The sequence below is a fragment of the Anastrepha ludens genome, chromosome X, assembly GCF_028408465.1.
Source record: "Anastrepha ludens isolate Willacy chromosome X, idAnaLude1.1, whole genome shotgun sequence".
Lineage (NCBI taxonomy): Eukaryota > Metazoa > Arthropoda > Insecta > Diptera > Tephritidae > Anastrepha > Anastrepha ludens.
The window spans coordinates 96011714-96083802 of NC_071503.1; the positions used below are offsets into that span (position 1 = coordinate 96011714).

General features: G+C 36.5%; 1 protein-coding gene across 1 annotated transcript; it reads right to left on the reverse strand.

Moving 5' to 3' along the window:
• Window positions 1–5508: 5508 nt before the first annotated feature.
• LOC128869666 (apolipophorins) lies at window positions 5509–34780 on the reverse strand. The gene is made up of 8 exons (XM_054112249.1): window positions 34649–34780; window positions 34041–34123; window positions 18454–18483; window positions 8721–15856; window positions 8402–8622; window positions 6226–8335; window positions 6041–6161; window positions 5509–5951 (listed from the first exon to the last, which is right to left on the reverse strand). The coding sequence occupies exons 2-8, from the start codon at window positions 34111–34113 to the stop codon at window positions 5629–5631; spliced, it is 10014 nt and encodes a 3337-aa protein (XP_053968224.1). The 5' UTR covers window positions 34114–34123; window positions 34649–34780; the 3' UTR covers window positions 5509–5628.
• Window positions 34781–72089: the final 37309 nt, after the last annotated feature.

A 72089-nucleotide genomic window follows, 5' to 3' on the forward strand; every position in this document is an offset into this window, starting at 1 on the left:
ACTGGTTGTGCCGTGGTTGTGGATGCACCACGTTCCATATCTTTTGTGTGCCCAATTCAGCTCTGTGGTCCATAGCCGACACAGTCCCAAAACATCTGTCAAAGGGAGTACTCCTTGGTGTTGTGTAGCGTTCTCTAGTGGAGGCAGAAATGGTCTTCGGTGTCTCCAAGATTATAACCTCTGGATTAATTTCGGTAACACGTACTGGAGATCTCGCTGTTTTGTGCCTTTTTGAAATGGTGACGGTATCTTGATGTCTTAAGTTAGGTGCTCCGTTGTTTGCTTCATAGGACTACTCCAGTTTGGTTGTCTTAAATTATTCATAGTTGTTGGGTCCCCCCTTGAAGCCGCTATCCCAGTTCGTTCGTACAGTTACTTTTATAATACTATAAGTGCTACATAAGTGCTTACACTTTGCATTTTCTTGGTTGAAACACACCTCCAAGCAGGTGCCAGGTAGTTCAACGCTCCAATGACAATAGTGTTCTCATCGCCACCAAGCCGTTGCTATACCTGGATACCCGGCAGTTTAAAGGATACCGAAATATTGGCTGATGTAGAGAAAACTCCCGCTCCCACTGCAGATTCCATCTTGGATCCGTGCCGACTCTCCTCTCTTTCCAATCTCTCTCAAAACCCAGTGTGCAGATGGAGAGATCAGTGCGAAGTACAGAGAAGGAAGGGCGATCTGCTTCAAGATGCTACTATGCCCTACAGGAAGTTGGCTCCAGAGGCCAATCTCTTTCAACTTAACAGCGCTCTGAGGAGCAATGGACTTAACTTGCAGATCCACGGGAAGTAAGTGCAGAATGACGTTAAGGGCAGCAGTGGGACATATTCTACAAGCACCAGTGATGCCCACACATGCTACCCACCAAACTAGGGAACCATATGTCAAAATTGGCAGAACCACTAAGTTGGCATTCAAGGTCGAAGCCATTTTCAGCCCAACATAGATTTACAGGCGTAGAAGGCTACACTGGTCTTCTTAACTCGATTTTCTATGCGCAGCTTCCAGTGGAGCTTGGGGTCAAGTATTACACCAAAATACTTGACTTCCGATGCGAGTGTAAGACACTGGTTGTTTAGTCTGGCAAGCTTAAAATTAGGATGCTTGTATTTCCTGGTGAATAGCATCAACTCCGTCTTGTCAGAGTTGAGTCTGAGACTGCAACTGGCAGCCCAACTACGGAGTGTAGCCAGCGCACCTTCCAGAGGCCATTAGGGCCAAGTCATCGACAAATGCTACCACCTTTACTCCACCGTTCTTTAATCATCAATAGCTACTAACCAAAAGAGAGGCGAGAGAACGCCGCCCGGCGGTGTACCCCTATATCCGAACCTACGGATTTTTGCCCCTCCCTCCACAGCATTTATTTCACTACCACCAAGCAGAGAAGAGATCCAGAGGTAGATATGCCTTTCTTCTTCTTCTTAATTGGCGCGATAACCGCTTACGCGATTTTGGCCGAGTTTAACAAAGCGCGCCAGTCGTTTCTTTCTCGTGCTAACCGGCGCCAATTGGACACACCAAGTGAAGCCAAGTCCTTCTCCACCTGATCTTTCCAACGCAGAGGAGGCCCCCTCTTTCTCTGCTTCCAACAGCTGGTGCCGCATCGAATACTTTCAAAGCCGGAGCATTTGTATCCATTCGGACGACATGACCCACCCAACGTAGCCGCTGGATCTTTATTCGCTGCGCTTTGTCTATGTCGTCGTAAAGCTCATACAGCTCATCGTTCCATCGTCTGCGATATTCGCCGTTGCCAACGAGCAAAGGTCCAAAAGTCTTACGCAGAATCTTTCTCTCATAATACTCCAAGCGTCGCTTCTTCGGATGTTGTCGTCGTCCAATGATATCGATATCATCGGCATACGCCAACAATTGTACGCTCTTATAAAATATTGTGCCTGAGCGATTAAGTTCTGCGGCTCGTACGATGCTCTCCAACATCAGGTTAAAGAAGTCACACGACAGTGAGTCACCTTGTCTGAAACCTCGTTTGGTATCAAACGGCTCGGAGAGGATCTTCCCAATTCTGACGGCGCTGCTTGTGTTGAGCAAAGTCATCTTGCAAAGCCGTATTAGTTTTGTGGGGATACCAATTTCGTACTGTTGAATGTAGCTTTGAAATCGACGAAAAGATGGTGTGTGTCGATTCTCCTTTCGTGGGTCTTTTTCGAGATTTGGCATATTGTAAATATTTGGTCGATGGTAGACTTTCCAGGTCTAAAGCCACACAGATAAGGTCCAATCAGTTGGTTGACGGTGGGCTTCAGCCTTTCACACAATACGCTCGCTAGAACCTTATAGGCGATATTTAGTAGACTAATCCCGCGGTAATTGGCACAGATTGCAGGATCGCCCTTCTTATGGTTTAGCAGAGCACACTTAAATCCCAATCGGCTGGCATGCTTTCATCCGACCATATGTTGCATAGAAGCTGATGCATGCACCTTACCAGCTCCTCGCCGCCATGTTTGGAAAGCTCAGCCGGCAGTCCGTCGGCGCCCGCGGCTTTGTTGTTCTTTAGCCGTGATATTGCTATTCTCACCTCATCATGGTCGGGTAGCGGAACGAGAATTCCTTCGTCAACGATTGGGGTATCGGGATCTTCACATTCTCTGTTTAACAGGTTCGAGAAGTGTTCCCTCCATAATTTAAGATTGCTCTGTACGGCAGTCACCAGTTCGCCGTCTTTGTTCTTACAGGAAAATGCCCCGGTCTTAAAACCTTCTGTAAGCCGCTGAACTTTCTGGTAGAATTTTCGGGTGTTGTTCCTGTTGGCCAGCATCACAAGCTGTACGCACTCACGTATTTCGGCCTCTCGTTTCTTCTTTCGGATAATACGTCTCTGTTCCTTTTTTAGCTCTCTGTAGCGATCCCATATGACTCGCGTTGCGCCCGATCGTAGCGTGACTCCTTTCTTTCAGCGGCAGCATGCCATTCCTCGTCGTGAATCTTCTGGCTGTCTCTTATAATTGCAGCTTTTCGATGTTGAACATTCTTTGCGTAGGTAGATGTACTTTTTTTTGCTGCACAGAGGCTGGTACGCAGGTTGGCTGCAACAAAGTAATGATCCGAGTCGATGTTGGATCCTCGGATCGTACGTACATCTAATACACTAGAAGCGCGTCTTCCATGCATCACAACATGGTCGATCTGGTTTTGCGTTTTTCGATCAGGAGACAGCCAGGTAGCTTGGTGTAACTTTTTATGCTGGAATCTGGTGCTGCAGACTACCATGATTCGCGCCCCGGTGAGGTCGATCAGCCTGTGTCCGTTACCGGATGTTTCGTTGTGCAGGCTGAATTTTCCGACTGTGGGACCAAAAATTCCCTCCTTGCCCACCCTGGCGTTGAAGTCGCCAAGCACGATTTTTATGTCGTGGCGGGGGCAGCGCTCATAGGAACGTTCCAAGCGCTCATGGAAGGAATCTTTGGTCGCATCGTCCTTCTCTTCCGTCGGGGCGTGGGCGCAAATTAACGAGATGTTAAAAAACCGCGCTTTGATGCAGATTATTGCGAGAGCGAATTTGCGCTCCTTTACTTTGCTGCTGTAGTAGACGTCGCAAGGTCCTATGGTTTTCTTACCTTGCCCCGTCCATCGCATCTCTTGGACGGCAATGATGTCAGCCTTTGCTCTCACGAGGACATCAACCAGCCGGGCAGAGGCACCTTCCCCATTAAGGGACCGGACATTCCAGGTGCATGCCCTCAAATCATATTCCTTAATTCGTTTGCAGGGGTCGTCATCAGTAAAGGCAGTTCTCATCCGAGGCTTTGCAGCTCTTTTCATTGGGGGGGATTTTTAAGTGGCGGGTCCCAAGCCCAGCGCACAACCAGCTATCCTTGAATGCTTCGCCTTCTCACGTTAGCCCACTCCCGAAGATATGTCTTTCTACCCCTAGACAATTTAGAGCAGTGGCAATTGACTCAGCCGTTACATTATTAAAGGTACCTTCTATGGTTACAAAGGCCGCCAAAGTGTATTCCCTCGAGATATTTTTCTACAGTTCTTACTACCTCATGCAAATCTGCCTCGGTAGATTTCCCTTTGAGGTAAGCGTGTTGAGCTTGAGGCCCCTCCTTCCTGCCTTATAAATGAAGACCACCTTGGTTTTCTTCCAGCTTGCAGGAACGGGGTTTAATGAGATACACGCCAAAAAGGTCTTTTGAAGGACGGGAACCACCAAGGTTTTAGTCTTCTGAAGCATCGCTGTCATGATACCATCGATACCAGGAGATTTGAAAGGGGAAAAGCTATCGATTGCCCAGTTTACTCTGTTGACTGACAGGACAGATGTCAGGACATCGCAGGTAAACTTCCTGCCTATTCGCACCTTCGTTACAGACAAGCAATAGAATTTTTCGGGAAATAGGCATCAACAAGTATTTTTAAAGATTCACCTACAGATTCAGCCCACTCAGTTTTACATGAATGGTCCTTGGAGAGGACCCTGCTAAGTCTGACCGAGACTTTTACGGATTCAAGGATTCGCAGTACTCTTTCCAAGAGTTGCGCTTCGCATCTCTAATGACTTTCTTATACTCTTTCAAAATTACTCGGAAATCTTGAAAGTTCCTTATTTGACAACATTTATTGAAGACTCTTCTAACCTTTTCTTTCAAGTCAGTCAGCGACTTACTCCACCAGGGAGGAAATCCTTTCTTGCTAAAGGATACTGGACAGGCCTCTTTAAAGGCATTCTGATACGTCCTCTCTAAGTGTCTAACTTGCATGTCCAGTTGTTCCCTAGTAGTAGCCATAAACTTACTAATGTTCAACTTCTTACTGAAAACCCTATAAAAAAGAGACCAATCAGTTCTTTTAGGGTTCCTTCGGGGTAGCAAGGTTTCCCGAACGAAATCGATTTCAAAAAGGATCAGCCTGTGGTCCGAAAAATAATTCTTCCGTGAACCCGTTAATTTTGAACCTTAGTGTAAACGAGTGTTACAACATAAAAAAAATAACCGAAAGTCGAATGTTGAAAATGCTCCTTATTTTTTGAACACACCTCGTTTAAGGCGTTAAGTGGTGTATATTCACAGTATCATATAGATGTTCATTTAATTCGCCCACAACTTATGAGTGATCAGAATGTACATCGACGCAAGTTTCAGCACTTATAAGGTATCGGTCTATATTTTTAGATATCACAAAATCAATTTTCTAAATGTGTTGACCAGCAAGTGGGCTGTCTTGATGGCACAAATGTCTGATGATTTCGAGTATTAATAGTGGTGTAAAGCTGTCGGCTTTTTGAGTTTACAATGGGTAAACCTCAGAATGTTTATTTGGCATTCAAATCTTCACCTACTAGAAACCTGTATCCTAGTGTCAAAGAATTCATGAAATTACTAGTCCGCGGTGAAAAAACCAATTGGACTATAATTTGTGTGGTACGATACTTACTGTGGTTATGAAATATAAAACGATACAAAAAATTTTCCCCTTAATTAATTTTAAGCACTTCGCTTGACAAAATTTGATTAAAATAAGTAATGTTAATGTTTCAAAATCTGAGTTTAGTAAAAATAAACAATTTTTTTTAACGTATTAATTTTATTCTTATTGTATAACAAAGGCATGTTTAGTTTGTAGTCATTGCTTAAATATAATTCGATCTATTTCGACTTAATTTTCTTATTCGGCAAGAAAGTAGAAGATTTAATGACGCAACGATGCTGTGCATGCAGCCCATGGGGTGCTTCACATTCACATTCGCTAACGATTTCCGTTCTGAAAAGTGTATCAGCTAATGTATTTACCACTTGATTAAAAGTCTTTTTCTGTTCGTTGGGCTTTAATTGATCAAAGTTTTGTGTGGTGAAAACCCAACCCCCATTGTCAAGAACAAAATCAATTCCAATATCATTTTGAAATTGTAATTTCTGTCGTTTCTTTGCATCTTTACCGTCTAATGTTGCGATTAAACGCGAGTTAAAACCTATAATTAAAAAATTAGATATTGTTAAGGAAAAAGATGAGAAGATGGTCCAAATAATAAAAAAGGCTAGTAATCTTGGTCACTCTTACCGACTATTTTTTCTTTGGAAATGCCTTCCATGAACAATTCCTTTACAGGGCCGATCATGTGTAATAAAGCGCCGTTGAAGCTGGTTGCTGCATCCGTTAAATGAGCACGTACCAATTTGAGCTTTAAAAATTACAAAATAGGGTTATATTTATGGAAATTTTTAAATTTTTGCCAGAAAATTTACCAAATTGGAGAATTCCAAGGTATTGCTACGAACTCCAACAATACTCTTTGCAGCTCCTGCACGGAATGGGAAATTGAGAGCAAGACGGAACGCTTTTTCATCAGATTGTGGATTGATGCTTCTCAAAAATAACTCAATGCTCTTGAAAATTTCGACTACTTTTGGATCAGCCACCTCCTGCGAGGCACAGTGTATGCAGAAGTTTTTGGGACCATTAAGCTGAACATTGGCTATGTTACCTTGGTAGTTAATTTTTCCACCATCACTGGTTAACAAAGCCGGATAGAGCTGGGATTCATTGTAAGCAATAACCCCGATCTGCACATCAGTGAAGCCGCGTGTCTTAAGAGAGTCCCGAACTTCCATTATTACAGGTGCAATCAAGTTGCTTAGTAAAGTGGGACTCACGTCCATATCGACGACGAATACAATATCTGCTTTGTTATTCGGTATCTTAACTGTAAACTCCTGACCAAGTTCTCGTTGTCCAACAGCACCAGGACATTTTAAGCAACGTGATGGCAACCTAATGGAAATTTTATGCAATTTGAGTGCAGAACCATAAGAAGTAGCTATTATACAAGCTGCCAGCTCTTTTTCCTTCTCCGGTGCTTCAGCGACTGCGGAATCACATCTTGCGCGGTAGGGTGAAGGGTTCTCAAAGATATAACCAGGTGCCAAAGGTGAAGACAAACTAAATAGCTCGGTACAAATATCTGATCGTGGAGTTTCATCCACTGGTTGGGCAGTAATTGATGCACATTTCCCGATTGCATATCCGTTACCAAGTGAAGCGTAATCTGGAGCGATTGAGCCGTCAATTTGAACGAAATCATCATATGGCTCGGCGTTTCCATTTCCAAGTAGACCGCGTGTCTTGCTGGTGTAAAAACCATCTACTTTAATATTGCACACCTTCAAGTCCTGTGTACACATAACTTCAACACCATATTCTGAATGCAACCAAATGGTGTAGAATAAACGCCAGGCATAAATGCTATTGACATGGTGAGGGAACTCTGCTTGATTGCCATCAATTTTCAGAACGCCAGAGTCCGTGATTTCAGCGAAATTACCATCACGATCGGTTAATATAATAGCTTTGAGCTTGCCGTTGTTGAGCTGTGCAATGATGGTAAAGTTATTATCCACACTGTCTTGAGCCAATATATACTTGCAGCTCCCCGGGAAGGAGTAATGTTGACCATCGAAAGTGAAGACTTGATGGCCATCGGCGATATGACCATGAAGATTAAAGTCTTGGAAGAATATCCAAGATTTTAGATATTCCTCGCTGAAAATATGTTCCCAGTTCTCATTGAAGAAGAAATTAAAAATGCTAAAGCGGAATGACAAGACGCTTGGGAGTTTCTCAAGTATGTCAAATGATTCCGATGTTGCACCCAATAAAGAGGTAAACATATTGCCGGAAATGCTTGATGGTAAATTTACATCCAAATTAGTCCAAATAGAACCTACAGCTTGCATTAGGAGTTGCGTCAGCTCTTGAAAAACTTGCTCATCATTTATTGGCTTATTAGTTAGCTTCGCCTCAGCATATTCACGGAATTTGTTGAGGAATTCGGTACCTTCTTGAGTTAATGGTAAAATTTGCAATTGTTCAAAGAGATTGCTGAAAAACTTTAAAGTATTATCCAAAAGGCGAAGGTTTTTCAAACGGTTCTTCAATTCACTTTGGAGTGCATCAAGTTTGGGAAGTTTCGTTAGATATTCCCTCAATTCCTCGGAGAACTCCTCAATGATCTCGGCTACTACTTTAATAAGTTCTTGAATAGCTTCATTCAGTGGCTTCAATGTATCATTAATGGCTTTGCCATAATTTTTTAACGCAGGTCCGTATTCTTCCAATATGTTCCAAGCATCTTGGACCAGTTGAGTTAGAATATTTACTATTTTCACGCGCAAATCTCCAAGAACTTTGGAAGCGGTAACCAACAGGTCTTCCCATGCTGGTAGCACGGTTTCCTTTAATGTATTTTGCAAGTTTTCATAAAATTCTGCAATGGACTTGTGCACGTTTTCAAAGAATGCAGTAGCAGTCTTTGATACATCCTCAGCAATTTTCAAAGCCCTACTGTAAATCTTCTCACTGAAATATATATAAAGATTTATATTAAAAATGTTTAAAAAATGTATACTACCCTCGTTAACTTACTAGCTTTCATTAATTTGCTTTAAGGCTGGGTCATTCGCTAGTTCGTTAACGATTTCGTTGAGACTTTCCTCATAATTTTCCTTCAGCTTCGAAAGATCGGGTGTGCTACCCTTCAACAATTGTGTTTGCTTATTGACCATTTCGCGTAGATGTTTAAATCTGCTCTTTATTTCTTCAATTGTTGCATCTGTATCCTTTTTCATTTCGGTTTCAGCAACAGTCTGTAAGAAATTCAGGAAATGTATTTGTAAGAATACATTGATTTCATCTGCACAATATTATAGTTTAATAATTAATAAGTCATTTTCAGTTAACCTACCAGAAATGATGTGATGTCATCGCGGTTGCTCGAGTAGCTTGTTTGCAAAAAGTTGACAGCATCTAAAGCCACGCGACCATTGAATAGTTGCTTATCAATGCCTTGAATACTAACATTAAATTCCCTGCCAAGTTTTACAGCGGCGTTCAGATCGAGAAGACCCTTGCGTTTAACAGTGAATTTTGACTGTGAGGGCTGTAACTCGCTGACGAGTTCAAATGGAGCTTGGCTGAACAGTTGCAGCTTACTATCTATCTTCACTGCGTATTTTTGGCGATTGAAATCGACTGCCACCTGTAAAATGGGCTCATTCAGAACGTACACGGACACATCAGTATGCTCCATTGTAGCGTAAACGTGGGCAACAGCTTTCAGATCTGATGCACCACTATGCAAAATGGCACCCGCACTGAACATTTGTGAGTCCACGTTAACCGCTGTGTGACCGCTGAATTCGTATTTAAAACCCAGACCGGTGGAATGCAATGTTTCCAAAGTAGTAATATTAAAACCATTGCCTTGGTTGATGCTTTGTGTGCGCAGGGAACTGATAATCTGTTGTTCCGGATAACGGAATATGTCCAAAATAACTTCGCTGTTAACAATCTTTTGCTGGCGGTTAACATCAAATTTCCCAGAGATTGTCAATGGACGAATAGTTGGATGTTCAAACCTCATTTCACTGTTTACATTTATGTCTAAGAGCTCAGTACCAGTTATATCAGCAACAGCCTTTAGACGAGTAACATCATTTGGTTTGTTCATTTTATCAAAGTAGAAGATGATTGAATTCTCGTAATGTCCAAAGATTTTTCCTTGCCCGGGGAATAGTTGCTTTACTTCTAGTAAAAGTTCCCGATGAGGTAATGTGACCTGAATATTAGAGTTGGTTGGCAATATGTTGGCGACAAACTTATACTTTAAGTTATTATTTGACACAATTTGTGATTCGAGGCTATATTGAAGCTTCAATCCTTGAGGAATAGTCTTTGATTGGAATTCAAATTCGTAAGGATAGCCAAGTTCCCGCAAATCTATTACAATAAGTAAGGAATGTTGCGGCGACTCTATTTCTTGGCCATTTTGGGAGACAATAGACTGCAACTGCACATTGGTACATTGTTTCTTCTCCTCACATATTGATAATTTAACATCAACTTCCTTGTTCGTAATTTTCAAAGTAGACACACCTTTTTTTGGACCAAAAGTGCCATCCAAGGTATATGAGAACCCCATTTCTTTGTCAACATTAACGTCATAAATTTGATGTATGAGTCGGAAATTTGTCTTCTGTAATTTTCCTTTATATTGTGCCTGGCCCTGGCCTTCAATAATGCTCTTGCTCTTTTCCTTTTTATGCGAGTAAGTCGCGCTGCCAGCAAAAATTACATCCTGTGCGTTTTTCAAATGAAATACTATAGATTTACCCTGGGATCGCACATCAAGGTCGTAATTTTGAAGATTTAATTTTGCCGAATTCAAATTTGCTTGAATGAAGAAATCATCAAAATTCTTATATGATGATTCTGAGTTATAGGAGAAATCTAATTCAATCACATTTTTTATTTCAATCGAAAGCTTCGATTTGTGATCTCCTAAAATTTCAAAAAGGCCCACAAAAACTATAGGACCACTTTTTGGAGTTTTGACAAACAAATCAAATCCTTTTTTATATTGCGACTGATAGATTTTGGAGTCAGATGAATATACGCTGTTGCCACACTTTGCCTGCCACTTGACCTCATAAGCATCGACTTCAAGTTTCTGCAAATGTATATCTACACCAACATTTTTAGCTGATTCGAAACTACTGTCCAATGCGTAATGTGCGGTTGCTTTGTTGACACCATCAAAATTGAGACCAACAGACATTTTAACAAAATTATTGTTATAATTACAGTTGAATGAATATCCTTGTTTTATGCTAGTTAAGCCGTTTTTAATAGCCCCCTGATGCTCGTAAGTACCCTCCAATGTCAGTGGTCCATGCATATCTTTAGTTTCCAAATCGAAAGAATAAGCACTTTGTTGCTGTGAACTCTTCCAAACAGTGTTCAGACGCAAGAATTGTCTATCTCCAGCATGTTCATCTACATGCAGTTCAATGACATAGGTGCCAGTTCCATTTGATGGCTTTATTAGCTTACCATTCGAGCTGAACTGGACCGACTTGATGCTACTCCTTGGTAATTGAACATTTCCTTGGACTTCGTATGATGCGGGGCTATCGTTACCGTCCAAATTATATCTACCATTAATATTGTAGTTGAAGGATTCTCCATATTTAAGGTCAATTCGGAAAATGGCATGTTCGCTATCATATTCATCAACTACAAAATCCGCATTTGCAGGTATATTTAGGAAATCGCCTCGTAGGCTTGATTTAATTTCGATGGTTTTGCTTTGCTCTTTGGGTAAATGTTTTAAACTCGCTGCTAATTCCAATTTCTTACTGTCAAAATTAGTGAACGTCAATTCAACATTTTGCAAGAGCTCTTTTGTTTTAGAATTAAATTTGTCAGCGTTAACCGTGAACGCCAAAGAGCGTTTTTTTTTGTCGTATGATTCACTTACTTGTGCGTCAAGATTGCCTTGTGCATTACCGGTTTTGGTATTGGTGGTAACTTTGTGTTTGACATTACCATCAATAACATAACCCGTAGGGGAAGTAAAAACAAAGTTTCCCTGCAATTCGCCATTTATCCGAAAATCTCCTTTAACCGCAGCAGTAGCATCGAATGCAATTTTTTTGTTTGAAATTTCTGCTAAATTCTTAGATGAAAACTTCACTTTATCCAAATGGCTTTCGGTCCTGAAGAAAACTTTTTTGTCGTCGTCAAAGACAATTATTGTTTCCACTTCATATTTGGGTGCTTGCACTTGGAATTTTGAATTTACGTCAACTTTATGTTTCTGATCGGATTTAATTGTTTCAATTGCTACGTTAACTTCGCCTTTCCCATTTTTGGCGACTTTAAAGTCAGCTTTAAGTACTGCTATATTTTTGGCGGACAAATTGATCTTTCCAGCTGACAGTTTGTCTTGAGGATGATGCAGTTCACCGATATATTTTAGAATTTCTGTATTGTCACGTGATACTTTCAACTCGTTGCTGGTCTTGTCGGGTGCACCAATCACTTTGACATACCATTGAAATGGCTTATCTTTCTTACTAAACTGTGCTGTACCAATAACATCAATATGAATATCTTGAGCGGTGAAACGTTGACCTAGTTCACCTTTAATTGTGATTGATGTACCCCAACTAGTGGTAAGAGAGTTATCAATGACAAAGCGATACCCATTAAAGTCACTCTTGGCGATTATGTCAGCAAAATGTTTGTTATATTTTCCATGTAACTCGACAATATAATCACCTTGAGCATGCCGATTACCGTTATATTTGCATTTAAAAGCAGTCAGCCTCTTGCCTCGCACTAATTCAGTATCGAGTTCCAGTTTGTTGTTACCAGAGGTTATGCCATTTAATTTTAATTGTCCAAACACATTCTTCTTTTGCCTGATAGTTATTTCGTGTTTGAAGTTGCTGGATGCAAAGGCATTCGATTTTTCAGACGTTGTGTACTGGACTTCATTATTAAAATCCACTTGCCAATAAGCAGCGGCGCCAACCAACTGTACAACGAATAATTGTTCAGCCAGCTGGACACTTGCGGAGCCTCCATAGACATTGTCGGGCGTCCGCTCATCATTTGTGAAGAATCCAATATCATATACCCCCTTATCCACCTTGAAGTTACCTTTGATCAGATATGAATCCTTTCCAACGCCTATGCGCATTTCATTGTTCAACCAAGCTGGTCCCACTTCTGCCCAACCGTTTACAACAACACATTCATTTTGTTTATGTTTTATCTGGAAATTATCGAAAATGTATCTGGCTAGTTTGTCGCCTGTTTTTTGTAAAACTATCCTTCCATCCATACTATAGCCATTAATTTCCTGGGCCACACCATTCTTATCCTGAATTTCAATAACAGGACGATATTCATTACCACTGCGAATGAAGCCAATCCTGTTTCGTTTGACGTTGTCATTATCCTCATATTGAGCATATAGGACCAATTCTTTGTTGTCGTTTTTCCAACCGGACTCAAGGGCAAAGTGATACAACGGGGTATTAAAAGCCAACCGTCCATAAGAGTGGGGATTCGATCCAAGCTCAAAGGTGATGCTAGCAGTATGAGATTCTATCGATCCTGGAGTATTCAATTCAAGTTTCCACTCCTGACTGCCACTATTTGTCTTTGACACATATGAGCCCTGCAGATTATATTTTCGTTCCGTTTCTGTGCAGACACTGAAACTAACAGGATGTGTTAAACTGTAAATATCCCCATTATTTGCTGAGTTTTCTTTTCCAATAGCAACCCCAGCTGCATTTATACATAAATTCAGTCCAATGCTATCCAATTGATTAAAGCACATGTGGTATTTATCGATGTTTTGCTTCTTGGCAACTTTTGGCGTAACTACCTTTGTTGATTTATCAAGTTCAGTTATATAAAATCCTGGGTTAAATTCCACATCGATTAATTCGAGCTTGTTTCGGGGCAACTGGATGTCTAAATTGAAGCCATTTCCTTCGTTAATGAAATCGAACTTAATATCGGCACCAGGCGCTGAATGAAAATTTGATTCTATCTGAAGTCCTGTAGCCAAAACATACGCGTTAAAACCAAGTTGTAATTTTAAACTAATATCAACACTTGGTACTAGCTTCATTTGATATTTGGTGACCATCCAATTTTGCTCAAGGACAGCATCGATATCTAGGTTTATACCGAAATCTAATTTATTAGCGGAAAAACCTTGCGTATTCAGCTCTAATGGTATACCAAGACCAGTCGGGTATATGGTATTTACATCAAGGAAAAGATCGTGCAAAGTGAATTCTTTATTGAACGATGAGAGTTCCTTTTTTACTTCATCAAATATGAAAGAAAAATGTTTAATTATATCATTTAATGTGCTTGGAATCTGATCTCCAAGGCTAAGGAATAGCATTTCTGAACCGAAGAACTTCATTGATAAGTCAAGATTGATGTCTTGAAGGTTTTTGCTCCCATATGTTTTATATTTTTTTGAAAATTTTGATATGTCATCAACAATGGAACGACGGGCGCGATTAGGATTTCCTCCGACTTCGATTAGTTTCATTATCTCATCAAAGTCCTTATTAAGCAAACCTTTAGGTCCAACATAATATTCCAAAACATTCTCTAAATTTTCTTGCCTTGCACTTACTTCGAAAACGTTAAAGTTCGTGCCGAAAATTTCAGTGCTAACATTAAGCCTTGCCGAACGGGGCAAGAATCCATGTTGTGAATATATCAACTTGTAATCGGAACTACCACTAACACCTAGTGCATCAAGTTTGTAGGACACTTCATTATTGTAGCTGTAGCGTCTAGAGTCTTTCGGGAAATGTTTTGTAATACGAATATGACCCAAAAAGTAGCGCTGATGAGCACGATAAGCGTCCGTTGAATCACGTATTGCTTTAAGACTGGATGCAATAAATCCACCAACTTGATATAATGGCTCTGAATTTACAATATCTGCAATATCGGTGGCCAAATTAGCTGTAGGACAATTAATAGCTGCTAAATATGCTTCGATTCTTATCTCCGAATCTTCATTACGATCCCGCAGTAAGGCCAAGGCTTTTGAAGCCAAAACTGAATCGCAGCTAGCTGAAGAAAAAGCCTGCAACGCTGCCACACGAATACGCGTCGAGTGGCCCGATGAAGCACACTCAGCCAAAACAACAGCAGCGTTGCTTGTTAAGTGTTCCATATTAGTTATACCTTTCAATACATTTACAATACGATCTTCGTCCTTTTTTGTGTTAGCTTTGCAATGCTTTAGATTATCAATAAATTTCTTTGAGATTCCGTCCAAGTCTGCTTGCTCACATCCATTTGCACTGCAATATTTCGAAACCAGTTTGCCAATAGACAAATATACTTGTTTTGGAGCGTTGTATGTTAATAACTTTTCTGCTTGATTTAAAGTGTCTTTATCTACAGACTGTACGAGGTTTAGTGAAATAATGGCGATAAGCTTTTCATGTTCGTCTAATTTTGTAAACTGTTTTAGAATGGCCTTGGTAGATTCGGAGGTGCCAGTGCGAAATAATGCATCCAGATACACCTTACGTGCCAAGACGGTGTTTGGGTGAGCCACAGCGGCCAATTCTAGCAAGGTATCCGTGTCCGCGTTACGCATTAAACGTATAAGTTCAATAAAACCTTTGGCAGAGTCTTTTTTCACATAGTCGTTCAGTAAGTCGACTAGTTGAGTTAAGGCCGATTTTAAAACAGCCAAATTTTTAGTTGTATATAACTCCGGTTTTTGAAAAATAATTGAAGTGCCATGAGCGCCAGTCTGAGGGGCAACTGCGGCTGCGCCAGATAGATTTTTTAACCTTAGGTTCGTAATTACTTTGCCTTGCACACTGTGTATACCGTTCTCGCCCACACCAAAGCTGTACTCTTCAACCAAATGGACATTTTCAACAACGCCATTCGAAATTTTCGATTCCTTGACATAGCTAGCTTTGAAAATATGCGTAGATTTGATTCCAGCCGCTTGGTTAACAACACCTTGGATTAAACCACTATAAGTATTCTCTCGATAGTTACATTGATCTAAATCCCGTGTTTTGGTAACAACCTGCGCTCCACCAACTTTAGACTCTGATGTATGCGTTGTACACTGGCCAAAGACATCAATTTCGGTACCGTCTTCCGTGCTAGACTGTAACAAGGAAATAATAGCTCGTTTTATATTCAAAGCATATTGATTGTCATTGGGATCGGAGCACAATTGAGACTCTAGTTTGCCATTCACTAAGGTAAAATGTACAGGCTTCTGAATGCTTTGCACTATCTTCTTTTCTATGACTTCTTTGGTGGTCGAAACTTTGATAATACTCAGTTGTAATGTATATCCGCAATTGCCTTCAGCAAAAACTTTAGCTGTGCCAACTAGTTTTAAGTTTGTGTCATCGATATCTGTCGACACGCCTGGCCCTAGTCCATATGTCAGAATTGAATCAAAGTTGTATTCGTAAACATTTCCTGGCTGAAATTTTAAGATCCCATTGTCAGCTAAAGGAGAAAAGGAGTTAAAAAATATATTTATTTTCTTGTAAATATGCATAGATATGTAAAGCGTTTTTCAGTAAGAGCGCTTCAACTTTTTTTTTGAATAAAACACAAACGGTTTGACTTTTTTAACTAATTTTTTTTTTTTATTATCGAGTTGGAACATATACATTTAAGTGTGAAATTGGATTTCTTTTGCATGACCACCGCGTGCACGTTTTACGAAGTCCAATCGTTGAACCCAATTTTCGACCACTCTTTTGCATAAATCGGCCGAAATTCCAGCAATTTCGTGTTCAATATTGGCTCTGAGCTCACAAATCGTCGCCGGCTTGTTACTGTAGACCAATGACTTCACATAACCCCAAAGAAAATAGTCTAGAGGCGTCAAATCACACGAGCGCGGCGGCCATTCGACCGGTCCATTTCTGGAAATAATGCGCTCATCGAACTTACTCTTCAACAAATCAATTGTAGCGTGTGCTGTGTGGCTTGTGGCCCTGTCCTGTTGAAAGTCCATACCATTCAATTGCGGCCAAAAATAATCGTTTATCATGTCGCGGTATCGATTTCCATTCACAGTAACGTGGCGATCGTTCTCGTCAACGAAAAAATATGGGCCAATTACGCCGCAGGCATGTAAACCGCACCAAACAGTGATTTTTTCGGGATGCAACGGTGCCTCATGAATCACGTGTGGATTGCTTTCTGCCCAGTAACGCATATTTTGCTTGTTGACAAAGCCATTGAGACAAAAGTGAGCTTCATCACTGAAGATGATTATTTGGAAAATTTATAAATTTTCATAAAAAATTTGCACGATTTGCAATCGTTGCTCAAGTGTGTGAAAAAAGTTGAAGCGCACCTATTGAAAAACGCCTTATTTACATGTAGAATATCGTGGATAGTGAGAGAGTGTAACAGAATAAAATAGACCTTTTCTGAAAACTCTGTCAATGTGTTTGAACACATTATTCTTCGAACAGTTGAACCGAGTTTGACGGAACTTTCCCTGACAGGCTTTCTTTTATCCCGAAAACTTCATCCAGGTAGCGTTTGCGTCAAAATGCTTATAATGATCTTATTTATGATTAGATTAGATTCTATATACCCTATAGGCAAATGCAGCAAGAGAGAATATGTTATAGGTACTTATGTAATATAACGGAAATAAGTTATAAATAGGCAGAACTTTGGACACCTTACAGAATGGAGAATAGTTATGATGTTTAAATTTTTATTAGGAGTAGTTAAATGCGATAGTAAAATCCTAGCAGCCGCCGTAGCCGAATGGGTTGGTGCCTGACTACCATTCGGAATTCAGAGAGAACGTATAGTAGGTTCGAATCTCGGTGAAAGACCAAAAAGAAGAAACAGTTTTCAAAGTTTAGCGGCCGCCCCTTAGCAGGCAATGCAAACCTCCGAGTGTACATATTTCTGCCATGAAAGAGCTTCTCATAAAAATATCTAACATTCGGAGTTGACTTGAAACTGTAGGTCCCTCCATTTGTGGAACAACATCAAGACGCACGCCACAAAGTGGAGGAGAAGCTCGGCCAAACAGCCAAAAAGGGTGTACGCGCCAATTATATAATATATATCATATATATACATATATGGGCATATATATATATATATGTATATATATATTTATTATATATGTAGTTAAATGCGATAGTAGAATCCTAAGTTAAGCTAAGTTAATAAGCTAATTTAGAGCTTTTTTGTATACAAAATTTTTAACTGGAGCTACTAACAGCCTATTGAGAAGAGTTTTTAAAAGTGAAATGTTCACTGCCTATCTATAATTTATTTATAAGAATTTATACAATATAAGCATAATACATAATACATGGTTACAGTTTAAAAATACAATAAATACATGAATAATAAAAAAAAAACAAAATTTGAAAACATGCTTTTATTTAAATGTTGTAAGATGTTACAATAAATAAAAAATTTGGTGTACTATTAATTTATTTTGAACTTTCACATTTCTACATGTTTTTCCTAACATACTAAGTAGATTTGACAATATAAAAAAATTATTTTTGCTCAATTGATTTCAATATAAGTAGGTATGATATACCTATGTATAGTATTTTCTAAATACAAAATGCACTTGCGCTGAGTTATATATTTTCATGTAAGTAATATGTGTTTTGAATATCAACCAAATCAGGCCATAAATACAGGTTTGCTGAATATCTTGACAACCAAAGTCACCGGGAAGTTGGTTAAAAATTGGTCGTAAGACTCTATCGAAATAGCCGTACATTGAGAGCAAGTTAAATAAAATCATTTAACAAATGTTATAATTATCATAAAGAAAAAAGAGTTAATAGTTATTTGTTAGCAATGGAATAAAAATAAAAGAAATCGCAATTGTCATTTTCGTTTCATTCCTTTGCGAAATCCTTGTTGGTAAAATAATTCAAAACATTTAATAGGTTACGTTTACTGCGTATTCTTATCATGAAAAGTAAAGCTTATTATGAAATTTAGTATTGGGATATCACGTAGAGTAAAATCTTGGGCATGGTTAAGTTTTCAGCCAAGGTAGAAGTTCAATTCATCAAAATATCAAAGTTTATACTTACATTGGGGGCATCCTCTCTTGCAAGTATTGGCTGTAAAAATATAAAAAATATGCTTAAATTAATACATAATATCTTAAAAATTTTATTATAATTTAAACAGAATATCCGCGAACGGCGAATTTTTCGAGACTGAAGTTGACTTTAGAAAACAGAACACATAGAACGGTATATATACGGTACATACATATGCATATGCGCACAACAATTGTCCTCACGCCGGTAGCGGAAATTAATGAATTAATTTGACCATTTAGTAAAAATTCTCTTCTCGGGCTTTTAAATCGTAATTAAAACATAATAGTTTTTAGTTGAAAAGTATTACTTTTGATGTTTGGAAACATTTGACTCTTGTAAAAGTTGCTTTCAAAATTTTTTGTTCTGATTGAACTGTCTATTTCTTATTATTTAATTTCTACAAGTTTTCAATGTTTAATATGGTCAGCTGTCATAGCATCAGTAATCACATACAAGATTATTAATGACATATTTATAATAAGTATATTAGATTATCTACTTTTCCATGCTTAACTCCCAATCCGTAATTAAAAAGCAAGATGCCCCCTACACAATTTCTCCCTCAAAATCTGAGATTATAAAATAGTCCTAGATAATACCATACTTTTTGACATATAACCCTGTATTCTCTGTGTAATAAATCACTATTTTTACGCATGTAAAGAAAAACGTCAAAATAATAACTAAATAAAATGGATACCGGCAAAAAAACCAGGTTTGTAGACATAATTCTAATGAAATGTTTGTTAGGTGCTATTAATTATGCATTCATATAACAGAAAAAAAGCGTTTGTTCATGCTTATTATAAAATGTAACATCGAATTTCGAATGCGTATTGCTGCCATACGTTTTTGAAACCTCAGTATACGTCGTTTACGGATTTGTTTCAACTGTTTATTATTAGCAGCCAATTACGCAATTAAATTAGCTTCAGGCGGTACCCCATCTGCGTGGAAGTACTACGATAAAGTGCACCATATCCTTGGCGGATACAAGTATTTTAACCTTGAAGCAGTTGTAGAAGAGAATGTAGGTTAGTACGGTGAAGCTTTATAACCTCATGCGTATATTAATTGTTTTTGTATGTACTATTTAATAAAGTGGAGACCCTTCATATTGAGGCAGAGGAAGAATGCAACAGCTCTTCTCAAATACAAGCACCTTCGATGGAATTTGCATTGGAATTGTCTTCAGAACCTCCGAAAAAACGCAGAAAGGATAACGAAAATTTCCAATATGCATATTTGAAAGAATTTCGGGCGGCCAACCAAACGATTGCCCGAGAAATCGAAGAACTGAAAGGAGATAGTAGAGAAGCCCTGCAAATTGAAAGAGAACGCAATGGTACTCTCGAAAAATTTTTAGAGGCCTTCAAGCAAAAAAGGTAGTGGAATTTTCTATCGCTACCCAAATGAATACAAATTTACGAAAACCACACCAAAAAAAAACTTAAGATTTAAAAAAAAAATTAAAAAAATTTTGATAAATGAATTATTTTTATTTTAAATTTACAGAATACGAATTTTAAGTTTAGGGAAGGAATTGTTAGTACTTTAAGTAGGTTTAATTAATTTAATAATAAAAAAATTAATTTAAAAAGAAAAATGTGAAATAAATGAAATTTAAAAGGAATATAAAAACGAAGCGATTGATTCTCGAATTTGTTCTGCGCTGACGTTGTGGTCTTGAGTATAGTAGGTAGGTTCTGGTTGCTCTCGTTGATTTACGAATTCGAAATTTGTTTGGCTTTGGATCCATTTGTTGTTAATGGTATCATAACGTTCATTTGCTTTGACCTGTTCCTGGTTCCTGCTTATTATACAATGTAATATTGAATTTCGCATGCGTATTACTGCCATAATTTTTTGCAACCTCAGTAAACGTCGCATACGGATTTACTTCAACTGTTTATTATTAGCAGCCAATTCCGCAATTAAATTAGCTATTCCTTCTCCTTGTAATTTCTTCATACCGTTAATAATAATATAATTAAACAAACCAAAAACACCGAAATATTCCACCAAAATAATTTCTAAGAAGAAAAACCTCTCAAAGCAGTATTAGCAGCTGGTTGTCAATTTTGCAGGTAATTAGCCATATGTGAACGGGTAGAATATTTTGGTGGATTTATAATATAGGTGATTGATACATATGTGAACGCATTATTACTCTGAAATCAGAGTATTTGAAGGTTACTGTACATATTTAAAGTTAACTGTACATACAATGCTCTGCCTATGAATGTGCGCTGGATTTCTTGAGAAGTTTTCTTTGCTGTGGCGAGTGCACATATATAAACACAGCAAATGTATATACATACATGCGCATATGTATGTATATAACTATGGATAAAATATTGAACAAAGAATTTGTCTTAAATTTTGTGTTTTGAACGGGATTTCGTTTGCCGAATCGTTGAAAATGTTCCAGAAAGCCTATGGCGAGTGTGACTTATCCTTTATCAAAAACATGGGTCTACGAGTGGTATAAGGCTTTTGCAGAGGACCGAGGAATCGTGGAAGATTTGCCCCGATCTGGTCGCCCAGCAACGTCTTCAACGGATGAAAACGTCGACAAAGTCAAGGAAATGGTGCTGGAAAACCATCATTTAAATTTGAGGGAGGTAGCGTGACCTTAGTGTGTCTCACGAATCAATTTGCAACATTTTACACCATCAATTGGACATGATACGCGTGGCTGCTCGCCTCGTTCCAAGGGAGTTGAATTTCTTTCAAAAAATTCATCGGGAGAAGGTGGCTGAAGACATGCTTGAGCAAGTGAACTCGGACCCAACGTTTATCCAGCGCATCATAGCAAGTGATGAGACGTGGGTATATGAGTTTGACATGCAAACCAGTCAATAGGCGGCTGAATGGCGCTATCCATATGAGCCGAAACCCAAAAAACCACGTCAAAGTCGGTCAAAAGTGAAAGTCATGCTACTCGTTTTCTTTGGTTATCATGGTGTTGTGCACTCGGAATTCATTATACATGATTCTACGGTAAGTAAAGAATATTATTTGGAAGTTATGTCACGTTTGAAAGAGAATGGTCGAAACGGCCCAATTTGTGGAAAACTCATGGATCTTGCACCATGATAACGCAACATCTCACAAGGCTCATATTGTGAACACTTTGCACCGAACAACCACCATATTCCCCGGATTTGGCCCCCTGCGACTTTTTCCTTTTCCCAAAACTTAAATTGCCACTCCGCGAACGCCACTTTGTGTCGACAGAGGCCATTGAGGAGAATTCGCTGGAGCGTTTAAAAGGTGCTTTAATGGCTGGACTAAATCGTTCGAATGCAGCCTACTTTGAAGGCGACAAAATAAATTATGATGATTAAACAATTATTTTGCGCCTTATTGAACAATTCCCTGTACTTTTTTGACAGAATGTATAACATTATCATCTAATAACTAAACTAGGTTTATTTTCTTTACTATCATAGTCAATTTAGTATGCTGTTTTATATAACGTTTCCATCGCAGCTTACTTTGGGTTTGGTGGCTAGCATGTTTAATCGCAAACATTAGCCAAAACACTTGTCAAATCCCATTCAAATATCTTAACCCAAATCAATTTCAAATCTTTTACAGCGTGCTTGTGATGAGTCTTTAATATTATATTAAATCGTGCCTATACATAATGCATAATTAAGAATTTACATTCCAATATTTTTGTTTTCCTGTTAGCTTCAAATATTAAAAACAACAGAAGACAAAGAAGTAAATAAATTTCGAACGAAGTTATGTATTTAATAATACGGGTGGGCCATATAGCGTTTGCTTTTTGAACCACCTATTTTTTTGAGAATGGTAACACAAATGACATGTCAAATGTATTCATAATTTACTTAAAGGTTTGACATTTACGAAATGGGACGCTATACGCTTGAACAAAATTGGGAAATATTGAAAACCTATTTCCAAAGAGGTGAGTCTTCTTCTTTTTTTTGATTTTCACATCGGTGGCTACGTCAATAAGCAAAATTGTCGGACTTGGGGCTCAGAAAATCCACACGTTACTGTAGAGAAGCAAATGCATCCAAAACGAGTCACTGTGAAGGCGATATGCGCCGGCGCGTTGTCGTGATGAAGGGTTCAATTGTTGACGAGGTCAGGCCGAACCCGGGCGACACGGTTTTTCAGCCGAAGGAGCACTTCTTTGCAAAATGCCGCGTTTACAGTGCTTCCTGGAGGTACAAACTCCTTGTGGACGATGCCTCGAGAGTCGAAAAGATGATCAGCTGCATTTTCGCCAATGCAAAATCCTAACACACTTTTAAAACAGCTTTCACGCGTGGAGTGATGTTAACTGCACCGCTGCTGCCACCGAACTGGGACCGATTTCTAGTGGAAGGGGAAGGTCCAACGATCATTTTCCCTCACCAGCCGATTTGGTTGATCGCTTGACAGACGCTCCGCGCGGGAAGGCTCATTACTTTTCAATCAAACCCTGTATAAAAGCGTCCATTGAATGACAAAAACCCAGAAGCGTTGCAGTATTTTGAATGTGGGCAAATGTACATTTATGTTTGTGTACCAAGATACCATAATTTTTAATATAAAATTGGTGACAAAATTGAAAAGAACATGCAGGAAATGATAACTTTCATCAAAATTTACAACAAAAACACAGATTTCGATATTTCCGAATCGTTTGTCTAGCGAGCCATCAAAGGTATTATCTTCCAGCCTTCCAATCAAACTGCGATTTCTACGGTATCTTATTTTACCCGGTACTTTACATGAAAATAATTGTGGCAAAGAAGACAGGAACATGCAGTTCTCGCCCTGTTCCGCTACTCGACTTGGAAGTTCACCACAATAAAACAAATTGGAATCTGAATTGATTGTTAGTAGCTCCAATTGGTTTTGAGAAGAGAATTTCCTAACCTAGTTTAGTGATCGGAACGGGACGGCATCAGTACCTTTCTGTAATTATACATACACATATTCTTTATATCACAATTTTGAAATGAAAACATGTCTCGGCTGAGCGGGAAAAACAATAAATTAAATGTGTTATGCTATAAAAGTTTGGTGGACGTAATAGTCCATGATTCGAGTAAGTGGTGCGAGTTTAACCCAAAAGAGAAATATATGTATACCAAAGCTAGGCAATGTTAGCCACTAGCGGGATTAGATTAGATTAGATTTGTGGGGGCTGGGCAAGTCCAAGCACTCAGTCAGTAGACCATTGTACTACACCCGGATAGAGATAGGAAAGATAAAAGGTGGATGGTAAAAACGGATAAATTAGTTTGAGGTCACTCTTCCACAAATCTCTTGGATTCATTGATGAATTTTAAGAGATCCGGAAGAGGAAGAGTATGAACTTTGTCCATACTCAGTGTATCGCAACCCAATATCCTAAGTCTGATTCTGGAAAACGCAGGACAGCTACGGAAAAAAATGATTTGCAGTGTCGTCATTCTCAGGACAGGAGTAGCTATATGCTGACCACAGACGTTGTGCCCTGTGATTACACCCACCAGTACTCTCAGCTCCTTCTTGCTGAGTTTTAGGAAGACAGAAGGAAGGTCGCTGTTTTCCTGTTTGGTTCTTTCACAAAGCACATGGCTTCTCTGCACGAGTTCAACTCAGACCAACGACCTCTGTGAGTAGACCTCATGAAGTGGTCAATCCATAGTTGAATCGATGCGGAATTGACACCTAGAAAGGGTTCAGGGCCTAGTGGCATACTTGCAGAGCCTTCATTTGCCAATTTATCAGCCAACTCGTTCCCTGCAATACCACAATGTCCAGGCACTCAAATAAGACAAACTTTGTTTTGCAACACTGTTCAGTTTTGTCTTACATTCACCGACTAACTTCGAAGAGCAGCGTGGGTTAGCAAGGGCTTTCAGTGCAGCTTGACTGTCACTACGAATTCCTATACTGTTGCCCCGCCACTTTTTCTCAATTAGCCAGTACGCTACATTCAAGATGGCATAGACTTCCGTAAGGAATACCGTGGCCATCTGTCCTGTTATTTAGAGCTACCTGCATTTCATTGCATATAACTTCAAGTGATCGTCCTGAGATTAGTACGCACACATCGTCTGCGTAGGCTTGGATGTGTCCAATTTCCTGCAGATCATTAAGAAGAGAGTCCACCACGAAGCACCAGAGAAGGGGAGAGAGTACACCACTTTGTGGGCAACCCTTCTTAACCTCAACCCAGACTTCTTCATCGCTTTCTCTATCCATGGCAAGCAGTCTTTTGGATGGCATAGAGTGGATCCATCTGACAATGATTTCTTCTACTCCATGACTTCTGATAGAAGAGCATATAGAGTCAAAGGTAGCATTGTCGGAAGCTCCTTCAATGTCCACAAACTCGCCAAGAGTGTATTCTCTTGTTTCCAACCCTTTTCGATTATGCTAACGCACTCGTGCAGAGCCGATTCGCAAGTGTTCTCACTTTGAAAAGCATGTTTTCTGACGTTTAGAGGGTCTCGACTTAGAACCCTCGCCCTAATGTGCTTCTCCACCATACGTTCCAGATCCCTAAACATAAACGATGTCAGGCTTATAGGTCTGAAACTTATTGGTAAAGCGTAGCTGTCCTTGCCTGGCTTTGGGACAAATACAACTTTGACCCGACGCCACAATTGTGGAACATAAGCGTGCGCAAGACATGCCATCAAGATTCTTTTCAAAGCCTTCATTAGGTGTTCTCCGCCCCGCTTGAGCATTTGAGTAAAGGAGCCGATAGCCTAGGGTCTTAAAGTTTTTTAATGACGAGAAGGCGAACATTATCTTTTCCTCGTTAACTATCCTGGATGCAATACACCAATCACGTCTGCTGGTAATTATATTGACACGATCAGATTGATCGATAGAGCTTTGACCAACAACATTCCTGGAGCTAGGGAAATGTGTTGAAAAGAGAACATCGTACAGAGTTTGATTAAAAAGTAATGAGCCTTCCCGGGCGGAGCGTCTGCCAAGCGATCAACCGAATCGGCTGGTGAGGGAAAATTATCGTTGGACTTTCCACTAGAAACCAGTCCCAGTTCGCTGGCAACAGCGGTGCAGTCAACATCGCTCCGCGCTTGAAAGCTGTTTTAAAAGTGTGTTAGGATTTTGCAGTGGCGAAAATGCAGCGATCGTTAGAGCAACGTTACTCGATCAAATTTTGCGTAAAGCTAAACAAAACGAGTACTGAAACCATTGGGGTCCAGTGCCTAGGTAAAACGGTGGCACAAGTCGTTCAAGGAAGGTCGGGAGGACGTCGAAGACGAACAGCGATCTGAAAGGCCTTCGACGACGCAAACAGACGACGATGTGAACCGGGTTCGTGAATTTTTGAACATTGACCGTCGTGCTAGTCTACGTGAGATCAGTGAAGAATTAAATTAAACTTATTACAATTTGCGGGAAATCGTGATCGGAAAACTTGAAGGGGAGGCGTTTCGACTCCATCGAGGCGATCCAAAAGACTGTGACAGCCGAATTGAACGCGATTCCGGCGGATGAGTTTAAAAAATGTTTCCAGCAGCGGAAGGACCGCTACCAGCGCTGTACTGACGCTCAAGGGTCCCATTTTGAAGTATATTAGTTGTATAAGCCAAAAGGTTTAATAAAACTGCTTAAAAAAATAAGGCTCATTACTTTCAATCAAACGCTGTACACTTCTGATTTTGAGTCCGTATAAGTACCATTTGGTTTGAGCAGTGAGTCTAGTCCAGCCGTCCGGTCTCTTTGGAGGGCTTTGCATAACCTCGCTGAACTTTACCGTTCCTCCACTTCAATGCAGAAGGTTCTATAAGAGTCCAATTTAGATTATCTAATTTTCTTTTTATATTCCTTCCTCAGCTTTCGGGAGGCAGTCCAATCTTCTTCCAACTGAGTTTTAAGAGCTCTGTTAAGAAGTTTCCTGGAAGTTTTGCGGAGTTTCGAGAGTGCGGCGTTCCACCAAGGGACTGTCTTACCCCCTCTCCTCCTACGTTCCGCGCACACCTTGTTATAACACTCGATCAAAGTTCGCCCCAATGAGTTTGTAGCTTCTTCAATCGCAGTTATTGTCCGGAGCTTGGGAACATCATGGATTTCCTCTTTAGTGAGATCCTCATATCGTGTCGAACCCGCTTCGAGGATTCCGGCCTGCTGGGATCAAGATTGTCTCAGCCGCAAGCCTGATCTCTATATAGCGGTGGTCCGACAGGGAATCTTTATGGAGTCCTTTTCAACCAGTGATATGATCTGATATTTTATCGTTAGATAAAGTCATATCAATCACTTCCTGCCTTCTGCTGGTCACGAAAGTCGGACTGGTACCAACGTTCTGTTTTACCAAGCGAGATGACAGAATGAAGTCCATGAGTTTATGCCCCCTGAAGTTACATTTTGTGCTACCCCAGAGTGTGTTCTGTGAATTTGCGTCACATTCCACAATTAGACCTAATTCCATGGATTCAGCATACTTACAGCTTCCATAAACTCCCTTGTAGGGGGAGGAAGAATGGAGTCGCAAGGAAAATAGGCCGAGACGACAATTGTCTCTACCTCTTTCCTCTCTAATCGATATTTTATTTTAACTGCAACGTAAGTCTTGACAACAGAATTGTCTTAACAAAGTGCAATCAACCGCTTTCGGCATAATAATACACGTACGCGGACGGACCTTTACGAAGGATAGACCCCCACTTTATATCTCCCAAGCCCCGTATTTGCCCTTTAGACACCCACGGTTCTTGAATTAATATTATGGGAGGAACACTAGCGGGAACTCTGATATGTAAGCGAAATAAAAAAAATCAAACCTGGTAAAATGTGGAAAAATTTACTCTCCATATAACATAAAACTGTTAACACCCTAATTATAAATGGTATACCAATAATTACAAAAGCTATACCAAGCCTTGAGCTCGCGAGCAAAAACCAATTTTTTGTTTTCACATTTGTGTGTATACATTTACAATAATATATGTATATGAACTAAAGATTTCCTCATAATACAGGGTACTCTCTCCTAACGGACCCCTCTCTTAAAGGGACACCTCCCATAAACGGACAGTTTTTTCAGTACTAAAAAATTCTTAAGGCTTTTTGAAAATTTTTCCTTCTTGTGCAAACAACCGTCCATAACAGGACGCGGACACTTGTTTTCCACTCCAAAGGATATTTTAATTCCCCATAACCGAACAGCCTACAACATTGTATTTATGGAGGGGAATCCCTTAAAAGTATAGAGGGGAGTCCCCTTTAATGCAGTAAAAACATAAAAATGTAATATATTTACATACGTATACGCGTAATTTCTTATTGTCTGCATACATGAATCGCAATACCTAAGCAGTGTTGAGTTTAAAAGGCAAAGTTAATGCCATTGAAACTCATAAAAATGAAAAACTTCGTGTACGCGAATTGGCAAAGGCATGCTAGATCAGCAAAACTCAAGCTACTTGCATCATCAAAACCAAAGACAAAATTTTACGTTTGTGGATGCCAATCCAGAGAGAAAAAGGAGTATGCTAAAGCCCAAAGTTCTTAATATTGATTAATTTGTGCACACTTAAAAGGAGCAAAGTAAAAGAAATTTCAGAGAGACTCAATTACGACGATTTTAGTGCATCATTCATCAAGATGATGTCAAACGTTGTACCGAAAAGGTATCATATTTGATTGAAGGATATGACTCACGAAACATTTATAATGCAGATGAGACTGGCTTGCTTTTCCGAGCATTACTCAATAAAAAATTTGCATTAAAAGATGAAAAATGCAGAGGTAGGAAAATGGCTAAGGATGGGGTCACAATTTTACACTGCGTCAATATGGCTGGAGAAAGAGAACGCATTTTTATTATTGGGAAATCTGCAAGACTTCGGGCAATTCGCAACATACGTGAAGATCATACAAAAAGGCTTGGATTTGATGACAGATTTTCTCATGAAGTTCGATAGAAAAATGCAACTTCTATTTCTAGATAATGCGGCTTACCAACCTCGCGAACTAAAATTCAAAAATTTTCAAGTTATTTTTCTTCCAGCAAACACAACAGCATTTGCCAACCCCTTGACCAGGGCGTTACAAAAAAATTTAAGTTCATGTACAAATCATTATTTTTAAAACATATTTTGTTTTGGATGGAAGAGACAAATTCTGCTATGGAGTTGTCAAAATCAATCAATTTATTAGATGTTGGTTATTTCATACTCAAAGCGTGGGAGCAAGTGAATCCACAGACCATACAAAATTGTTTCATTAAATCTGGGTTAGGGAAAACAGATATGCCCAATACGTTAGCGGTTGGACCGCAGAAGATGAGCTTCCCGTATCAGCACTTGCTCAGTTCTCCAACGTTATTAATCGAGTTCAAAGCGAAATCCAAGTTGACATGGAATACTATCTTAATTTAGAAATTGAAATATTCATTAATGATGAAGATTTAGAAAACATCAATACTGAAGTGTTACCTGTTTCCCAAGAATGAAGATGAAATAGAAAATAGGATTGACGACAAGTTAAGTTCCTTTAAAGAGGCTTATTTAGCTATCAGAAAACTAACAGCTTTTTCTCTAAACCACAAAGACTTTAAGGGTGTTGAACTGCTTACTGATCTTCAAATACATCTTGAATATATTGAAATGAAAGGAAAACTCGTCAAGCTAAAATTTCTGATTTCTTTAAATCAAAAAGAAGAGGTTATCTGTAAAGTCGGTTTACTGACGATAGTTTAACGTGACAACGTCATAAGAAAATATTGATGGAATGGTTACAATTTTCAAAACAAAATTTTAATTTTATTTGTTTGATAGATATTTTGTATGGATATAGAGGAGGAGGTAAATGGAATTGCAATGGTCAAGTTACATTTACACAAATGTGAAAAATGACGAAACATTTATCAAATTCATGAAAGATATGTTCAATTTCGATTGTGCATCAGACGTTAATAAGTCAACAACACTAAGAGGCACCATCATCGATTTGCCTTTTTCAAGACACTTTACACTCGAAACACTCCCTTTCATTTCCTACTTTTTCTATCATCGTCCTGTTCTCAACAGAGAAATGGTTCATTACCATGCACACAGGAAGAAGGCATATGCATATACAAATATGTGAATTTATATGCAAATGCGCATATACATACATATATATGCTCACTCAAGTAGGACAGAGCCAGATGTCGAACGTTGCCGAACGCGGGGGCCGATTGTGCTCTTTGTCGTTCGTTCCGCGCTCTCGCTTGCAGTTCAAGCACATTAGCTCACATTTGCTTGCGTACGGAATAGATTCGTATATTTGATATGTCAATATGATTTGTATGCATCTTTACAAATAGATTTATTCTTTTTGAAAATTGCGCGAAATTGTATACGTATATGCATGTTTATATACATATATTAGTATAGAACATATCTTATAAGGTATGTGGTAAATATTACCATACATTTTTTCCTTCATATATAATAAAAAAATTAATAATAATAACATTAAAACAACAGGTATGATTAACTAACTTGGTTTTATTTTAAATTCTTCAAGTAAATCAAATTAATAATAATCAATAAGAAGGCATATGCAAATACAAATACGTGAATTTATATATGTACATATGCGCATATACATACATATATACGCTCACTTAAGTAGGAGAGAGCAAGATGTCGAACGTTGCCGTTCGTTTGCTTTGTTCGTTCCGCGCTTTCGCTTGCAGTTCATTCAAGGTAACGACAAATAGGCAAGGTAACTACAAATGAGCAAGGTAACGACACATTTTTTCGTGCGTGCAGCCGGCTAAATCGAATTATAAGACGTTATCACGTCAAAACCTTTCATTGTCAGAATTATAGCGGACAGCGCGTAACCTTTTTTTTTAATTTAAAGCTACCAAAACTGTAAGTAAAAAAAGTAGTATAATTTAAAGAGGCTAAAAATGGTCCCTCTTGCATTTAAAGCTTATGCTGAGAAGATTTCAGTGCTATTGAAAATTTATTGATACTTATAGAATTTGATGTTTTGAAAGTAAAAAGCTAATTTGTTGGTCCTTTTGAGGGTATGCAAGAATATTGGATCTTCTTTCCTGGACCTCTTCTTAACATTTAAAACCTTTTTATAAATTTTAAAAGCCATAGCTATGGTGTATCAATAATAAAAAAGTGCGTGTAGTGTAGTGCACATACCAGAAGTAAACCTTTCAAGGCAGACAAAGAAAGTGGGAGAGACCCGAGAGAGAATGAGAGAGAGAGAAAGAATATATGTATATGTAAATAAATTCGCAACATTTGCAGAGAATACAAATAGACAAAATTTACGGAGAAGGGTCGACCGGTGTAGGTAAACGCCGGACACAAACCGCGGCAACAACGCGCACTACTACTATCACTACACTACTACCAAACGTTTATCACCCGCACAAACGCAACGATTCCAGGACCACAGCAATGGCACAAATTACCGCAAGGCAATACCATTAAGTCCGACGCTGGAATGGATAGCACTTTATTGGCCTCTGGTGACGATACAGCATGCTTGACTGAGCTTTGTATGTGTTAGTGCAGTCGGGTGGCGTCGTGTCACACATACTTGTTGTCGGTAAAAATCAAAAATTTTAGATATTAGCGTCAAGCACCCGACACGCACACATATAAAGTTCTTGTCAAACAATGCTTGACCGTCACCAGAGGCCATATAGTACGTACAAGCACTAGCCAGGGAACGGAAATAAGTGCCAAAAAGTAGGCACCAAAAAAAAACGCCAAAAAGTTGACCAAAAAGCGCCCCAAAGAGTAGTCAGCAAGGAAACATAACGCCAAAAAGTAGGCACCAAAAATGTATTTCCTACAAGTTTGCACCAACAAACAAGCGCCAAAAAGTAGGCAGTGTTATTTCTCACTAGAAATTAGCAACCACTAAGTATATATAAGGTATAGCTCTGTCTCTCCTTTTCCTCTAATGCCCAATATGTTGCATGGCCTTGAAATTTTACTCTCAATTCTCGCTCGCCCAGAAGTTTCACTTCAAAAATACAAGATAATACTGAGGAAACTATAAGAACCTTTTTAAAGAAGTAGTACCTATTGTACATAACCTCAAATATAGCAAAGAAGTTTTTTCAGCCTTTTTTAAAGAAATTATTTTAACATAAGTTTTGAATACAAGGATGAATTTTTCAAACTGTGTTTTTTCAATACAGTCTACATAACCACAAACCATTTATTTAAAAAACGCATACAGTAAGGACAATTTGGACGAGTTGTTAAGTAATTCAATTGGTATTTTCTTTTCTTTAAAAGGGAATTTCTGTGCCAGACATCACTGTAGTTCCGAAAGAGAGATGTGACTGCTCGAAGGAGAAAAAGAGAACACACTTGGAAAAAATTGAAATAAAGCGAAGAAATGTCACACACAAATAACACACGAACAATCGCCGACAATGTGACCAGATTAAAAAAAGAAAGGAAAATAGAACTGAGTGAATTACTGAACTAAAACTCCGAGGTTAGAGAACAAAAAAAGCTAAATTAAGTTATGATAACCAAATGCACTGAACTAAAACTCCGAGGTTAGAGAACAAAAAAAAGCTAAATTAAGCTTTGTTAACCAAATGCACCAGTGCGGCGTCACGAGAATCAGCTGATATTTTCGAAGATATTTTAAGAGCAAAGTAACGATACCAAGATAGGCGTCACCTTATTTTTCTCCCCATCGTGGGTACAATACTTCTCCGAATACCCTATGACGTAGCAGCCGAAGTTAATCTCACACTTTTGCTTCGGATGGCCAAACTTTTATCAAGAAGCTATATCTGTGAAACACCCATCACGAATATGTCCTATTCTGGATTTTCGAACTTCCCAGGAGCCCGAGTCCCATAAATATTCGTATTAGCTTTAAGATACATTTCTCAGAAAAATGCGATCATTAAGATTTTCATACCTGGATCGAAAAAATATCTAATTAAAAACATTTAACGAATACATCGTCCCCTTAGTATTAAAATAGCCTATAAATTTTTTGATGTTTTGAGAAAATGAATTTCAAACTTTTTGTCGAAAGTAGCTCTCACTCAAATCTCGTTGTGTCTGTAAATATTTATTATTTTTTGACTGACGTTTTGACCCACTTTGTGGAACTAGAATTTGACAAAATTTTGACCTCATATAAAATCGACGATGGAGCATCCAAAAATTCAATAAAAAAATAATAGCCTATGAGCACATAGGCTATTGTTATACTAAGGGGACGACATATCCCCTCCCTCACAAATCATTGTAAGAATGACATATAAATTCTTGCCCTTCGAAACAATGATAGGTATTTAAATTATCCAAGTCCAGCCATCATAAATACTTTTGCATCTTAAAATACGACGCGCGTAATAGGAAACTTTTACAGTGGGAGTTTTGTTCGTTGAGAAGAGACTTAGCTCCTCAATGGCCACGCAGCTCAAAAAAAGAATTAATGTTTACTTTAATATAGGTGTAAACGTTGATTCTCAAATAAACGTGGTAGTCTAACACTTTAAAATTAACAGTAAACTTATGACTGGATACATTTGATCTTGTCCTTGTTCATGCAACGATATTGATGAGTTCTAAAGGAATTGGAGGGCTAAAGGGATAGAGCTCTGCTGCTTGAAAAGGAGATTGACGGTGTGTTGGTTATTTTAAAACGATGTCAATAATTAAGACAGAGAAGAAAAATGTGAATTATTTTGAACAGATGAGTGAGTTCACCGTAAAGGAAACTAAGTGCCATTGAATATTTTACGATTAAGGTAGTAAACACACACAAAAACACATTATATTGAATGCCGTGTAGCAGAAAACATTGAAGCCATTAATTGATTTTCAATTATCATTACCGGCGAAAGAAGCCTTAAAGATTCCTGATGAGATATAAAACTAAATTTCAATACTTCGGTCCTGCCTATCGCCGGTATTGAACCTTAACAAGGTGCCCAATAGATAAGTGCTGCTGAAGAGACTCCCCTTTTTTGTTTTTTCTGTCGTCTTTTCCAAGTTTTGGCTTATTATTAATACCTGGTAGGTGGTAAATTTACCAAGTTTAAAGCCTCATCGTTAAGATTAAGACATTTCATTCGTAATCATACATAAACATAATAGAACCTAGAACCCTTTTGGGGATATTACTAAGCCTATTTAAATTCCAATAAAAAGACATGTATTCGTGCGACCATATTTTGCACTTTACGCCATGCTCCTCACAGCCGTATTTTGTTAAATGCCTCAGATGGCAATCTGCCGGCTTCCGGAACTTCGTTTTTTTTTTGTTTTGTAGCGACTTCGATGTTCAGATATCGATCACAGTCGGGTAACGAGAGTTAAATTCTGTCGTGAGCAATTGCAAAAACAGACTCTTCATCTCATCAGTAATTTCAACCGCTATCACAGTTCAGCAGGGTGGCGAGGTACTCCAACCGACAAATGTTTCTTGGGATTTTATAAAAATTTGACAACTTTGCCATATTTTCTTACCATAAGGATATTATTTTTTTAGAAATTTAACCTGTTTGTAACATAAATTAAATTGTTATATAGCTACATATACATACATATATTTTAAGCGGAATTTTGTCAACTCACCTGCTTTGACAACACCAACAACCAAACTAAAAAACAGGACGGCATTTAGTAGGGAAGGATAAATTATCCTCATCGTTCGAGCTCTAATTTGAAAAAAGATTAAAGAACTTGTTTTTAAATTGCTTTTGGAATCTAAACAAATTTTGCCTTTTAATCACATAATATGAAAAAATAAATAATATTGTAAGGCATAACTTTAATACTCGGGTTTCTCACTTTAACTAAAACATATTAAAAAAAGGGTTTGTTGATTTTAAGAGTCGGTTTTCTCATTTTATCCAGTTGTTATAATTAACACCATTTATATTGATATGGTAGTTTTTTCTATATACTTTAGAAATAATATATTTTGATTATAGTATATGTATTAACGTTTTTATAGCTTCTTCACACACTTTTATTTATTTTCATTGCTATGTTTTATGTATCCATCGTGTCCACTTTCAGGCTGAAGTTTAAAACCACCATAACCCGACAATAAGGAAATGTTCGCAAGATTATTTGAGGTTGGCTACTGTTTTCTTTTTTATTATCCTCAACCAGGAGTACAAGTATTCACTTATCCGAAAATCCATTTATATATGTAAATGATTATTTATTATGTATACCTTTGGACTTTCTGTATCACTATTTTAATTATAAGCCTGATACAACTTTTGCATTCAGATATCTATAGATTTCGGGGGTATAGGAATTTCACAAATAATAGGCTGGCCGCATTCACCGAATGCAACGACAATCTAAAAGTAAGTCATAACTTTGTCGCTTTGTATTCCTTATATAGACTTGCTGTCTCACAGAAAATATCTTAATGAAATAAAAACAACAATTCATTGGTGAATATAAAATTGAAGTTAAAGAATTAGAGCCTGGCACTGTTGCGCCTGTCATCTGGATCTGTGCTTGTGTGTAGATCTCAAAGTGAGAACCAATGTGATTAATACCCATATTCAAATTTATGTAATGGTATTAATATATTTCTACATGCATATATGTATGTACATGTATACACACATTCATGTATGCATATGTTGCTTTCCCTTGTCAAGGGGCAAATCATAGGGCTGTGTCTAGTCAATGCCTCCTAAAGCGATTTCCCTGGGGCTGATGTTCCGCTCTTTATCCATGTTCGTATGTATGTAGTCATGTGTGCGTATGGGTTTGCGTCCGCTTATCATCTCAATTAAAGTTAATACTAATTTGTGCACACTAAAACTCTTAAGGCTGCCGGGAAATGAGAACCAGTGAGGCATACATAATACATTGATATTCGTTTCGGAGCTCAATAGCATACTAATATTTAACGCTCTCACTTCAGAGCCAGCTTTAAAAAAAGTACAGCGCACCTCAATATTAAAAAATAGGCGTATGTATGCATATACATATATATGTTCTTAAGTATTCTTGAGAGAATTTATTTACGAGTGTACGTATGCGAGCAATGAATACTATTACAATATATATATGTATGTACACAAACTGATCGTATCGAATCATGTCTATGTGTACATATTATACACCCATATGTATTTGAGTATGTGTTCATGAGATCAATATTTCCTATCAACACACACACCTCTGTCGATACATTAAAATTAAATAAATGCTATATGGAGACCACCACTAACTGAAGGTTAGTTTTAGTTAGTTAGTTAATTAAGCATTTTCGGCATAAAGTTGTTTACGTTGTGTTGTAAAAACTTATTTACTAATGAGTGGACAGTATCACATCAGAGAAAATATCCCCCCTTGCAACATCGGTCAGCACAGCTACGCGCAGGGCTATAATCACAAATCTTCATTTGGAATATATAAAGCAAGACCAGTATGGAGGGTCTTTGCAACCGTTGCCGCATATTCCAATTAAAGTCCAAATTAGAGGTGCCATAACTATAACGCCATAAATTTGCTGATCGAACCAATATATGGGCAACACTGTAATCTATTATAGGTGACATGCTATAATTCCGTAGTCATAACCATAATGCTGAAAACAGTGAACACCGTACGGAGTCCCTTACCGCAGTCCCTTACCGTGCACAAAAACTCACCACCGAGAACAACTGCGTTCTTTTAATTACATATTTACACAATACATCGGTTTGTGTGCGTATGTGTTTGGTTGTATCAACGTTGTCATTGATATTTTTGCTTACACACTTTTTCACACATCCGCGTTATCAGTTACAATTTTTCATTGTTTAATAAACCAAAGCCAAAAACCAACAAATGCAAATAGTTCATTTATCTATTGTATAATCAACATTATTCAACAGTATTTTTAAGCTATTTTAACAAAAATTATCATTTTTCTAAGTTTATTTTGTAAATGATTTCGAAATGTACTGCTTGGCAACACTGTGTGGTGAGAGAGCAATCAGCTGAAAGGTGATTACGGGATTTTTTAAAAATCGTGAAATAAAATCTACGGTACTACGATACGGAAGGAAGGAATTTTTCATTTACATGCGGTTCTCATTAGTTTGATCGTAACAGCTGACAGGGGATTGCGTTTACGGTGTTCACTGTTTTCAGCATAAGCCTAGAGACCAATGGAATTTTGGTTTTCACCGTAACCATAACCAGTTGCATTATGTTGCGGTGCGTTACATTGTGAATTGCTGCATTGTGGCATACATGTTGTTATCTTTTATTCAGTTTCTGCACTTCGAAATGCACTTTTAATTGTTGGCATATGTATCGTTACGGTTAATGCTTTGGTTTAGGTTATGACGTTATGGTATGATACCTCTACTTTGAGCTATAAATATCGTTATGGTATGGCGCCTCTACTTTGAGCTTAATCCTTGAAAGATAAATTAGTAAAAAAGAGCCGAAATTTTCTACTTTTTACAGGCGTTGGGGACAAATAGTTGTTTCATACATCAATTCTGGTGCGAGTGAATACAATAATGATGTAATCGATAGATCTTTCTACATTTTATACAAAATATAAAATTGGGAAAATCAAATGAACTGAAACATTTGCTATTAAGCTAATATGTATGTGCTTAAAGAAGATCTGCAATACAATAAACAAAATAAATTTTGTTTTTAAATAACAATTTTTTTATTTTCATCTTATTTATATTCATCTCACTTATTTGAAAATTCTTCTCTACGCTTTTGCGTTTCAGTCTCATATCATACACAAGCATTTACCCCTGCAACGTTCGCAAATGTTCATTATAAAACGTAAACATTGCGAGTAAATGTCACGTCAGGTAACTATCGTACGGAGTTGCCTACTGAACAAGCCTGAACAACTTCGAAAGCCGTAATGCCTGGAAGGAGTGTCGTGGAGTTCAAGCTTAACTGAGAAAATCGGGCATGAGCTTAAAATTTAGCTTTAGGTTACTACATGTTTTGGCTATGTATCGACTTTACGCCATTTTTAAACTCCGCATTAGTCGGAAAATCCTGAGTGGTAAACCTAAATATACGAGTATATTGTGAGCAAATATAACACCCAGATTATATAAGTAGATAAAGGTATAGAAGGAGAAGCAAAGTAACAAAATAGGTGCTTTCTCCCATCTTTATATAGGGTGGGTCATGTAAAATTTGCTTTTTGAATCGGCTATAAAAAGAAAACAAATCAATATTTTTTCAAACTTTCTTTTTTAATTTGAAGATTGAACATTGTCATTTATGAATGAAAAATAATATCGTTCAAATGACTGCCACGACTGGCTTTACAGTAGGCCATTCGATCAACCCAATTTTTAAGCACATTTTCGATTGTTTGGGCTCCAATTTCATGAATGGCAACTTCGATTTCGTGTTTTAAAGCATCAATCGTCTCTGGATGGTTCGCATAGCATTAGTCCAACGGGCTTAAATCACAGCTCCGAGGCGGCCAATTGATATCGGAATTTCGGCTGATTATTCGGTTTTCAAAAAGTAGCCAAAATTTCGAGTGTAACTTTGGCAGTGTGACAAGTTGCACCGTCCTGTTGAAACCAAATGTCGTCCATGTCATCCTCTTCAATATTTGGAAACAAGTCGTTGAGCATGTCACGGTAACGCTCGCCATTTACTGTAACCGCGGCTCCTCGCTCATTTTCGAAAAAAATGGCCCGATGATGCCGCCAGACCAAAAACCGCACCTAACAGTGACTCGTTGTGGATGCATTTGCTTCTCTACAGTAACGAGTGGATTTTTTGAGCCCCAAGTCCGACAATTTTGCTTATTGACGTAGCCACCGATGTGAAAATCAGAAAAAAGAAGAAGACTCATCACTTTGGAATGGGTTTTCAATATTTCCCAATTTTGTTGAAGCGTATAGCGTCCCATTTCGTAAATGTCAATCCTTTAAGTAGATTATGAACACATTTGACATGTCCTTTGTGTTACCATTCTCAAAAAAAATAGTTCAAAAAGCAAACGCTATATGGCCCACCCTGTAATTTAGGTATGTACGCTATGAGTGATATGATCGAAGCCATGACATGAAAATGCTATTTGACCTCATGATAATCTTAAAAAATGCCCTTAAATGTTTCCCTGGTCATAACAATCAAGAAGTAATGATTTTATGGAAATAATAAAAAGTATTCACACGATTTAGGGCAGCTCTTAGTTAGTATACTTATGCATATGGTACAAGAGAAAATCAGATTTGGCTGAGCTTGGAACGCAAAACACCCAAAAGAAGGATGTATTTACACAATTTTTTTTACAGGAAAGTAAAATACATAAATAATTAAATTGATTTTCTGCTCAGTTGGATTTTTCAATTAAGTCACTACATCATTTGATAGCTAAAATGTATACTACATACTTTTGAATGTTACACATGTATATACATATATATATGTATGTATTTATACAAATGATTTTTCGATAAGCAACTTCACAATCCTATCTGGGAAACAAGTATTGAATTCTCTTTCTTCAACAGAAAAAATTACAGTTCATCAAACATAGGCTTCTCTGCGATCTAACAATCAGTCCTATTTCGTGATACACCATCATGTTGATATACTATATGCAGCGTAATTGAGTAAATAAAATAATGTTTTTATTATCGGTGGTAATTGTTAAACTTATTATTTTTTAGTTCAAGATAATATTACATAATATAAATTATTTTAAACTTTACTTTTCTTTAGATTTCAAGCATAACTCACAAAAATAAATGACATATTACAAATTCAACAAACAGAAATTATTCGCAGTAGGTTTTGAATACTTAAACTTCCGCTCTGAGCTTTTTGGAGTCATCAAGTGATCCTGCTTATTCATATGAGATTCCGTGTCAAAGATTTTCATTCGCAGTTTCAAAATTTGTTCCTTTAAAGAAATCAGTGGCCAAAGACAAGCTACCATGGTTTAATTTTAGATTATACATATATAATATATAATTAGTGCGTACACCCCTCTTGGGTGCTTGGCCGAGCTCCTCCTCATATTTGTGGTGTGCGTCTTGATATTGTTCCACAAATGGAGCGACCTACAGTTTCAAGTCGACTCCGAACAGCAGGTATTTTTATGAGGAGCTTTTTCATGGCAGAAATACACTCGGAGGTTTGCATTGCCTGCCGAGGGCGACCGCTATTAGAAAATTATTTCTTAATTTTGGTGTTTCACAGAGATTCGTTCACTCTGTGAATTCCGAATGGTAATCACGCACCAACCCATTCGGCTACGGCAGCTGCCAATTCTAGGTTAGTGAACTTAAAAAACACAAAAAATAAAGCTTTCAAAACGTTTAAGCTCAGTAATTTAAAGTAAGACTATGGACAATTTCTTAAATTAAGGAAGGAGTTCAACTCCTTTCAAAATTTGTTATTTACACAATATATGCTATCTATTGAAACGAGACTAAAGCCCAATTCTTCTAGTTTCTAGCATTTCATTAAAAGCAAAAGAAAAACCACTGGTTTTCCTGTTAGTTTAGAATTTGCTGGAAATGTTTCTGATAACCCGATGTTCATGTGACTTGGTTGATCGATTTTTTTAGAAAGTGTATGATAGATATGACACCACGCTATTTCATACCATACCAACTTCGCCTTTGCAAACTATCAGTTCCTTTGAGGTTGGTGATGTGCTTCTAGCGATTTCTAAACTTAAGCCCAGCGGTAGATCAGGTAGTGACTTTACTACTAGCTCGTTCTTTATTGTTGATTTTCAAAATGTGTTTAAATAACGGAACTTTCATTGGTTAATGGAAACTTTGCTCGATCAAACCAGTCTATAAATAAGGTTATCGGAATGACGTCTGTAGCTATAGGCCTATTATCAAGCACACGCTATTGCTAAGTTATTCGATCACATAATACAAATGACGTTATTTGATCACATAAATAAGGCTATACTCATTGCCAGTATGGCTTTGTCGGCAGGTCGTCTTGCTCTAATCTCGTTTTACCTACTAATCAAATGGTAAGTGCGTTTTAAAACTGTTCCCAATTAGACGCAGTTTATACAGATTTTTCGAAAGCCTTTGACAAGGTAGACCACTCAATACTTTTGTATAAGGTGGATCACCATGGAATTAGAGGAAATCTCTTCAAGATCTTTCCCAGTATCTGGTATACCGCAAGGAACTCATTGCAAGCCATTGCTGTTTACAATCTTTATAAACAACGATCTCGCATTGAGTACTGTTAATTAATATGGAACCCATACTTCGAGATTCATTGGATTCATCGAAAAGATACAAACAATTTTAACAAAATTACCGTTGTTTAAAACGGGCTGGCAAGATTATTCTGCCCCTTATATATAAGTAAGTCGACGAAAATTACTTGGCTTACAGTTATTACATTATAGGCGAATATATTTCTCAATAATCTTTGTCTACAATATCATTAATGGTAATATCGATTGCTACGAGTTATTAAGCCAATTTTAAGCTATACTTCTTTTTATAGTCTAAGGATTAATCGTTTTTTGTAACCTTTTTAATAAAACAACTAATTTAATGAACCTCTTACAATCTGAGCGATTGTGTAACAATTATTGTAACGTCATTAATTTTAATGAAAATATTGTAAAATTTAAGCTTGGTCTGTTTGCAATACATAATTAACTGAGTTAGTTTGTAAAAACATTTTCTGTAGACTTAAGTAAATAGATAAAATGTACATATTGCTCTCCATATTATTACATTATGGTCTATTGTTAGACTAAAAGTAATACTCATGTTATATAGGTTAGTCTTCGTCAAGTTGGATGTTGGATGTATATGTTGGACGTTAAACTTGGAAATCGACATTCGTCCAGCAGCGCCTGAGTGAATAGTGTGCACATCAAATGCTCAGAATGATGAAAGGAGTCCATCCCTATGTCCGTCTGTCTGTGCGCACCACAACTCGAACAAAAATTAATGTACCACCTTGATAAAAAAGTTCGGGGATATATTCCGAAAATTAAAAATATAGGTAAATGTATTCCTTAAAAGTGATATTATCGCCTTCAAAGTAATCCCTTCAACTGCCAGCGTTTGATTCAGCTCTCAAAACATTTCAGGTATAGCTATCAGATCCGCTTTTTATTTTTCCATTACCCCTTCTCGGCTATTAAAACAAGTTCCCTGTTGTTGTCTCTTGACTCGATCAAACAGAAAAAAATAACAGAGAGACATAACAGGTGAATTCGATGGCTGTTCGTTTCATACTCTTCGTCAAAAATTACGGATAATGATGTCACTGTGCGATTGTGCGTTATCATGGTGCAACATTTACGAATAGTTTTCCCACAAATCCTTTCATTTTTGTTGAATTGCTTGACGTTAAGGGGACAGATACCTATAATTTTTATTTTTTTTTCATAAAATGTTAATAGGTAGATATAATTCTTTAAGAATATGTCAAAAAAATTTTAGAACTTAAATTTAAGTATTTCTTACATTAAAGATCGTCAACCGTGACGACTCTATACTTTGCGTTCGAGCGCTGGAAGAGGTATAGCTATGTATTCAAACTTTAGACGCGCGTTTTTCAAAACTATATGTAAAAATAGTAGGAAAATTCGCCCCAAAATTAATTTTTTTTAAGCATTTTATTCCGCGAATTTTTTTTTTCATTTGTTTTTAGTTCATATACTCGTAGAAATTATGACATTATTAAACAAAAAAAATTTTGGTTTTTTGTATTCAGGTCACTGACGCCGATGCTATAATGCCCGCCGGCTGAGAAGCCCCGCTGCGACCTTCCTGGAAGAATTGATTAAAATAAAAAACAAAATTATATTATTTTAATGTATAAATAGACTGTATGCCAAAATTGAAAAAAATATATTGACTTCTTCATTTTAAATAATTTTAATGAAATTCGGGGAAAATATGGCCGTTTACAGGTATCTGCCCCCTTAACGCCTCATAACGCTCAAATAATAGTCCTAATTGACTCTAACCTTCTGGAAAAAATTCGTGATGTACATTACCGTTGTAATCCATAAAAACCGTGAGCACCGCTTTCTTTTGTAACTGAAACGATCTTGGTTTATTCGGAGTTCTCCACTCACTTTCTTGATGTCTGGATTGCATGCACTTATAAACCCACGTCTCCTCTCAAGTGATGATGCATTTAATTAATGTTGGGTCGGATTAAGCCAAAGAAATAATGTTTTTGCCGATATTAACGCGGTGCCTTTTTTGTACGAAATTCATCATCCTGTTTTCTTTAAGTATCATTACCAAAACAGTTTTCAATATTTATAAGCATTACGGAACATTGAATCCATTGCTGACGCAACATTTAATTCAAACTCGTTGTTACAAATCCATTTGTAAAACTATAAAAAATCTAAAACACGTGAAGAGGTAGATTTATTCAAACATAACTATTAACTTTTACTAACGTAAAGCCTTGGCGATAAAATTTTGGTTGGAATGATAACTCAGATATAGCAACCTAACGAAAAAAATAACAGAGCTCAAATTAATTGATTTAGAGTGTCTCCTGACGGTTGTTCCGGGAACTTTTTGATCAAGGTGGTATTTCATTGAAACTTGGCACACCTATTAATGTTAGCCCAATGAAAAATATGAAAGTATAAAGAGTCATTCGTTATTCCCCTTTTTAAAAGCCGAAGGAGGTAATCTATAGAAAACAACAGGGGTGCAGGAGCATGCTATATGCCAAAATTATTTCAGGTGCTTTTTCTAACCAAAGTTTTCTTTTCCCAACACTGGTTTTGTAAAAGCAAATGGACTATTATCAATTTTCTTGAATTCACACCTTACTTCTCAAACAGCTTTAGAGAAAATGTTCCTAGTGATGTATTATATGCTGATTTCAGTAAAGCATTTGACAAAATATGTCACGCATTGCTTATTTATATACTCGATCTTTTTGGTTTTCAGCGTTGTTCTTAAAGTTGATCTCTTCCTAACTATATTGTGCTTCTAGCATAATTGAAGTTTCTTTAATTATTCCAGAATGTAAATATATTCCAATGTATTACAATGGATACCAAACTTAATTTATAAAGCAAGATCCATAAATCGCTTTTTAAAACTCGAGTAAGACCAATGTTGAAAGATCGTCTGGACCTTGAAATCCCAAATTTACATAGCTAACCATTCAAAAACAATTTTTACTTTTTACCTTACTTTGCCACGCAAAAGTACATTGTCCATCACATTCGTGGAAGTCTTTCAGAGTGTTCAGCTTTTTTAATTGAGAAAGGACTTTACTCTTAAATTAGTATCTTCCAACTGGACTGAAACGTACTTTTTCTTTTCATTTTGTACTATGAAGTCCGCCATTTCAGAAGCATGCCTTCAGATAATGCTACTGCGTTAAGATAAGGCAAATGGTATTTCTTATTATCAGCGGTTTCTCTTTTCATGTACTCCGTTCCTTGCAAAACACAAAGTGTGTTGCGCGAGTACTAGGCCACTCTCCACTTCCCGCGACCATCTCACCAAGTGTTATGAGCTGCCGCAATAAAGGTCGTTTCATCTGAACGCACTCTAATCATATACTAGAAATTTGTATAGTTTTATGCTTACCACAAAGCATACGGCCGCTTGTGACCATATCCTCAAATTGAATATTTCGGAGTGTTTTAACTAAACAGCCCTCTCCTTTTGCCACAAAAAATATTATACATATGGGTTAGTGTCGAATTTCAAATCAATTACTTTTTACGTTTAAAGTTTCATTCCTTTGTTAATTAAATGAAACAATCTACCTTTATTAAAACGCTTTAATTAAATTTTAAATTATTTATTTATACGAGTATAAGAAAAAATTAGGGATATTCCTCGTCGTTTCTTGTTCATCAACAATTGCTCTCTTACATGGATTTATTCAGAATTTAATCCCAAAAAATGTATTTTCTTGCTTACTTATTGATTCTAATATCTTCATGTTATGACAAGAAACCTTATTTCAATTTCTTAAATAAATATTTTCTTCGAAATCGCAACGTAACATACAATACAAGGTTATCATATTACATTAAGTAGTAGTGTGTAGATACTTATAAAAAACTACAATTGTAAAACAAAACTTGCGAAAGAGGAATGTTATTTTTTAAAGGGATGTCTTTATTTGTACAAAAGCTATTAGCTAACAACTATTGCTTAATAAGCCAAAAAATATATCCTAAACGAAATAGAAACTAAACTTTTCATTAGCACTTCTGTATTTTCCAAACTGTCCTGTACCTAGTATAAACTTTCCTTTTTACGAGCGTAATTTTACAATATTTTTTTATTTAATTTGGTTGAGTATTACAAAAAATAGGTTGAGAGAAAACAAGTCCTATTTAACAGACCATAATCATTATTTTACAAGTACTTTATTTAACATTATACCTATGCATAGGTAGTTAGGTATGTATATATAGTATGTATACGTTTTGTAAATTTAATACTTCTTTCTAGTTATAGATTGAAGCAATGCCCCGTTTTTCAAATTATGTACTATATTTGTTTAACGAAACTTTTAATCTAGAGCAGGGCTTGTGACTCTTACGCGCCAACAAAAAATAAGCATATTCTTATATCATTGAATTTGAATATTTTTATATTAGTTTTACAAAACGACAAGAATTCTTTTTACAATTATCTTACTAATAAAAACAACTTAAAAGCGCAACTTAACAAATAGTATAAGTTTATCATAATTAGTTAAGCAGTACATTTTACAAAAATTAATCATACTCCTTTTATTTTCTGAAGGGGTTACTAAAAACATTCTAAAAAAATTAGGAACGAAGAAATTCTTAAAGAACTTTGAAATTTTCATATCCATGTTCAGTAAATGTGCTACTAATACTACATAAGAACTTTTGTAACCATATTATTTGTGTGTATGTAATTCTGTAATATTTTATTATTTAGTTAGATTAACTTGAATGAGTATTAAACAAACTTGTTGTAGAGAAATCAAATCCTATTTAATAGACCATAAGAGCTATCTCACAAGCACTATATAATGAATAATGTAATAATAAACGTAATATAAGTTCTTATTAGGTATGAATATTTGTGTATACGTTTGTAAATTCAATAAATCCTTCTTCATGAGTTGTTGATTGAAACAATCCTTCATTTTTCTCATTTTAATGTGCACGTCGAAGAAAATATATAAGTGTATTTATGTGAAGACTCTGTGTACTCTATGTTGTGTACATATATAAGTAGTTGTTATGCAGACAATCAATATACATATAAGTTTTCATATGTTCGAATTTGACTTCTGTGACTCAGTGAATTTTTAGAAAGATATATGATATTCTATCTATTTAACTATTAATTAAAATTTAAGTTTTATAAAAAATTGTGTATTGCATGGATAATTTTAGGCACTTAAGTTTTTAGAAATACATGCATCCACATTCATTCTTCGATGAATTCCATTTGGCTATTGATTGCGTTCTTCCTAAGCGTTTAGTATTTGATTTTACTTTATTCTCATTTTATAATATTTCATAATATTTTCTTATATCCATACTAGTATTTAGCTTTTTGAATGTATAATTATTTCTTAATTTATTATTAGGACATTATTGTTTGGTTTATATGATTTATTATAAATGACTACGTATGCATTATACTTAACACGACAAAAAGATTTTAAATATAATATCTCTCAAAAAAATATCTTACCAAAAGATGAAAATTATGTAACCTGCCTTCGTCTTTTTACAACAACGACAAGGATGAGTAAGTGCAATTTAATGCTAATGAAGTAAGCGAAGTTGAACTTAGAAAATTATACAATAGTGCGGGAAGCAAGCTTAAATTAAAGGCTTCATTTAAGAAACCCAGTTTCCGTAACACTAAGCCTTTAAGCTCAATATCGTATATAACTGTATATAGAATGTTTAAATTCGTTTATTCGTGGTCCAAAAGATATAATTTTAAAACACAAAGAAATACTCTTTGGCTGTCAATCACTTTTTCCCAATAACACCTTTGGTTTTGACGATAATGCTTCAGCCAATTTAAAAAAAATTTCATAAATTTTATACAGGTATCCCTCGTATAACGCGATAGCTGCGTTCCAGAAGAATTGCGCGTTATGTAATTCCGCGTTATCTAAAACATAGTTTTCATATAAATTTGGGGGTAACGTTCCAATAGGTTTTTTTTTAAATAAAATGCATACAAAATAACAGATGCACTTACAATACTAAAGTTCAGACTTTCTTATACAATTAAAAACACAAGATACGAATAATAATGCATATATACATACATATTTCAAAATTCAAAAAACAAAATTTAAATAATTAATAAAAAACTAAAACAAATTAAAGGTTTATTAAAAACTTTATTGTTATTCTTCAAACTTCATATGGTAATTAATCTGTTTCACTGTCTTCAAAGATCTTTGCACGTGGGCGTTTTGGGGGAGCAATAGCATCATCAGAAGATATTTCTTCAACATAGTTTTTGCTATTGGATAAGAAACTAGTTGTGGGACCTTGTGGTTCTTCTACTGGTTTTATAATTGCAAAATCTGTTATCAGTTTTTGGTGGGTGGTTTTTTTAAGCTCCTTTTCTCTGGTATACTCACACATGTTGTGAAGGCAAAAAAGGGTAATTCCCGGTTTACATTAAAAATACATTACATATTATAAATATGTGGTACGCAAATTAGTGTTACCAGATTTTATAATTATGTATTTTCCCCTTCACGTTATATAAGCCTAAATTTCGCGTTGTACTGAAACCTAATTTTTCCAAATCGCGTTATATCGAAACCGCGTTGTATGAGACCGCGTTATACAAGGGATACCTGTAGTTAATTCTTCCACTTAACAGAGTGGGAGGTCTAGCATTAAGGCCTACCCTTACCATATTTCATATTTCTCTTTTCCTAAGTGAAGGTAGACCATATACAAAATATCATAAAAATTGGAGCATGCTACTATTTTTGGTCCCCGCTTACATGAAGGTGTCAAATTGTAGGACGAATGCTCAAAAATAAAAGTTACACGCATTTACCAAAAAGCGGGTGCGGCACCATTCATTTTCCAAAAATTTGGGCATGGATATTGACCTATCTCACAGAAATAAGTATTATATATGTGCAAGGGTATTTGCAAATGAAAAACTATAAAGATAAAGAAGCAGGAGAAAGGTTCAACCAATAATTTTTTTATATATTTATAATATTTAGGAAAAATAGGAACAAAAAATTATACAACAAAAAGTCAACTTGACTAAACTTATTAAATTAAAATAACTTCATGTGAAATAAGTATATGTGCATTGGCTTTTCTTTACACTTTTTTTTCAACGTTTCTAAAACTTTCGATTTACTAATAATTAATATGTTTTTCATTTTGAGAAAGAACATTATTTATACGTTTAGGCTTAGAGTCTGTCAAGTTTTGAAGAGTGGGATAGACTATCTTATCCGGTCTTTGATTGTCTCAAACTACCGACCATTTTTATAAATACGGGCCGACAACATTCCCCAGAGATCCTCAATTGGTTTAAAATAGGGACTTAGTGCTGGCCAATCCTGAACTGAAATTTTTCTTAACGATAGGAAGGCCTTAGTCAAACGAGCCGTATGGATTGGAGCGTTGTTTTGCTGGAAAGCCCAGTCGTCTCCGTATATGTTTCCCGCAAACTCAATGAGAACATCCTCTATTATTTCAACATAGAATTCTGCGTTGGTTCTTGTCGGAATAAAACAAATTGGAGACTTTCCACCATGTCCGAAAGTGGCCCAAATCATCTAAGACCAGCTACCGTTGTTCCGCTTATGGCGCGTTTGCCGTGGTTGCCTAAGGTCCCGCCAATATTTCTGGCAACCATCTGGACCATCTAAGTTGAACTTTTTTTCGTCCGATAATAAAACGTTTCGGAATTCGTTAGCACATAATTTATATTTTCCGGCAATTGCTAAACGAGCCTTAATGTGGAGTGCCAATAGTCTTGGTACCGGCTCCCGCAAACAATAATTAAGTGTTCTGTCCTCGACCAAAATTTGATGTATTCGTCTATCGGTGACCTTAAAACTTAAATGGTGTTTGATTTTCTCGCAAGACATTTCTTTTTGAGCAGCCAGCCAACGAATTTCTCGTTTGCATGTGCTGTCGATGTTAGTTGATCTGCCGCTTCGGTTGAGTTGACCATATGTTTTTGGATTTTTAAGAAAGTTGCTGATGGTATTCCTATGCCGATTTACTCTACCAGCGATTTCATAAATACTTTTGCCATTTTCGCTTAGATGCAGACTTTGGCATACTAAGCAAAAATGTACCGTTACTATCAACAAAGATATGGGTATAAAAAACTTTGCACATATACTTATTTCTGTGAGGTATTTCTCCCATTTTCAGTACGAAACTTCCTTGGACAAGGAGTAATGTATGAACCAAGTTTAACTGAAAAATAATAATTTGGTCAAATTATCGTGCGAACGGACAAACGGACGGACATGGATAAATTGACTTATCCCATAGCTCTGAGCCTTTTTTGTTATGTGAACAAAATTTTAATACCCTTGGACACAAGTACGGGTATAAAAATGGTAAAGGAAATAAAACAGAAAGTCTTGGATAGTCAGCTGGCTGGTTTTCCAACTAAAAACTAAGCTTATTGATTGTATATGTATCGTATTTAGTTACGCTACGTGGCGCACATTAACCATTAGGGATTTATGAAATAAGTTAATAAATTAAGGCGAAGCTATTTGGTCTTTATAGAAATCCAATTATTTATGATTATATTTCAATTATGAATAAATATTTTATTATAAAGAAAATGCAACCTCACGACTTTTTACACAAAAAGATTGTTATACACTATATTACATACAAGTGTATTATGCAATTATGAGTTTCTAAAATACAATAAAAATACATAAATCAATAGATTTGGTATTAATTAGGTTGACAATATTAGGAATAATAATGCTATGTGAAATTTAATAAAAACGCAATGTTTAAGAAGGTATTGTAGCTGGTCAATTGTAATTATGGTGCTTAAACCCAAGCTCTTTCTCCTGTTTGTGGTGTGCATCTTAGTGTTTTTCTACAAATATATGGGCCTATAGTTTTATGTCGCCTCCGAAGCTTTTCGATGGCAGAAATACACTCGGAAGTCGAACGCTATTAGAAAAACTGTTTCTAACATTTGGTGTTTCATTCCCCGGGCACTACCGAGTAGCATTCGGTTACGTACATATAGTCCGGGAGCCACAGGTCATCATTTCATGCCGATTGATTTAATTCCAATGGATGACGAAATCAACCGAAGCATTGAAAATTCCGTCCGCCGCCGAGATGTATGAACGCAATGATCCTTTCTTGCTTCGGCTGACGGTCTTTCCACCGCTATAAACGCAGCTGACCATCATTAGTATATTTTCATATGTGTCCAAAATTATGTAAAAAAATTTCAATTGGCATAAAGTAGTTTTACTTTTTAATTTATTTTACAAGCCCGCCTGTTCAGCGGACGTATTTTCCCCCCTCTACGGCGCGGCTAACTATTTTTTTTATTCTACTAAATGTCAACAATACACAAAAAAAATTTCAGCCGGTGTTAAATGAGTTGTTAAAAATTTTGTTTCGACACGTTTCGCAGCATCCCACGCACGTACCCACCGCTACTGGACCAGTTGATGGTTGGTTTCGTCATTCATTGAATGGCATGTGGCTTCAGAATTAAAATCAGTCGGCATGAAATGATGAGGTCAAAATGACCCCTGGCTCCCGGACTAAAAATTATGCAAAAAAATTTCAGTCGGCATAAAGTAGTTTTACTTTTCAATTTTTTTTACAAGTTCACCTGTTCAGCTGACGTGTTTTCCCCCCTCTACCGCGCAGCTGACTATTTTTTTTATTCTACTAAATGTCAACAATACATGAAAAAAATTTCAGCTGGTATAAAATGAGTTGGTAGAAATTTTTTTTCGACACGTTTTGTACCCTCTCACAATCACACCCACCGCGGGTGCGCCAGCTGACGTTCACTTTCGTTACTCATGAAAGCTAAATCACAAGTATAGTCAAGAATTTAACGGTATAAAAACGCAGTCCAAAATCGACTCCTGGTTCCCGGACTAATAGTTCAAATTCAGTAGTATAATACCAAAACTCACTCTACCTGTCACCTCTCTTTCATTTGCTTTCGAGTACAAATAGAATTGTGCATCAAAGAGTATGTTAAATCAGACAAGGGGTATAAAAGCCTTTAAAATCGAAGTGCGAACAGAAACAAGTTAATAAGTACCTGCGAAGCGCGCACAAATGCAGTTTATTAGTTGTATTTTATATTATATTATTTATTATTTATATTTTATTTTACATATTGTAAAATTTATTTTTAGGTACGATAAGCTCTATCTATGCATTTTGACTTGCTTACAGTTTTACTTAAATATATTAATGAAAAACTATTTATTTATTCTTACTGAGGTACGGACAATGCATTGGCTTAATGGAAAAGCCGAACTTGTATATTCTTATAACTTCTTATTATGATTCACGTACATATAATATTTTTATTTGTTAATAAAATAATACCTAGCCGAAGGCCCCGGCAGCCAGTGCTTATTTCGTAAATGTAATAGTTATTAATAAGTAATTGTTACTCTTTTAAATAAAACAAAAATAAATAAATATAATAAAAGCATTAACATATTATATGGGACTATGCGTAAATGGCTATATTTTCTTTGTTACAGAAATATACTTATCAGTAAATATATGTGTATTATTCAAAATTATTATTATATAAATTATGTACATACATACTCCATAATTTCTTTAATAGGCCACGATGTGCATTTGCTTTAATATTATAAAAACAAATTATAGCGCATAAGCGACTACTCGTTGAATGCTGCTAAGAGGGATATAGTCATATATGGGCCACTTGAGACACCTCCTTAAAGACATACTTACATACATAAACATAAAGACATACATAAATACATAAACATAAAGACATACTTGCATGCATAAATATATAAATACATAAATCCAAATAAACACACATACGTACATACATATGAAGACACTTTACACGCGAGTTCTAAAGACGTGACATAAAAGTGAACAAAATGCAGGTGTATGTTATTAAAGCTTCAAATTCGACATGTGAACGGATCACAAAAAGCGTTCTCACGAAATGCCAACAAAAAACATATATTGTATTTTTATATATTTTCTATGTTAGTTTAGCTTGAAAATTGTTTTGAAGCGAAAATAAATGCAGTAGAAGAAAACTACCGAAGAAGGAAGACTTCTTTCAATTCAACACTTAACTGGCGACGAGGATGGGATGAAATCAATTCGATCATCAGATTAATCCAAAGAAGGATTACTTCAAGCATCAAATTAAGCTTACAATATTCGAACATCAAATTAAGCCAATGAAGGACTACTTCAAGCATCAAATTAAGCCAAGGAAGGACTATCAAACTATGTAAGATACATTTATTTTTAAGTGCAAAAAAAAACAGTGTGAGCGCAAAAATATCAACAAGCTAAAGTATAGCAGCAATGCAAATGAGTCACATGTAAATGCTGTAAGAAAAAATAGAACTGCGCGTTTCATTTCTTAAAACTGTGAAATTGACTTTTTATGCAAACGAGCAGCAATGTCGCATTCAATCTAAAAGAAGCTCGTAATGATAATAACAAAGAAATAAATACGTACAAGTGCATATAATCGAAAGATATTTAAAAATAAACTCGCACACTTTCTCTGAACTATACCAACAACAAAAAAAAAATACACATATATCTAATTAATTACTAAATAGAAGTAATTAATTACAATAATAAAAATCAATCAGTAACAATAAAAACAAAAAAACATGGATGAATATACAATAAGAATGTTTACTCTTGTATTAAACTGTATAAAAGAAATAAGTGAGTTCAACGGCAAAGATGTTGATCAGTTGCCTGACTTCTTTACACAAGTAGAGAATATTCTGCCGTCAGTGGAAGCGTTTGACGCAAATAATAAATAGGTGTTGTTCGATTACATTAAAAACAAGTGTGTAGGCGACACGCAAAAAGTTTTGCACCGGCACACAAATACGCGAAAAACTTTGGTGAAAAAGAAAATACCAACAATTTAATGGATAAATTAAAAATGTTAAAAGTGTATGGTGCTATTGAAAACTATCACTACAACGTAACTCAATTAGTAAATAGGTTACATAACAGAAACCTAACGCATAACGACGGAATCTATACGACCGACGAAATCAACAGAATAGCTTTAAACATTTTCAAGGAAAATTTACCAGAGCCGACGAAAACGATGATTTATGGGAGGAATCCGGAAACTCTAGAAGCAACTTATATAATAATTGTAGACACCAGACAACAAAATTATACAGCGTATGGACCAACGGGAAAAAACTATAGCTTTAGACGAAATTTTAGTGATAACGTTAGAAACAATTACAACTTCAATCAAAACCAAGACGCGAAAAATCGAATTAAAAGTAATGAAGTTCGAAATTATAATAGTTATAAAAATAATAACAAAAAATTCAATTGCCCTCAGAGCTATGGTCAAGACAGGGACGAAACAAATACTTACAACAGAAGAAGTTACAATACAGGAAATACTGGTAACTATAGTGGCAATTACTATCAGAACTACAATAGGCAATACAATGAGCGAGGTGATCAAAATCGCACGCATTCAGGCCAAACTAGACAAACTAATCGTAGCAGGTTCGATAAACCAGAGCCTATGGACATAGGTAACACACAAATAAATTTTTGCGAAACGTGAGTAAACAGCTTCCCTATATAGTGATCGAAACTCATATAAGAAAACTATATTTTATAATAGACAGAGGAGCAGAATTCAGCTTGATTAACGAAGGAATATGTAATCCAAAATGGAAAACGAGTATAGAAGCTATAGTAACCTCAATGACAAATGAATATAAAGTCAGAACTCTATGTACAGTACCAAGCTTTAAAGAATTTAGAGAGGAAAATTGCACATTCCAATTTCTTGAATGCAATTTTAATAAGAACTTTGACGGAATTTTAGGAAATATATTAACATTTTGAATAAGTTGAATTGTAAAATTGACTATTCCAATAGAACGTTAAGAACTAATAATGATGTAGTAGATTTTTTTTATGAATAAAGAAGAAGAGCTTTATATGAACAGAAGTTAAAAAGGAAATATAATAGAAATCTTTACAAATTCAGTAAAAGATAATAATGTCTGCGAATCCATAAACACAGACCATTAAACGACGTCGACAAAAATAAATTGATAACCATTCTAAGGAAATATAAAATAGTTTTCTACGATGAAAATGACAATTTGACATTTCCTAATCAAGTAAAGCATCGTATAGACACAAAAAATGATATTCCAGTTTATTCAAGAATATATAGGTATCCAGAGATACATAAAGATGAAATTAATAAACAAATCGAACAAATGCTAGAATAGGGCATAATTAGAGAATCTGCCAGTCCTTACAACAGCCCTATTTGGATTGTTCCAAAGAAGCTGGGTGCGTCAAATGAACAAAAATGGCGCCTTGTAATCGACTACAGGAAATTGAACAGCGTAACTACTGAGGATAGGTTTCCTATTCCAAATATGGAAGAAATATTTGATAAATTATGAAGATGTCAGTATTTTACAACGATCGATTTAGCTAAGGATTCCATAAGATAGAAATGGACAAACGAGACATACACAAAACAGCATTTTCTACAGCAAATGGACATTACGAATTCCTAAGAATGCCTTTCGGATTACGTAATGCTCCTGCAACTTTTCAAAGACTAATGAACCAAGTATTAAAAGAATATATTGGGAAAGTCTGTATTGTTTACTTAGATGACATTTTAATATTTTCTACTAGCGTGGACGAACATTTAGAATCACTAACTAAAATTTTAGCACGTCTAAAAGAAACGAATTTAAAGGTCCAATTGAATAAATGCAATTTTTTGAAACAAGAAACAGAATTCTTGGGTCACCTGGTAACAAAAGAAGGCATTAAGCCGAATCCAAAAAAAATTGGAAGTAATAGATAAGATTCTACTTCCTAAAAACCAAAAAGAATTTAAATCATTTCTTGGGATTACTGGTTATTATATGAGATTTATAAGGGATTATTCGAAAGTTGCCTACCATATAATAAAATACTTAAAGAAAAATGTAAAAATTAATTTGCAAGAAAAATATTACATCGAAGCTTTTGAAAAACTAAAGTTGCTGATCAAATCGGATCCTATTTTAATACATCCAGATTTCAGAAAAGAATTCGCACTGGTTACCAATGCGAGCAATGTTGCGCTCGGAGCAGTTTTAATGCAAAATAACAAAGTTATTTGCTATACGAGTAGATCACTCAATGGTTATGAGAAAAACTGTAGTCCAAAAAAAAAAACGAGTTATCAGCTATTGTGTGGGCAACAAAATATTTTCGACCATACTTATTTGGTAGGAAGTTAACAATAAAAACCGACCATCGACCTCTTGTTTGGCTGAATAACTTAAAAGAGCCAAACTCTAAACTTCAAAGATGGAAAATAAAATTAAATGAATACGATTTCAACATAGAATATATAAAGGGAAAAGAAAATGTTATTGCAGATGGTTTGAGTAAAATCGTTGTCGATGCAGAAGTCAATTTAAATGAACTATTTGAGGATGATTTAAGAACCGTACACAGTGCAGAGACTGAGAGTACTTACTTCATAAAAATAACAGAAAATTCAATTAACATATTTGAGAATCAATTAATTTTGAAATACGCGCAGAAGGAGTTAATAACTAAAAGAATATTATATAAACAAAAAATTCGAACCATAATAAATGTGACATCGGAAAATGACATCTTAGAAATAATGAGAGTAAACTTACCTCAAAAAGGTTTGACAGTAATATATTGCCCTGACAATAAATTATTTTTACATTTTCAAGAGTTATACAGAAACTATTTCGCTAGCAATTCAAAGATGAGAGTGCTGAGATCGAATATTATACTGAAAGATATAACAGATAGAGGAGAACTTTTAACATTGATCGAAGAAAAACATTTAGAAAACAATCACAGAGGCATAAATGAAATATTCGAGGAAATAAAGAGAACGCATTATTACCCCAAGTTACAGGTAGAAATAAATAAATACATTAGTAGTTGCGAAATATGCAATAAAGCAAAATTGGATCGCAATCCTATTAAACATATTCTTAATGTTACAAAAACTCCAGGGAAGGCTAATGATATAGTTCACTTTGGTATTTGGTATCCACAAAGAGGCGTAATGTTCCTTACAAGTATCGATAAATTAACAAAGTATGCCACAGCTCACCTATTAAATGACAGAACATGGGTTTCCATATTAGATGCAATCAAACAAAGAATCTAATATTTAGGTAAGCCAAAAACTCTAGTAACAGATAATGAACTAGATACGCCACCGATAAGAGAATTCTTGAAAGATAATAAAATTGAACTACATTTAACTACAACCTATAACAAAACCGGTAACGCAGATGTAGAAAGATTGCACTCCACACTAAATGAACATGTGAGAATTTTTAACGCTGATGTTGATGATTTAAAAGGAAAGGTCTTCAAAGCAGTAATTTCTTATAACAACACAATACATTCGACAACAAGAATAAGACCGATTGAATTTATAAATAACTTGCTGTCTGAGCTAGACTTGAATGAGTTTTCTGAAAAACTACATAAAGAAAAGGAAGATAAAATAAAAGCCTTGAACAATAAAAATAATAGAACTAATGACCAGAATTTCGAAAATAATTATATAAAAGACTATAGAGTTAATAAATCACAGCCTAAATATAAAAAATAAAGAACTTTCAAAGAGAAGGGGACCATTTAATTTCCAAAAACAGTAACTTCAAAAAAGTTTACAAAACACAAGTAAAATGAAAATTTAAATTTCAGGATGAAAATGTTGACTAAAGCTATGACATTAATTACGACGCTGGTAATCATCAACGCATTACTTCAAATAAACCAGATAGAAAATGAAGCTGGATACGCAAGAATACAAGTAAGGGAAACAGATATTGTTAATAAATCAGCAACAATTCTTCATATTATTCATTCTTAAGAGATAATATTATATATCTAATCGATAAAATAGAAAATAAAATAGAGAGTGACTTAGACCAATTTAATATAAATGGATGAAATATGCTTTATGGAGAAATAAAAACAATTAGAGCCAAAACAAATACTCTGATTCCAGTAACTAGCGCTAAGAAAAAACGGGGTTTAGTTAATATTGTAGGCACAACTTACAAATGGTTATTTGGACTTATGGACGAAGACGACAGAGAACAAATATTAAACCATTTAGAAATAACAGACAAAAATAACCATAATATTATAAAAACTGTAAACAAACAGATCCATATTAATGAGAATTTCAATGAGACTATTAATATATAATATTAAAAAAAAGCTATAGAAGATGACAGAACAAAAGTATTACATGCATTTAATGAATCACGGTTAACAAACAACAGAATAGACAAACAAATGTTATTTACAGACCAAATGCTCAAACTTAAATATTTAGAAAATAAAATAGAACAATTGCAAGACAATATAGCGTCTGCGAAATATAATATTTTGCACCTTAGTATTTTATCGGCGTAGGAAATTAAAACATTTAGCATAGATTTTTATAAATTAAAATTAGTTGAAATGGGGCTTCTAACATACAAAGATGACTCTTTAATATTAGCAATAAAGCTGCCCACTTCATACATTAAAGCAGATTTAACATTAATAACTCCAGTACCAAACAAACATTTTTTAGAAATAGCAGAAAAAAATAAATATGTTGTCAATATAGATAACAAAATGTACGAATATAAAGAAGGCGTTAGTTTTAAGAATCTGAAGAAAAGAAACATTTGCAACTTAAACACATGAAAATTAAGATATAATAATAAAACAATTATAGAAAATATTGGAGAAGCAAAACAAACAGAGAAACAAAATTGTGATAACCGAAACATCGTAATACAAGGAAATGTTTTGATAAATTTGTATAACTGTAAAATTGAAATATATAATGAAACATTCTACAACACTAAAACTATTGTAAACGAAAATTACTTCTATCCAGAAACACCATCTAATGAATTGTACTTTGAAAATCAGATAACTTTCTCAGATATCCTCATTAACCAAGAAGATAATATTTTAAAAAGAGACGAACTGAAAATGCATAAAAATGCAAGTTACGCAATAAATGCACTGATCGTGATTTTGATAGGAATTATTGTAATTTATATTATCTATAAAAGAAATAAAGCTAAAATAAATGATAAAATTGTAAATCTAGAGTTAAACATACAACCTACTTCAACAGAGACTGTTGAAACTAGGGGTGGGGGAGTCATATATGGGCCATTTGAGACACCTCCTTAAAGACATACTTACATACATAAACATAAAGACATACATAAATACATAAACATAAAGACATACTTGCATACATAAATATATAAATACATAAATCCAAATAAACACACATACGTGCATACATATGAAGACACTTTACACGCTTCTTCTAAAGACGTGACATAAAAGTGAACAAAATGCAGATGTATGTTATTAAAGCTTCAAATTCGGCATGTGAACGGATCACAAAAAGCGTTCTCACGAAATGCCAACAAAAAACATATATTCTATTTTTATATATAGTATTTTCCAATGTTGAAAATTGTTTTGAAGCGAAAATAAATGCAGTTGAAGAAAACTACCGAAGAAGGAAGACTTCTTTCAATTCAACACTTAACTATATAGCAAAGAAGTATTAAAACAGATAATTGTTGTACTAACACTCATGAACGAAAAAAATAAAGTTATTGGGAAATGGGAATCTAATTGTAGCCAGTTGTTTTTTAGCATTGCTTTTTAGACGTACTTTGGATATACAAAATTTGTTCGATTTTGTAAGAGAATACATACAAACAAAGAATGCTATAGTATTTTTTTAGACTCCATAGTACCGAGTTCAGTCCAGGCTTAGTTAAATTGTTATAGTCAATTAAGTATGTACTATGTTCTACTAAGAACTAGCCATATAAAATATGGCTCCTACTACAACAAGAACAAGGGTATGTTAACAATTTAATTAAACATTTTTATTCGATAAACAGGCATTCGAAAATTTCATTTGATTTCAATTGATTCAATAAAACCAACTTTACTATCAACTTGTAGTGGGCTTAAATATTAACACGGCTCTAAGCTAAAACGAGTTACTAATTCGACTATGTTTAAATGAACTATGGTTTTTCTTAAACCTCTGATTATAAAAAAATGATTTTTGGCATGAATTCTGTTCGTGGGTTTCTATTTTAAGCGTTCTCTGGTCTTTGCACCGAAATGTACACAGACGAGTGCAAAATGTTTTCAATGTCCAGCAAGCAGCTTGAAAATTTACACCTCCCGTAACCAATCGACAACGCCAGGCGAGGAATCATTGGCAACAAACTAGACACCCCAGAGACAAAAAAAAAAAACTCGGAACTCGCTTACACAAGAACTCAAGGAACGAACGTAACACTCAACTACAAAACATTCTCAGTAACCTTGATACATCATCTGTTTCAGACTACTCTCTTTGGAAAGCAAAGAGTTAATGACACCCTGGAGCTCATCCACCAGATGGACACACCCATAGAAACATTTTCAAAAAACGAAGTGAAAGAAGAGATAAAAATCTTGAAGCGAAGAGCCTCCGGATTTGATCTCATCACTGGAGAAGTACTCAAGTAACTCCTACCAGAAGGAATATCTTTCATCATGCATATATATATGCCTGAATATTAATTGGTTTTGTTCCTCTCCAATGGAAAGTCGCACAAATAAAAATTATCCTGAAACCCGGAAAAAGCGCCTAAAAAGTGGAATCTTATCAGCTTGTTGCCTATTACTTCAAAATTTTTGTGGTCACTATATCTCAAAAGATCGATGTCAATAATTGAAGGCCGAAAATTAAACCAAATCAAATATAATATTATTATTTTATGATACTCAAATAAGAATACTTTTAATGATAGTAAACAGCTATGAATATTAAAGAATTAATATCTCACTTCCTAATGCCATGACGCAATTTCAAAAATATTTCTTTTGACTAGGTATTACATTGTTTGTGTTCTTTTTATAATACACTAGCGAAAAACCGCCCGTTCCGCTGGTCGTCTTTAAAAAAATCTAGATTAATTAATTAAATTAAGCCGAAAAATACTGTGTGTTTTTTATAAAAATTCTCGCGCATGAATAGTAATGAAAGAAGTTTTGAATAGTAGTAGCAATTAAAAAAAATACCAGTCTAACGGTTAGACGCGATAGAAGTGAAACCTTCCGTAAAACAAACTGAGAGAGAATGAGACGAAAGCAGCATTAGGAGCGGGATAATTATAGGTTCATTATAATATTGCTATAAAGTTCATATTTTATTTTCTTCATTTTATTGTTATTCATCCTCAATGTTTTCAATTTCAACAAATGATACGAGTGGCTTATGATAGCTAAAATATGATACAAATGCTTTGGTTTCGATGTTGTCAACATATCTTTAAAATACCGCGTCAATTGTTGTTTTTGATCGTGCTGTCGATTCAGTGCGATTGTAACACATTTTTAAATTGAATCTTGTATTGAGAAAGTCAATTAAAGGAATCGCTGTGTCTAATGCAAAATTTACGTTAAAATCGCCACTTAAAATCATTGGAACTTTATCGTAATCTTTTCTAAGAATCCGCGATACTTCTGGTGTATACTTTATTAAAATTTCGTGAATTGCGGTAAATATTTAAAAATGAAAATATTTACGAATATAAAAATACGGACGCAATACAGCACACGCGGTTGCTATTATGAGCGTCGTAACGCGTATAATACACAGACGTACTAACATACACGCAAACATTCGTAGGACGCTTGGTTTGAATTTTTTATACATATGTATGTATGCTATACTATGGCCTAGCCTATGTACGTACATACATATTTGTGTTCTGAACTTCCAGCAAAACAATGCTTATTAATATACACATATGCATCTACATACAACCGCACACACAGGCCACTCACTTTATTCCTGTAAATGCGTATGTCGTCCAAAGCTAAAATTCTATGCCTAGCGACTACAAGAACAAAATGCATTAATAGGCGCAGGCGTAGCGGCCATCATCCTAGTTGCCATAGCGCTGAATAGTCGCGGCGGCGCCGAACAGTTTCAACTATTGTACTGTGCAACAAAAACTCATCATCAAAAAATGGATTTATAAATTCGAGCTCATAGTTCTAAGAGCAAGTACTTTCATTCATAAAACGAGCCGCCCATATGCTAATTTTCTCGACAATTCGAAAATAGTCAATATTGGAATATTTCGCGTAGAATTATTTGCCAATATTCAATTTTTGTCAAGTCGAGTGCCCGCGGCTCCGTAAATATGTTTGCACCCACATATGTATGTAAATATATGTTTCTAAATGCTCGACAACCGCAGCTGCCTGTTCAAGGTTACTGTACATTAGGCCGGGTCGATTTGTGGGAAGGCAAAAAAATCGCCCATTGCTCTGTGAAAATCATATTCTAGGGATCAGAATAAGAAATTTTGCCGAAGGAACCATACCTCTAAAACGATTTCTGATGTCCCCCAATATGGGTCGAACTTTTTAGTTTCTTTTCTATAACTCACATTCATTAATTTACATATGTTCTGACTAAATAAATTTCTTAAGAGAAAAAATAGATAATATTATAAATAAATAAAAATAAAGAAAAAAACATAGCCATTTAGCTGATTTTTTCATGTAAAGGCCAAAAATGGTGATATTTTGAAATTGGGGGACATCAGAATTCGTTTTAGAGGTATGGTTCCTTCGGCAAAGTTTCTTATTTTGATCCCTATAATACGATTTTCATAGAGCAATGAGCGATTTTTAAATCGACCCGCCCTACTGTACATGCAATGCTGTGCCTATGAATACGCGCTGGATTTCTTGAGAAATTTTACCGTATGTTTTGCTGTGGCGAGGCACATATGTACATACACACAACATATATACATATATCCGCATATATACATACATATATAAATTCACAAATTTAAATTTGTACATGCAATGCTGTGCCTATGAATGTGCGCTGTGCCTATGAATGCGTGCTGGATTTCTTGAGAAATTTTACCGTATGTTTTGCTGTGGCGAGGCACATATGTACATACACACAACATATATACATATATCCGCATATATACATACATATATAAATTCACAAATTTAAATTTGCTTATGCCATCCTTCTGTGTGCCTGGTAATGAAGCATTTTCTATACATACATATATATACGTATATCTTTTTTCTTCTTCTTTTTGGTGTCGCTTTTTCGTTTCACTTTTTCTCAAATCACTCCCAACGATTCTAAAGAAGTTTTCACTTCAAAAAAAAATCATTTTTGGTTTCAGCGACCTCAAATTAGTCTAAAAAACGCTTTTTGGTCGAGGACCATTTTTGAAAGTGAAGATTCGTAAACTAGTTTATAGACTTACACAGAAACACCTTTGCTTCCGATGAACAAAATCAAAGCTCCGCAATTTAAAAATAAAATAAAGATATGCTAGAAGATGTGGTATTACTTTCAGCGACGAGTAAGGAATTATGGAAACAGATTTGTAGAAAAATACCCGCACAACACAACTGCAATGTATAAACTCTATTATATGCTTGGCTCTACGCACGTATAATTGTAAAAACGCCTTTTCTATATAAAAAATTAAATTGAAACTATTTAATTAATTAAATATATTCAATGTAGGTGTGGCAAGGAGGGAATTTTTGGTCCCACAGCCGGAAAATAAGCCTACCCCCCTGATCGACTTAGCATGTTGCGATAAATGGAAGATACGCTTCTAGTGTTTTAGATGTATGGTAAGTATGATCCAAAGATCCAACATCGACTCGGATCATTACCTTGTTGCAGCCAAATTACGCACAGGCCTCTGTACAGCAAAAAAATATAAAATATTTGGCATATAAGAGGAATGGAAAAACATTTTTCATTCTTTACGTACCTCCGCCAAAAAAACAATTGGTACTACGAGGAATGTCATCCTGCCGCGGAAAGAAAATTGGGCCACGCTGATATCGGGCGCAACGAGAGCCATGTGGGATCGCTCCCGGGAGCAGAAAAAAGCAGACGCGTATTATCAGAATGAAGAAACGAGAGTCCCAAATACGTGAAAGCGAGGATCTTGAGATGCTGACCAATAGGAAAATACTCGAAAATTCTCCCAGAAAGCTCGCCGGCTTACAGAAGGTTTTAATACCGGGGTAATTTTCTGTAAGAACAAATACGGCGATCTGGTGACTGACATCCAGAGCGTGACTGAATTACGGAAGGAACACTTCTCAAACCTGCTAAATACTTGCAAGTCACATTGAATATGAAGATCCCGATAATCCAATCGTTGATGACGGGACTATCGGTCTGCTTCCCAACCATGACGAGGTGAAAATAGCGATAACGCGGATAAAGAACAACAAGAGCCGTGGGAGCGAACGGACTGCCGGCTAAGCGCTATTCAAACATAGTGGCGAGAAGCTAGTAAGGTGCAAGCATAAGCTTCTATGCAAAATATGGTCGGATAAAACCATGCCTGCCGATTGGAATTTTAGTGTGCTCTGCCAATCCACAAGAAGGGTCAGGCTGCAATCTGTGCCAATTATCCCGGGATTCGTTTTCTAAATATCGCGTATAACGTTCTAGCGAGCGTATTGAGTGAAAGGCTGAAGCCCACCATCAACCAACCATTGGACCTTATCGGTGTGGCTTTAGACCTGGAAAATCCACAATCGACCAGAAATTCACAATACGCTAAGTCTTGGAAAAGACCCATGAAAGGAGAATCGACACACACGAATACGGCTATGCAAAATGACGTTGCTCAATGCCAGCAGCACAGTCAGAATTGCGCCGAGCCGTTTGATATCAAACGAGGTTTCAGTCAGGGTGACTCGCTGTCGTGTGACTTCTTTAAGCTGATGTTGGAAAAGATCGTGCGAGCCGCAGAACTGAATCGCTCAGGCATAATTTTTTATAAGAGCGTGCAATTGTTGGCATACAGCGATGATATTGACATCATGACAATGGGTCTGGTGGTGAGCGAGAATAAAATGAGGTATCTCCTGTCATCAAACAGTCGGCGCATTCGCATATCGGCACTAACGTCACTGTTGACAGTTATGCTTTCGGGGTTGTAAAAGACTGCGTTAATCTAGGAACCACCATAAAAACCGATAATAATATTAGCCTTCAAGTCCAACAGAGAATCTATCTCGTCAACAAGTTCTACTTGGACGATGGAACAATGAGCTGTATGAGCTTTACGGCGACATAGAGATATCGCAGCGAATAAAGATCCAGCGGCTTCGCTAGATGGGTCATGTCGTCCGAATGGATACAAACGCTCCTGTTCAGAGGAAGAGGAAGACGCGCTTTGTTAAACTCAGCCAAAATCGCGTAAGCGGTTATCGCGCTAATCAAGAAGAAGAACATTCTCATCGTCCCTTAGGACAAATAGTTGCAAACATCGGTCCTGCTGTGCTGCTAATAATCGACAACTTAAACGAACTCTCGAGTATACAGCTAAGGTTAATTTTTGGGACTGCCGAATAAAATTTACCACAAGGGTTTATTGCCGTCAGCTGCGAAGATTTGTGAAAGAACTAGCAAACATTGGATTTTAAAAGAAAACAACAGTCCTAAGTATCGAAGCCGGGATTAAAATGTTGGATTGGCCTTCACATTCGCGTGATGCCCGCACTATTGAAAATGATTGGACAATAGTTAAGAAAAAACTCAAAGGTAAAAAAATATGGACGGTCAAGCAGTTATCACGGCGAATTCGGCTGATTTAGAGTCTATTTCCTCCACAACTTGCGCAGAAATTAACACAAAGTGTGAATTGTGCCTGTGGAGTCATTATAGCCAATGGCGGTGACTATACATTTTAGTGAACATATTGCATATAATAAGCCCACACAATGCTGTTTGTTAAAATCGAATTGGTCAAATAGTTTCTAAGTTAAGGCGGTCACGCTTCTATTAGACATACTGTATAGGCGCATAATCGTTGTCCCATAATAAATCCAACTTTAGTTAAATTACTAGATTTGCTAGTAACTCTAATCCCTGATTTTTACATTATTTTATTGCTTCTAAGTTGACCTCTTGAGCGACCGCCGTAGCCGAATGGATTGGTGCGTGACTACCATTCGGAACTCCCAGAGAGAACGTTGGTTCGAATTTCGGTGAAAACACCAAAATTAAGAAAAACATGCTTTTCTATGCATTTTCCCCGGACAGCTCCATAAACATTTCTTGGTCCTCTGATCTTTAGTATGTTTGTCAATGAAGTCTTTTGCTGTGCAAATAGTTTAATGCCCATGCGTATTCTGATGATATTTAGTTATACCTAATCTAATAATGTTACGAGGTATGTATATGCATTGCTGGGTATGCTCGTATGCTTACATATCGTCATAGAAAGATAGAATTCTTGGATGCAACATTTTACCATTTTTGGCGCCAAGAAACTATATGGTCATGTTTAAATTACCAAAGTGGAAGGTTCTTACATATTTATGCGACAAACTTCAACCAACCATGTCACTGAAACAATTCAATTGATTACACCGCGTTACACACATTCTGTCCTATGAACCAAATATACTTTTTCGGAAAGGGGATAAAAAATAAAAATACACGTGTATCGGCGATTTTCATGTACACGTCACAATGTTTTTTTTTGTATTTTATAACTTTAAACGAGCAATTCGTATATGCATATCTGTATGGCCACACGATCTCAGGATTGGCTTAACGGATTTGAATGAAATGAAAAAGCAAAAGCGTCTAACGTCAGTTTTCTCTGTTCGTGGGCAAGTGATTGTTAGAGCTCGACCCCAAACTGATGCTGTAATTATAACTGAAAAAACGAGTATAGAGAGCATTGCAACTGCTAATATGTAAAAACTAAAACATTTATGCGTTATATTATTAATGTTATGTATGCGTTAAATTTATTCTCTTATTTATCATTTATGTTTTCCAAACTCTTTGCTTTGCATTGTAATCATTGTTATTTCTATTTCGTTCATTTCATTTGTACTTTTCATATTCTTGGCTTTACAATGTAATCTTTTTTATTTTGATCTCCTTCCTATCTATCTCATTATCCCCTTGCTTTATTTAAATTCCTCCACCTTGCGTATACTCCCAACCATAAACTGTCAATGTGTAATGAAATAGCAAAACAAGTAGACAAAGAACATGCAAGAGAATTGCTTAAACTCATTTCTAATCGCTACAATGGGTTTAATGTCTGTCAGTTGAATGCGCGAAGTTTGAATGCTGAAAAAATTGACTATCTAAATTTTGTTTTTGATAATTTGAGCATTGACTTAATATGTATTACAGAGACATGGTTTAAAGACTATATTGATAATAATGTATATTCCCTGTGCGACTACACTATTATTAGATGTGATAGGACTACGAAGACTCGAGGAGGTGGCATTGCTTTATATTTTAAAAATAATTTTAAATGGAAAGAGATCTGTAGATCAGATCATTTTCAAGAAGTCGAATACATTTTTGTTGAATTTTATGATAACAATACCAAATGTCTTGTTGCATGCATTTACAACCCTAGCAATAGAAATGACCTCTCAGTGATATTTGATAAATTAGCGGAATTCCACATCTCCTATGAACATATTATTGTGTGTGGTGATTTAAATGTAGACCTTCTTTGTGATAATTTTTCTTCCAGGAGTTTGATAGATAGTTTCCAATCATTAGGAATTTCCTTAATCAATGAATATGCTACTCGCTTTGCACCCCACTGCAAACCAAGTCTTTTGGATGTATTTTGCGTCAGTGACAGAGATTACATCAGTCATATTGATCAGCTTCCTATGGCTGGAGTTTCCGACCACGAGTTGATATTCTTATCTTACAACATCAAGTTCAACAGACACAATCAAGTAAAGGAGATATTTTTTAGAGACTTTAAGCTTATTCAGCATGATCTCTTAAATAAGGAGGCTGCCGAGCTTAATTGGAATATGTGTCGGTTATTCACAACAGTGGATGAAAAACTGCAACATTTCAATGCTTTAGTCAGCCATCTATTTGATAGGTTTGTTCCATTGCGTAAAGTTAAAGTCCACGGAAATAGGAAACCATGGTTTACGCGTGAGATATTGTCTTTAATTAGAGAGCGTAGTAAAGCATATAAGAAATGGAAAAATGATAGAAACACTCACTTGTGGCAAAAATATCGTGTAGCAAGAAATAAAGTAACTGCAATCACTAGAGATGCCAAAAGGGCATATCTACAATGGAAGCTCAATGATAGTTTACCTCCGAAAGTCCTATGGAAAAACCTTAAAACCTTAGGTGTCTCAGGAGAGAATAAGCCCGTGTGCAGTTTGGACCCAGAAATGTTAAATACTCACTTTCTAGCATCTAACAGGGCTCCACTCGACATACCTGTAAAAGTTCCTCTACGAGAGCATGTTGATGACGGTGAGTTTGAATTTGTGTCTGCAACAGAGATGGATTTGATACAGTGTATACATACTGTTAAATCTAATGCTATAGGGACCGACGGCATTTGCCTTAAATTTCTTAAAATTATTCTACCATTTGTAATACCATCACTTACGCACATAATTAACTTTTCAATCACCTCATCTACATTTCCATATCTTTGGAAGACAGCAAATATAATACATGTGCCAAAAACAAAATGCTCTACCGCTCCTCAGCACTTCAGACCAATAAGCATTTTACCTGCCCTATCGAAAGTATTTGAAAAATTTTTGGCGCGACAAATTACCTGCTACTTGGACAAGAATAATCTGCTGAGTAATTTCCAGTCGGGTTTCAGAAGTCTGCATAGTTGCTCCACAGCTATGCTTAAAATTTTTGAAGATGTTCGCTCTGCTTATGATAAAAACTACCTAACAGTGCTAGTATTACTCGATTTTTCAAAAGCATTTGATACTATTGATCACAACATTTTACTGAAAAAATTGTGCTATCACTATAAGTTTGGAGCATTTTCTCTGCAACTAATAAAAAGTTACCTCTCGAATCGGCTACAACAAGTTAAGTGTGGCGATAACTACTCAAGGTCCAATTTTATTTTGCATTTTCATTAATGATATTGTTGAGTGTTGCCAAAATTCGTCGATTCACCTCTATGCTGATGACACCCAGATCTACCTGTCAAGGCCAATAGGTCTTATTGAAGATTTGATAGCAAGGCCTAATGAAGACCTCACACGTATTTCTAACTGGTCCAAATCTAACAACTTAAAATTAAATGAGTCAAAGACGAAGGCGATTGCTATTTCTCATTCAAAGTATGACCTTAGCTCTTTGCCGCGAATATTACTTAACGAAGTAAATATTAACTTTGATGACATAGTAACTAACCTGGGTTTCAGAATAAATTCAAGACTATCATGCGTTGACCATGTAAACTTTGTTGTAAACAAGGTATATAATATTCTTAGAAAGCTATATTGTACTGCCTACTTACTGCCACGGCAAACTAAATTAAAACTTGTTAGATCACTCATTGTTCCTCATGTATCATACGCTGAATTAGTATATTGCAGGCTTGATAATAATTCGAAACAAAAATTGCAAATCGCTTTAAATAATGCAGCGCGTTTCGTGTTTGAAAAAAGGAAATATGACCATATATCTGTCTACTCAAAACAGATTCTCGATCATAACCTAGACTCGTATCTCAAAATACGCTCTGTTTTGTTCCTGCATAAACTAATATACACACAAAAACCATTGTACCTGTATAAAAACATTAAACAATGCCAGTGCACCCGAACATTGAATCTAATTGTTCCGACTTACACTTACTTGGAATCAGAACGCATGTTCTTTGTCAGTGCCATTAAACTATGGAATTCTATACCAACTACAATAAAGCTTATAAAACAAGCAAGGTGTTTTAAAACTGCAGTTTCTAATTACTTCTAACCTCTAATACCCCTTTCCTTCTCCCATTCCCACCATCTTTCTCTTCTTCTCACTTACTACTCTAAGTTTTAGTCCATAAGTTTAATAGTTAAAATATTTTTAAATCTAAGTAGAATTTCTATGTATACCATCCTCGTATTCTAGAATTATAAGAAGATGTACTACCACAAGACTCTGTCTTACTATGTACAAAACAAATCAAATAAATTGAATTGAATTGAATTGAATTGAAATTGAATTGAATTTTGTTAACATCCTATCACGTTGGTGTCACGTTGCTATTGTGTAACAAGATAAGATAATGCCAGTACAGCTTAATTTTGACCAAGTCGCGATTTAACCCCATGTTATAGAGATTAGCTTACCACGAACTAAGCGGGCAGCTCCATATAGGAATTGGATATCCATCCGCGGAACGGCGGAATTGGTAGCCACCCAAGTACTATGTGGAGAGTACCGTACCGACAACCTGGCAGGAGGTATAAAATGCATTTCCTACAATGTGGAGGTTTACCATGCTATCTCCTTTTCTGCACGAGGTAACCCATTTTCGGGAGCAATCGACGCAGGTGCTGGTTTATCCGCAAGAAAGCCGTAAGGTAAGTACTCAAGCTCCGTTAACTTCGACAACTGTAATGGAAACGGGAAGGCGTGACAGAACAATTGCACTCTTCCGGAAACGAAACGGGGTGTGTGCCAACGACTGGGAAGAGAAGAAAGGCAAAGAAGAGGAAAGTCGAGAGACGGAAGTCGGAAATGTCTGCGTCCCCGACCCAATCCAAGGCAGACAAACCCTTACCTGACAAGTCAACTGGTACGAGCGAGTGTCTGGATTCCGGGTCCTTCCTGTAGTTCAGCAAAACATCTCACACGCATCCGTGTAGAGAGTATACTCGTGCACCAGGCAGAAATCCGCTACCACTTTCGAGGTGGGTTCCCACCTGGTACTGGGTATCGATCTTAGGTCTCTCAAGGTGCTGAAGTCGAAGTACGGGTGCCGTCCTCACCTACGTCTGGGGCGAATCCATTTCCATGCCCAGGATGAGGTGGAGGACAAAACGTAAATATACTCAGAATCATGACTGAAGTAATATTTACACAGATAAATCTGCAGCATAGCAAAGCGTCTACGGCTCTCATGTGCCATAGGCATGCAAAACTGCAAACAAAGCAACACATAATACTTATACAAGAACCATGGGTATGTCACAAGCGTATCTGTGGTCTAGGTGGTATGTCGTGGGGACAAATACTTAATTGTAAAGGGAATGTGAGACCGCGAGCATGTATTATCATGCCGAGGTTGATCGAACACACGATGTTAAAAGAGCTATGCTCCGGAGATATCGTTGTTGTAAAAATAAAGTACTGGAAGAGTGGGAACAGTGTCGAAGCTATCATAGTTTCGGCCTACCTACCCAACGACTCTTTACAGCCAGTTTTAGACGAATCAGTTTGACATCGTTCGTGTTGAAAAGTCTAGAACGAGTGGTGGAGAAACATATTCGAATGGGGTATTGCCAAGAAGTCCACTTAGTAGAAATCAACACGCTTTCCAGAGTGGAAAATCATTTGAACCAGCCTCACACGAACTTGTTAGCAAGATTGAAGCCGGGCTGGAAGCTGACGAATACACACTGGGCGTGTTCGTGGACATTGAGGGGGCTTTTGATAAGGCCAATTTCGGCTCAATATGTTCTTCTGCCGAATGACATGGAGTTAGTCAAACCATTGTAAAAGGGATATATTCCATGCTCTGTGAAAGCCTGTTAACCGCTGGTGATAACAGTAACGAACTAAACCCCATCAGAGCTAAGCAAGGATGTCCCCAAGAGGGTGTTCTTTCTCCGCTGCTGTGGTGATTGGTCGTAGACTCTCTACTAGCGGAAATGCAGGAACTCGGTTTTCATGCCCAAGCATATGCGGACGATGTCTGTGCGCTAACATCGGATAAATCCTTAAGGAGGCTTTGCACGAAAGTGCAGAGGATTCTTGACAAAATCGATGACTGGTGCATGAGACGAGGTCTTTTCGTTAATCCGAACAAAACAACCATAATCTTGTTTACGAGAAAACGGAAATTGGATTGACTCAGACTTCCAACACTGAAAGCTCTGACATTTGGCCTTTCCGATGAAGTTAAATATCTAGGAGTAATCTTGGATAAGAAGCAGACTTGAGAGATACACGTTTCACTAAAGGTGAATCGTGCATTAAGGATTTTTCAGCAATGCCGTAGAACCTTTGGTAAAACCTGGTGTCTGAAACCTGCTGTGGTCCTATGGATATACAAGGCACGACGGAGCATGGTGGCGACGGAGCATGGTTAAGTCCGCAATCCGGGAACTATACAGGCTACAAAGAAGTGTATGTTTATGAATCACGGGTGACATGAGTACAATCTCTGGTGATGCTCTAAATGCTACGCTTGATTTGCTCCATGTGTAGTCTCCATAAATATGGTTTCTGGCACGAAGACGGAACTTCGGGACACAGAGAAATCTTTAAATTGCTATCTGAGCAGTATCCACTGTTTTTGATACCTAAAGACGACCTGATACCCACAGTTTCATTTGGAAGGAAATTTGATCTCAAAATGCATGCAATCCAGAATGCATGCAGGAAGGTTTGACGGATATTTTCTTTACTGATGGGTCCAAGAATGAAATAGGGTTTGGAGCCAGATGGTACTTAAACGAGAGTAATAAGTATCACTATGCTATGGGGGAAACGGCAAGTGTTTTCCGAACGGAAGTTTTTCCCATGCTGAAAGCAGCCGAATGGATAATCGAGAGGAGATGGAGCGGGAAACAGATTGGAGCCTTCAGTGACAGTCAGGCTGCACTGAATGCCCTGGAGAACGCGAAGCCTACCTCAAAGGTTATTCAAGAATATACGAAGAAGCTTAATTCTGTCGCAAGACAATACAGGCTTGTACTTATATGGGTACCAGGACATTCCGGTGTTCAAAGGAATGAAATTGCCAACCGTGGATCAGCGATTCCCCCATAAGAGCCAGAGCCAATAATAGGAATCAGTTCCACAGGAATCATGAATTGGATCAGCGGTTATGTAGGCAATTTACACAAAGAGCGATGGTCCGGTCTAGAACGCTGCAGAACTGCAAAATGTTTTGTGACAAGTCCGAACAGAAAACTGTCCAACTTTCTACTAAACTTGGAAGGAAAGACGTTCGGTTGATGGTCGGTATCATTACAAGATAAAACCCAGGGGGACAGCATATGACCACCATTGGAATCATTGAGGACCCAATGTACCTGTCGTGCTTGGAGAAGGCGGATGGCTCTGAACACTTTCTCTGTGAGTGTCCTGCCTTTGCTAGAGCACGGCTACGAGTTTTGGGTGCCGATGTCGTGAGAATGAGTAATATTCGTTCTCTAAAATTGGAGGATATTTACAGATTTGCCAAAGAATCTGGAAAATTCTCACAAGACGAACTATCTATATCCCTGTCTCTATTCTTTCCTATCTCTACCTCTGATACTTTTCTCCTTCCCTCCTT

Bases quoted from the DNA above. Each gene is read 5' to 3' on its own strand.
- LOC128869666 (XM_054112249.1), bottom strand. From the start codon at position 34,113: ATGAGGATAATTTATCCTTCCCTACTAAATGCCGTCCTGTTTTTTAGT. The intron at 8,336-8,401 runs GTAAGTTAACGA...TATATATTTCAG, and splicing joins AAGCAAATTAATGAAAGCTA to TGAGAAGATTTACAGTAGGG. The intron at 6,162-6,225 runs GTAAATTTTCTG...TAATTTTTAAAG, and splicing joins CCTTGGAATTCTCCAATTTG to CTCAAATTGGTACGTGCTCA.